Raw genomic sequence first — 72089 nt, 5'->3', positions numbered from 1 at the left:
ACAACACAAGCATAGTTGAAAACTAGATTACCTATAGTCCATTTGAGTTCACTGGAGATGTACCAACCACTAAATTAGATTGATCACCACTAATCTCTGTCATTGCTGGTCTCTGGTTGAGCCCAGGGAAAGAACCAGTAGAGCCAAATGGGAGAAAATTAGATCAGGTTTCAACTGTATTTTTTGGATAATTTTTAAGGAACAGGCTGGGAGACCAGGCCACTCTCTGACCTTCCAATCCCTTGTGGCTGAAAAGCTGCAGAGAATTAATTTGCAGGAAGTTTGTCCAGAATTTTCAACCCCGATTAAAAGAAGATGATGATAATAGTCTCATTAACCCAGCCAACCTACCAAGTCTGACCCTTAACTGCATTTCAGTGGAACACAAGGATCTTTTATTTAATCATTCTCAAAACAAGTCAGCCTGTACATTTCAGAAAACAAGTCTTATATATTCCCCAGGCTCAGACGATTTCCTTTCCACTCTTCCATTCACATATTCATCATTTTTGTTGTTCCTGCGGCCAAGTTTTCCTGCAAACAAGGTAGGGGTTCAGATTCCAGGTCTTCAAAAGAGCACCAGCATCTTTGTTCAAGACATAGACAGGATTTGCTGAGGTCATGGATGCTATTGGCCAACAACAGGCACAGCCATATCAGTCTCAATATATAGAGTGCCATTAGAATTAAAAGCATTTTCAGTAGGGGATCCGTATCTGCTCCTACACTTGTTCCTGGCTATTCTGGGCTGGCATCAGGGCAAATTCCATGAAGAACCTGCTCAGGAGAAAACCAGCACAACACCTGACCCTCCTCCATGTATACAGTCAGTGCTGCCTTTCCCTTCTTTCTCGCCTGGGTTCCTCCACCACCATTAAGACAGGTCCATACCTGGGAGTAAAGGCATTTGCCAGCCTCAGAGCACCCAGAAAAGGATGTCCTGAAGTCTTGCCTGAGGTATAAACCTTGCATAACTATCATTGAAGAGAAGAAAGGGAGAAAAGCCTTCTCTCACTTATGGACTCAGTCGTGCTCCTTGACTGCACAAAGAAGCCCACAGGTTTCTGAGGTATTTGGAGAAAAACCTCACGCAGATCTCCTGAGCCAGAGTTAGTTAGCTCAGACACTCAATAGGCAATCCCATTGTATGGGTCGGGTCAGAGCCCTCAACAGTTTGTAGGTCACCTTGTGCAAGTTGTTCAGCCTCCTCCATGGTCCCAGAGGAAAGAATTTTGACACTACTGTCTTCATATAAACTAATTCAAGCCTGTGCCTGACGTGGTCAGGATGCAGACTTGCAATGAATATACTCTACAAGGCATTCACATTACACATTCTGCTCCTGTTATTGCCACAAGAGTTGTTCCATCTATACACACCCTCTCTGCCTCTCAGATCATGTGAACTCTGCAGAAAGAGATCCTACAAAATTCCAGGCAATGGAAAAAGGTATTGCATGTTTGTGACATTTCAAATACAGAGCTGGCTGAAATAACATTTCTCTCTCCCACAACCAAAGCGTCTGTTTGTGCTGAAAGTTTCAATACAAAACCCAAGCCACTTCCTGATATTTAAATTCCCTGTAGAAGGCCCAAGGGGGGTAAAAATAAAATGAAATTATAGGACAACAAAATACACCACTGTTCTTTCTCAGTAACCTCATTTTGGAATCACTAGGGTATGATCCTTCCCTGCTGAGCCCAACTCGAGCACAAGGCAGCCTTTAAAGCAAATATCCATGAACTAGATGTGCAGCATGCAAGTGAACATGAAGTGTCCTCCTTTAGTGAGTGATTCATGGGTTAAGTATGTCAGGTCAATGTAGCTCTCATTTAGACACAGCTTTCTGGCATTAATAGCATTTCTCAAAAATATTGTGTTGACTATTTCTGTGTCTCACTGACCCTCAGCCATATCTTTATTTTTCAACTGCCTTCCCCTTTGCTACTGCTCCATTTCCTTCCTAAGTTTTCAACTAAATTCAAGCCATTGACGTAATTCAAGCATTTGGAGGGCAAAACAAAACCCACCCTTGATCTCAATCCAGAAGTCTTTAAAAATCCAAACTGAGGTCAAGCTGTTAAGACTGCTTGACTGGCTGGGGAACCGTGTGCAAGGAACACCCATGTGCTGAACAGCCCAGGAGAGAAGTACTGCTTCTCAGACGACTGCAACAACTTCTGCTGCAGGACTAAAGGGCCTCAGCACCTGCCAGAGTCAATTGTTGATGAAGCTTTCTCAGTCCAATGCAGCAGAGTGGGATTTCACTTATGTACCGCATGTACAGATAAGCGAAAATAAGATTTTAAATGCCTCTCACTTCAAAAACCTATGTAGGAACCAGCTTTAAAGGTTTAAGGTTTCAATTTCCTTATAATTTTGCCCTTTCCTTCATTTAAACTAGGAGAAAAATTACCTTCAGGGACTCCCCATTTGACATTTGTGAGAGATTATCAGGACTAAAGCCCCCATCTAAACTGATGCCAGATGTTAGGTTTAAATATTGTTAGACTCCGCATGCGCCTTCTGGTATTGAACTTTCAATATCTGTCTTCAGAAAGACATATCTCTGGTGTTATTATTAACAATACTCTACCTTGAACGTGATTTGAGCTGTTGTGAGATGAAAGCTTTAGATATCTGCAAGGGAAAACTCCAGAGAGCAAGAAAAGGAATAGCTAGTGTTAAGAGAAAATCAGAAAATCTGTGGAACAGGAGCTAGAAAATAACAGCACATTACAGCTACACCCCCACACACCTCTGGAAGACATCACTACACAAAATTTTTACTACCATGGCTATTAGCAGGGTTACATTTACAAGGCTGTTTTATAAAGCAATGATTTAAACCAGCAATGTTTTTGTAGCCTCAGATCTCCAGTATTGCTTGCAAATGATCTAAACTTGCAGCGTTTTCTGTTTCTGGAATCTGCCAGCCTTTGCTTCACTGCTCTAGTAATCAAATGGAACACCAACAGAAATATTAACCTTGAAAACTGCATGAAGTGCAAAACTGGGCATGTGTTTTGGCAATTTAACTGTACTTCACTCAGTGCAGTTAAATAAGCTATGTGATTTCCATCTGCTTCATGTCTGGCATGCTGGACAGATGCTAGAACAGACCTTTTTTGCATCTGGTGGGTGGATTCCCTGCTTCATCAAGACATGAACCAAGGTCTTAACCAAGGTAGCAGTACTACTTTGGCAAAAAGGAAGATTGATAGTAGGTGGGCCAAGCTTTTCTTGGCAGAAAGTAGATCTTCAGGAATTGTATGAAGTTTTCAGGAACAACAGTCATTCAGAATGTCATGGATTAGGAAACTGAGACAAGGAATAATCTCTCATCTGCAATTCTATGCAAGGAAGACAGTTACTCCTATGTATGTCTTTCCATTACTTTTTTTACTAAGGCTGCTTAAACTAGCAAGCTGAGATACACATTGAGTCAACTTTGCATCCCATGGGATGCCTGCCAGTACTCATTCAGAATAAAGCAGTCAGCAAATGCAGCTTTGGACATCTCTGTCCGCATCCTAGCATGATTTGTCAGCTGGATTGCCCCACCACAAAAGGGTAAGAAGCTGGGGGAAAAAAATTCTCTTAGGACAAAACAGTGGCTCCACAAACCCCAAACAATAGCTCCAGTACTCAGGGAGCTTAAAGGCCACCGGGCCCCTTGGCAGCCTATGCTGTCCTCAGCTGTGAAGCCCTCTTTGCATTAAAACTGCCCTCTCACTGTTGAGCTGTACTCTCCAGAACTGTGCTGCAGTCCTAGAGACAGCTGCATGCTGGCAGCAACCTGCAGCTAAAGAGCCATTACTATGATTAATGCCTGGATGTCACGTTACTGATTCTGGTACAGAAGCATTCAGCTCCTCACAGGTCACAGCCGGGCTGGAGGCAGTCAGCAGGGACAAGCAGCGTGTGGGAAAACGAGCCAGACCCTACAACATTCTGACCCCAGCCTGCTCTGCCTCTCACACAGCCACATCTCCCTCCAACCCCACCAACTGTCCTTGCCAATGGCTCCACCCATCATTTGCTTGCTCAGGACACAGAGTCCAACATTGTGTCACATGTGGGAAACTGGACCCTACTCTGTTCCTTACTCCAGCTCCAAGGACAGAATTTTGTCATAACTTTTGCTAGAGAGATCATTCTTACTCATACCAGGTTTCTTGCCAGTTGGTTTTAAGCTGATGTAATTGTAACAGTGGTGCAGGCCCATGTTACACTCTTAACTGCTGCCACAGGGTGAAAAGCTTTGATTTCCCATTGCTGAAATTGGGAAAATATGGATGGAAAGTTAGAAGGACCCAGATAGCTTCCTCAGCTCTGTGCTCATCTGTTTCAAAAAGATGTAAAGAGCAAGGCTGCACTGTCACCAGAAAAATCTTTGCTACTTGGCAAGGAGCAGGTCTTTACCTGTTACAGATCGATATCAGCAACCTCTTGCTGATCAATGGCACAAGGTCTAGCACAATTGTTGGTCTACTGTGACTCCCTGGAAATAGGTTCAAGTCATAGGTGGCTTCATTTAGGGCTGAAGCATCTCCCTAAGGATTACAAGGACTACATTTTTAGCAGGATTTTCTTTCTCTTCAGCTCTGTATTCAACAGTCTCATCTCCTATTGCTGCTGGAGCCTTTTGTTTGATATGAATGCAGGCTGTTGTGAAGGTCCTCACAGAGTTATTGATCAGCTCAGAGCCAGCATTCCAAAGCTCAGAGCCAGCATTCCAGAGCTCAGAGCTAGCATTCCATTTGTTCTTCCTCCTGCTCCCTAGTGCCTCTTCCCAAAACCTCTAACTCCATCAGAGTCAGTTGCAGCCTCATGGCTATGCTCTAAGAGATGTTTTATAAAGCACCTAGCCACCTCTTTTTGAATTTCACTGCTGCACCTCAAGAGGCAAGGTGTAGATTCATGTTTTCTTATTTCAGGTACTTTGGTTCTGCTTTTACACTGCTTTCATAGCATCCCACACATGTAGCTTAGGTGCTGACAACAGGAGTAACTCAGCAGCCCTGCAGAGCAGTGGAAGAGTGTTCCCAAGACGTGTGACGGGGGGAGAAGTAAATAGTGGCTGGCGTTAGCAGTGCATTGAAGGCACTAATAATCATACTACAAATGTTCTCTTTGGACATGATCAGAATATATCTAATATACCCTCAGATTTCTAAATGGAGATGCATGCTAGGGATGTACTGAACAGAAGGTGTCTACCCATGCATAGAAAGTAATTTTCATCTTAGCATCTGCATGTCTCACCATCAGGTAAATGCATCTCATCAGATATGTGTAGGTATCTACTTCTGATTGGTCCATTCAGCAGGAGGACACCATCAGCACAATACAAAGATGCACTGGAAATGATGCAGTGATGGAACAAAACCAGAACAAATCTGAAAAACTCCTTAGGTTATTATGGTAATTAGGTGACTGCACCACTTTCTGCCTCTCAGGGAGGGAAGGACAGAAGTAATTACTATCCAAACTCCCTGCTACACAAAGAGGGCTCCCACGCTCCTGTCAGCCATGACAACAGCCAGTACTCTGTGGGCAGCGCCTGTTTTATTCCCCTGCCAAACACCAACTGAAGGAGGCTGCTTTCACCAGGCTGCCTGTACTGACACGGGCAACACTCATGCAGGTTACAAACTGTGACACTCAAATCAAGGATCTCCTTCTCAGCAATCCCTAAATCACTTTGGAGAGACAGAGGTGATGACTACCAATCTCATCACTTACATAGTTCATTCTGTAGAGATCAGCTTGTGGGGGATCACATCTGGCCAAAGACACCTTCAAAACATCTCTTGCCAAGTGCAGCACAACAGCTTTGAAAGCAAGCTAGGAAGGTGGGATTGTTGTTCTTTCCCCAAAGGAGACAGCTTTGCTCTTTGCAGTCATGGGATAGCTGTCTCCTGCCTCAAGAACCAGCAAAAGCAGAACAAAGGTCTTCACTCTGTGCCCACAGATTTCAGTAATCAAGCTTCAGTCAACTTCAACAAGAGCAGAATGAATTTTTCTTAGTAATTTTTTCTCCCCAATTGAAATAGGTGACATCAGTTTAACTTGTCAGTTTTAATTAGCATTTGCATTGTGTTCTGCTCTGAATAAGTTGTTCTGTTTTGACAAACAGGGAGGAAAAAATTCTTGTACATAACTCAAGCCTAAAATTTAGGATGTCAACATGAAAGGCAGAACTAATTAAGATGCTTCACAGGAGATCCCAGCACTTCCCACAGACACCAGTGACATAATGCTTTGGACAGGCATTCTGTGCATTTGTATATATACAAACACATCCAAATAGACAGGGATTCACTAAATGGAAACTGACATAAATTAGGACCAGCAGTGGAACAGAGCCCAAGACACGCACTGAAGGTCAAGCCTAATAGTACTGGGTATTGTTGCAAGAACACAAGAAGAATCAATCCCTCTTTCAAATAACAATGTAGCCACTCAAATATGCAAAGAGAGCATTAGCAGCAAGAGCTAACGAACAGAAAACTGACACAAAAGTACAGATTCTCCAGAGCATATTTGGTTCTTGTCTCTTGCTGTAGTGAGTCACTATTCCATGCAGATATACCTCCAGGAATACCAGTAGAAACAAGCCTCATTTTTAAGGCTTGTTAGACTTTTTAGACATTTCAATTGACTCTGAAGCAAGCTGACACTGGGATGTTTTTTTGTTGGTTGTTGGGGTTGGTTTTTTTTTGGGGGGGGGTGTTTTTTGGTGTTTTTGTTGTGGTTTGGGGGTTTTGGGGTTTGGGTTGGTTGTTTTTAAGCATCTAACTTGACTAAACTTACAGGTGAGGTGTGCAGTCAGGGCAAACAGGTGCCATTTTTTTGTTTAATGTTTAGTGCCATTTCTGACACTGTGGAGCATTGGCTGAGAGCACGAATGATGCAGAGCACTGACAAGCATCACTGGAAAAGTCACTGGAAAAGTACACTTGGAGGTTCTTCACAGGACTTCTCCAACCCTTTCAGAAGCCTCTCAGCTCTTACAGAAGAGAAGCCAAACAAAAGTAGGAGCCATCTTCAGTCCTGAGGGCTTTCTCAAGGTTGCACTTGGGCTTGGATAGTTTTTCTGCTGACCATAGTTTGTTTAGATGTCACCAGTGCTGGGATGAAATCTGTGCAGGCAGCTCTGCACAACAGAAACAGACCACGTTCCTAGCACTGTGTATTCCTCACCTGATCCCAAAGGCACAAAGAGATGCTGCTCCAAGCAAGGCTTCCCACAGCTCCAGGGAGACAGAGCTGCACAAGGCACAGGAATAATTTCTCCTATTTTATACTTTTGGCATTACCTGGTCTAGAAACAGAACCTGAAAGCATTAACCAAATCATGAATAGGGAAGGAGATAGCAACTTCATTGAAATACAACTGTGAAATAAACACATTGAAGAAGGCGGGATAGCTATCTAAGATAAAGACCAGTGCAATAAAGACTACTGACATACACAAGCAAGTTTCTGTTTTGACTGGAGACTAAGAGAGGCACTGAAACAGCCTTCTAAAAGCTGGAAAGAGAACAACATACTTTCTGATTTTAAGACAGTTTGTTGTGTGTGTGATAGTTTGTTTGACATCGCTGGCTGCAAGTATGAGTGGCGGGGTCACAGTTGGGATCCTCCATGACCAGGGTGGCCTTGTTGTACATTCTTCCTGCCAACATCAACTGTTTGCTTGCTTGAAGTACACAAAGTTTGGAAGGACTGGTGGATAGGGCTTGTGGAAAAGAGAAAGGAAGAAGGAGAAGACATTAATATTTTAGAGAGATTTCCTTGGTTTAAGAGGATGACAGCTATTTACTTGTTTTATAGGCAATAGGGAACCAGGATTTGTATTGAAGTACCAACTGGCTTCTGATTACTGCGGTGTGAACACTGTTGCTCTAACAAATCACCAAAATTAACCATGCCTTGACAAGATTTCAAAGAGGAAATTTCTTTTGTTTGGGTTTTGTGGGGTTTTTGAATATCTGTGACCTAAGCAGAATCAGATTAGCCAAAAAGCAATTTATTTTCTTTTTTTTTTTTTTCTTCTTTTTTCTTTTTCTTAATATAATAGGGAGAAGAGTGCAGACAAGAAAGGCAAATCACAAAAATGGAAAGCATTTGAGTTAACAGGAAAGCTAGAGTATTGCAGTGGGAGAGACAGTGTTTTGGTGCATCTTCCTCTTCTGCCGCAACCTCTCCTTTCAACATCCCGTTGTTAGAACCAAGTCGTGCCAGTGGGAAACTGTACTCAATGATATTGCAGGAATAAAACATCACAGTTCCCTTCAGTGAAAGCTCTCTGCCTACCTCAGTGGACTTGGATCCTGTAGAAATCACCAGGTTTTATACCTCCCATTTGTCTAGAGTTAATCAGGGTGCTCATCGATACTGGAATTCAGGCTACTCCATGGATCTAAATCTCTCCTCCACAGAGCTAGAAAAAGCTACTCAAATTCACATATAAGCTTATGGGTTTGAACACAGAAGAGCCAAGATGGGGACCATTAAGAATCTTTAGCACGTGGTCAGAGCAAAGACCTCTATCTTGACATTCAGGATCATGCAACCCTCCAAGATTAGACCACAAAGATTAATAAGGCAAAGCCTTGGAACAACACTGCTGGGGTCCATGACCTGTATTTTAGTGAAGGTTCCCTCTGGACACCTACACTATTTATAGTTGTGTGCACATCTACCTCTGAACTGAGGTGTTGAAGTGAACATCACCCAGAATGGGATTTGCTCCAGTTTCCTGATAAGTTAGCAGCAAGACTTCCTATCATATATCAGGTGCCCCATGTCTCATGTCATATTTGCAAGAGGAATCAGCACCATGATGAGGATCAAGCACAGCATGGTCCCATCATTTTCTCTGAAAGTTTTCTCTAACTGTGCAGAACAACTTCACACAAATCAAGGCCATGCTATTAATTTATAGGTCTGTTCCCAGAGTTAAATTCTTTCCCTAAATCAACACAAAGTGCAAGAGTCTTAAAAATCTCACCAGGCTCACATAAATGCTGCTTCTTTACCATGAAATAGTGGTGTTAATATAGAGCATGAAAAATTGAGCTTCCAAGACTCTAGCCTTACTGAATGTTACAGGACATATAATTTATATTATTTTGGATAACAGAAGCAATACAAATGGTCTCACCTCCTAGCCCTGTCTAATAGGCAGCCTTAAGAACACCAAAGTACAGTAATTGCTATAATGGCAGTTTGCCCAAGTTAAGTCTTAATAATGTTCTAAGAAAGAGAGTCTATTGGGCTCTTGTTTTTAAGATGGATTCTCCCCTAAAAAGCAATTAGCAAATGCAATTTTCAGCTCCTCACTGCATATACCCATTTGGTGCTTCTTAACTTTTCTTGCACTCAGCTTTGCTGGAGTCCCACGACAGCAAACCACTAGGTCACTGATGTTCCAGGCACCCCATCAACCTGGAACTGGCCAGATACCACCAAGGGAAGAGAAATGGAGATAAGGAAAGATCAGAGCAGTAATCCTGGCACGTTTGAGTCTTTCCTCCAGACTGCTTAGTCCCCATTTCCTATCACCAGTCTCCCAAGCATATTTTTCCTGACAAGAAAAGACCTAAAAATAAACTTTGGATGATCACTGAACAGGGTTTGGCTGGATACCAAGGCCTCTTCCACAGACTTTCCCAAGAAGTGCTGTGCACTGCAAAGGACTCTGTGGCTGAAGTGCATCCCACAGGCCAAGCCACCAGTCCCAAGTCTACGTGATGGTGCTCATGGTGTAAGTGATGGCACAGCTCTGAACTGACCAAGCACATAGATCCCATGAACAGTGACCCACTCCAAGCATCTTCAGCTTTGGAGGCTTTATTAGCTGTACTTTTCCCTTTTGACTTATACCCACTCCTGTTAAGAGAATAGAGAGTATAAAATGGGATATCTTCATTACACCCAAGATAACAGCTGACCTAACTAGCTTGTCATTAAAAATAAGTCAAATGAAAAAGTTATTGCATTTCTCTTTGCAGAAAGAAGTATCACATTAATTATTCATTACTGGCGTAAAGATAGTATTCTGGTTTCCCAGCTAGAGAGAAAGGCAGTCCAGTAGGAGCCAAACAGGTGCTCCCAGATTCCCACACCCAGCTCAATCCAGTGCTGAGGTGGTCTCGACTCAGGCCCAAGTTTCTCAAGTATTCTTGCCTAACTCCATTGGAATATATCCTTTTGGACCCATATTTGAGCACTGAAATCACCCATGCCACAACGATACAGCAAGCGAGAGGAGCAGGTACCCAAAGCACATGAAAGAGAGACAGGAAATTCACTACACAGGCTGCTTGCCTCAACCTGGCACTAATAAGGATTAGGCACAGGGATTTAGGTGGAATTTAACACAGCTGACTACAGTGCTAGAAGAAATTACATCATTTACTAAAGGATGCTTCCAGATGCTCTTTCTGGATAATAAAACCCAGCAGGTAATAACTCAATATTTAATTTCACAATAGCTGTAAACTTGTCTGCAAAACATTTATCCCCTAGTGCCCTGTCCCATCTACACAAAATCCATCACAAGCAATTTACAAGCAGTAGAGATGTTAGCTGGTAAACTGAAGCAGAAGCTGCTGGTTTACAACTAATTGTGACAAGTTCTGCTGGAGCCAGCTCCATTTAATATTTTATCAATGATCTGGATGAAGGGATCAAGTGCACACTCAGAAAGTTTGCAGACAGCCTCAAATTGGATGGGAGCGCTGATCTGCTTGAGGGTAGGAAGGCTCTACAGAGGGATCCAGATGAATTGGCAGTGCTAAGTTAGTGATCTTAAAGGTCTTTTCCAACCTAAGCAATTTTAAGTGCTAAAATATTCTTGTTGAGAGCATGTTACATTTGACTTGTGATGAGCTTTCTCCCTAGCTTAAAATATACATTTATTGTTTTTACATGAAGGTATAACTCACTATTTCACACAACTTACTACATTTCACCCCATTGAAAGACTCCAGCAGTAACAGTATTATCTATGTGTTTATACACATATATTAATGCAGTATCTCTGATTTCTCTCTCCAATACAGTCATGATTAGATGTAAGGATATTCAATTCAGACACAATGTAGTCTGGTAGAGTACAGAAATGAATATTTAATACCAGAAGGAATGGTTAGAGCGAGACACATTGACCTCCAGCCTCACCTAGACAACAACTTCTGCTTTCTTAAAAAAGGCTGCTGCTTCTGCACGCAAACTCCAGCTAAATCCCTAGCCCCAGGCCAGCTGAACATGTTCACAGAATCACCAAGGGTGGAAGAGACCTCAAAGATCATCAAGTCCAACCTGTCACCACAGACCCCTCTTGAACACCTCCAGGGATGGTGACTCCACCACCTCCCTGGGCAGCCCATTCCAATGGCTAACAACTCTCTCGGTGAAGAACTTTCTCCACACCTCGAGTCTAAACTTCCCCTGGCACAGCTTGAGACTGTGTCCTCATCTTCTGGTGCTGGTTGCCTGGGAGAAGAGATCAAGCCCCTCCTGGCTACAACCACCCTTCATGTAGTTGTAGACATCAATAAGGTCTCCCCTGAGCCTCCTCTTCAAGTGTCTCAATGTCCTTCTTAAACTGAGGGGCCCAGAACTGGACACAGTACTCAAGGTGTGACCTAACCAGTGCTGAGTACAGGGGCACAATGACTTCCCTGCTCCTGCTGGCCACACTATTCTTTCCTCCAAATACCATAGATGTGGGTAATTTTGCCTGTACATCAGCTGACCCAAGACTGTGATTTTTTCAAGTCTCATTATACTTGTATTGTTAAATCCTTTCTCAATTTCATTTTTTGATGCCATAAATGTAATTTAGAAAATTCCTCATTTCTAACAGGGGGTGGGAAAAAATAGTCATACAGGTTTGGGCTCAGCTCTCCTCCTGCACCAGTGTTACATTAGCCTATCCCCAGTTTTCAGTGAGTGGGAAACAAAGGAAAAAAGATCAGTCCTACTGTTTTCTGCCTTCTGCACTTGCAGTAGGAGTTTCACGCACAAATCCATACACATGACCCAAGCTCTGGAGGGAGAATTACTCAGCACAGCTAAACAGTATTGCAACAAATCCGAAATGTTTCATTACTACTAATTATTTTCATCAAGAAAACTGGCTTGTTTAATATACCACACCACCTGCATACACCACCATTGTCTAATTGTACACATTGGTATGAACACCCAATGCACCAAATTAAAACCAGTCCTATGTCTTCATTAAAACAGCTCAACAGATATCACAAGGGAAATTATGAGGTAGCTTGACTGGATTCTGATGCGTTACTGATAATTACACATTTAATCAAATCAAACATACTCTGTCTTTCCCCCACTGCTTTTGACTGTCCCCAGAACACTTGCTCTGTTACAGGCAAAAGAAGCCTATCCCTTTCACGGCTGAGCAGATCCCAGAGAGGTGGTGGAGTCGCCATCACTGGAGGTGTTTAAGAAGAGACTGGATGAGGCATTTGGTGCCATGGTTTACTTGATTAGATGGTGTTGGGTGATAGGTTGGACTTGATCTCTAAGGTCTTTTCCAACCTGATCTATTCTATTCTAACTCCATTTGAGTACCTGAAGATGTTTCTGGCCAGCGTTTGACATCCAAGTTGTCTGCTATATCAGCTTCCCCCTGCTGTCACAGAGAAGTTGTTATCCTTCCAAGCAAACCCATATCCATCCTACCTATGAAGCAAAGTGCACATATTCCTGCCTTGCATGCACCATGTTTGGGGGAAATCATGAACTAGAAGACAAGATCAGGAGTGTGCTAGCTTTGTTCATTGTCACTGCTTTTCTGCCTCATGGTGTTTGCATTTTGGTTTTATGGTTTGGGTTTTTTTTCCCCTCTCTCCACTCCCTTCCCACACAAAGAAACCCATCAGTATAAAACAAAACCAACAAAAAACAACCACAACAAACAAAACCTAAACAGAACTAAACCAAACGATCAAAACCACAAACAAACAAAACCCCAAACACAACCAACCATGCACACCACAAACAAAAATCCCACCAAAATCAGGAGACCACAGCACCGTAACATCTTGTTACTCAGTAGCCAAAGACCTGGAGTTTGTCCTAGCCAATACAAACCAAAGAGGTCTGGTCTGTCAAGCTTTGGTGCAGCTGCCTTAGTCAGGCCTCTACTCTTCTAAGAACGAAGTTCACCTTTGCTTTTCATTTCAAAGGTCTTGCTTTAGCAGGGTTAATGAGAAAGAAATAAATCATACAGCAAATTAAGGCTTAATCATTGTGCAATTTCCTTAGATAAATGTTAATTGTCCCATCCTCGGTGCTTTGCAGTGTAATTAACTATGCCTCTAGACCAAAGGTAAAAGTTGTAGCATGCTTCATTTCAAGGTCACAAAACAACTGAGAAAGAAGTAAGAACACAGGCAAGATCTCCCAGCTTGCCACCTCTACCCAGTCCCTGCTTCAAGCATTAGGTAGCAGCCGTGCTTCAAGATGACACAAAGCACAGAACACCAAAGTCAGTGCCAGCAACTAACCATAAAACCTGTGAGAAGAGAGTCTGGGAAAAGGGAGCCTTTCCACATAAAGGCACTGCAGTTTAAATCAGTGTTTGATATGCAATAAGCTTGACAAATAGAGTTGTATACAAAGCTACTTAGCTCTTTTACATATCCATGAAATAACTGCAGCAGCTATGGACTTAAAGATTCGAGCACCACCTCTGAGCTCAACTGTAATTTACTCCTTTTTTTGCCAAGCTATTTATCATCCTCATGTCCCTGCCAAAACAAAAATAAATTCTACTAGACACACCATTAAAGTATTTAGTAATCAGCACAAGGCAGCAATATAATTCACTAAACCCAAAATACCCAAAAAGGCTAACTGCTGCTACCCCTTTACAGCTACTAAAGTGAAAATATGGATGGGTTTACACCTAACATAGAAACTGTCCATGTAATTAGTGGCTAAGAGGTTTAATGGCTAATATGAATTTCTGTTAAACAGCCATGCCTCTCAGCTGAAAGCTCTGAATTTGGGCAGCTGTTTGGGATTCATTTTACTTCAAAGGCTCAGAAAATGGTGCATTTCCGATATAGCTGAAGTCTGACCAAATCAAGAGACAAACATTTACAACTGAAGACCTATAGAAATTGCTACAAGACCACCTTACGTCCTTCCTGGTCTATAATAAGTACTCTGTGCTGCAGCTCCGTCTGACAGTGCAATTTCAGAGGGGTGCAATTCCTTCCTTACCCAAAAGCCTGATTACTATACTCCACAAAGCATGAAGATTGAGAGATAGTGCAGTTACCATCCCAGCTATTATCACCAACTATGCTGTTCCAACCCAGCTCACTGGTCCTTCAAAGAGGTCACTTCTATGTAACAGTAATTCCTCAAACAATACCCATGTACATGCTTCAAGGCAAGCAACCAGCTACGAGCACTTCAAGATATAGCTTCTTGGGGCAGGAGCAGCAAAAATTGTTCTTTGCTTCCCAAAATTTCAGAGAACAAATCACAGGAAAGGTCTGGTATTTGGAACAAAACATTCTGTCAGCCTGAGGACCCTCAGTTACAAACACACCGTTTCCTTGTTGGAATAAAGCCCGCACAGATCTCTCCAATTTATGGAGAGGATCAGCAGGGAAGAAGGATGCCCATTTCTGAGCCATTACTGAGCCAGTGGCTATTTCTGCTGTGAAGCAGGACTCATGCAAACCGCCCAGCAGGCTTTGTCTTGTTTTTTGTCTTCTACAAACTTCATCCTTTAAACATGCTGAGCATAGGAACCCTTCAATCTCTCTACTGCCAATCCTCAAATTATTTTTCTGTGCAATCTTAAGAGCATTCCAAAAATACCCTGATGTTTCCATCACCTATTGAAAAGAGCAAAGGAGAAGCATGTGCATGGTAGTTAAAGCAAAGCTGCCTTTACACTCTCTGGTTGTTAATACACCAAGTGCAAATCCCGGCATTCCTTGATATTTCCTTAGTACAAATAAATATCAGCCGTCCTCCACATCCACAAAAAAAAAGGGACATTTTTTTCTTTGTTGCTTGTAGCTTATTGATTTTCAGTTCTTCAAGAATAAGTGAATCTGTGAGACTTCACCTCTAACCACCCTGCCTGTTGTTTTTTATGTTACAGAGCTGTTTCAGACAGTAAAATGTCAAAATAAACAAGATAAACAGGTACCTCTGACAAGTTTTCCCAAGGGCAGAAAAACATGATCAGCACCTGCTGTGTTTTCCATCTGCTCTCTAACTATCCAGCAGATAATTTGGAATCTAGGAAATAATTTTTAAGTTACAGTTGATTTTGATTCCTTTAGGAAAAAGGGAGAGGGAGAGAGGGAGACTGAGGGGTGACCTCATTCATGTTTATAAATATGTGAAGGGCAGTGTTGGGAGGATGGATCCAGCTCTTCTCAGTGATGTCCAATGATAGGAACAAAGGGCAATGGGTGCAAGCTGAAAGAGGAGGTTCCATGTGAACATAAGGGAAAAAGCTTTTCACTGTGAGGGTGACAGAGCCCGAGAAGAGGCTGCCCAGAGAAGTGTGGATTCTCCTTCACTGGAGACATTCAAAACCCACCTGGATGTGCTGCTGTGTGACTTGCTCTAGGCAATCCTGCTGTAGCAAGGGGTTTGGACTAGATGCAGCATGAGCATGGCATGGGCACGGGCATGGCCTCTAGCACAAGCTGGTCTGGTGTTGCACTTGCTGCAGCCTCCTGAAATACCTTTTTTGGACCCATTTCCTTTTTGCAGGAGAAGCTTGGAAGAAATTACTTGTCCCCAGCTGTGCCAAGCCAGCACGGGGAGGTGGGGTGCTGCAATGAACAGCAGGCCAAACACCTGCAAAAAAAACCAAGTGTCCAAGTTGACTGACAGTGCTTTGCAATATTTCAAGAGCATCAGAAAGTGAAACAAACCCTAACATTTCCAAAACAACCAACCAACCAACCCCAAACAAACCCCAAACAACAACAAAACCCAAAACAACAGCGAGCTAAGCCTTACTTTGCTTTTATGTTAGCTACCAATACATCTGTGCACTCAGTGTTTTCAGAAGTACATTTTCTCCAGGCTTCTTCAGTTTTACTTACTGTGCTGCCCTTTTCTCTGCTTGTGCCGCAGGGGCTCCCACAGCCAGACACCTGGCTCCGTGCTGGCCGCGTGCCCCAGCACCATAAAAATCCCGGGGTCATATTTTATATGAATGGGTTCATTAACTTCATTGTCCTGGCCAGCTGCCAGTTTGAGGAAGTGCAATCCCTCCAAATATTCCTCTCCTTTCAAGCATAAATGTCTTTTTCAGTTTCTTTCCTGCAAATTGGTTTCACACTTTTTACCTTTTTGTTGGTTTTTAATTGCAGCATGACTGCCTCTTCTCACTCAGGAGATGCCTGCATCTTGGTGCCACATTAATACCTCTCTGCCACGCTTATCAAAACCACTGCAAACCCACCTTGAGGCAAAGCAAACCTGCTCAGAGTTGGGAAACCAATTTTGCATCCTACTCCCAGGGAAATTCAGGTTTTGTTCACAGGAGAAATGCAATGCAGAGGTAAAGACATTGCAATTTATTAAACCTCTTACCTATAAAATATTCTACATCCAAAATAAACAACGTGCTTCCACTGAACAGGTTTATAAAGTGGTTTGATGGTGTAGTCTACTTAAAAGGCAATCTAAGCAAGGCATGACTGCACAGCCATTGCCACCACTCTAAAAGACATTAAAGTTTCCCTGGCCTCTTAGAAGCTATCATTTGAATTAAAAACTTTATCAGGAGGCCATGCTTGGGAGAAAACATAGACAGATATTTCAGTTAACGGTCCAGATCCACTTTGTTTGCTCTGGAAACTGACCTCATACTGTAAATTCTATCTCTGCTGTACAGTGCATTGCTTGTAGCATATGAATAATGGATATTATAAACAAGCATTTCCAAGTGAAAATTCAACTAACAGTATTACGAAGCTTCCATTCACAAATGTATTTCATGAGTGAGACAAATTTTATGTCTCTTATCACCAGTGAAGAAATTTGCATATCCCATCCCAGAGTTCTTGCAAGACTCCATTCTGCATTTCTTATCTCAGGGCTTTTATGGTAAGAAATATTGCATTAGGCCCAGTGATTTACATTTTCTCAATAAAATTCCAAATGCATATGCAGCAGCTCCTTACCAACTGGCTTCATGTCATAAATTATAAGCTTGGGAGCAAATACATTAGGACAAGTATTGATTTCTGAATAGTTACCATGAGTGAGATTTTATCCTGGTGTTGAATTATCACACCTCTTGTCTTTTATAGCTGTGTCTTATCTCCCAGCTACTATACTTTGTTGCAAGTAAATAAATAACACCACCTCATTTCTACAGTTCAATCAATTCAGCTCCACCTGGCAGAAAGGGCAAGTATGAGTTTGTGCAAGGCTTTTCTTGCAGCTCCACACAGACATTTTGGGATCTGCAATGACCATAAACACTGCTTTCAGCATGGCACATCACTGAGCATTGCGGGCTGTGGAAGCAGCAGATGAAATCCAGTGCCTGTTAGAAAAGATTAGGAAAGAAAGGTAGCGATAGATTAGCAAAAAAAAATTAGCAGTACTGCCCTGGATGTCATTGAATGAACAGTGCTTGTGCACTCAACACATCTGCTCCAAAGTTGTTCAGGAATATTTTGGTTTTAATGGATAATCTCAGCCTTTACTACTTCAATGTTGTTACAAGCCACGGGGGACTCTCTCTCTGTCCCCAGTCCTCCTCTACAGCCCAAATGCCACCTTGTGCTCTGAACTTGCAACCCTTCCAGCTCCCACACCCTCCCCTTCAGAGCTTGTCTGGGCTTTCCTTCCCAGCTGGAACACAGCTATCAGAGAAAGGAAATGGATGTGACACAGTATTTGCTTCCAGGGCACCCAATGGACAGCCACACACACACAAGAAAAGCACAGGGCCTTGCTGGGGACAGACAGCAATGAGACTAAAAGCAGTATGGGGAAGGCCATTGTCTGCCAAGCAGCTGGCTCACAGGCAGGTGGAAAGAAAACACGAGAGGCAAGAAGATGTCCCAGATGCACTCTGTCATTCTCCTCCAGCTCAGACCTGGGCAGCTGAGGTATGTCTGAACTCAATTACATTAGGTAATTCAATCTGCTTTCTGGGAGTCAACAAAACCCAAGCTGTTGTTTCAAATATTTATTAAAAAAAAAAAAAAAAGATCTTCAGGAGGGGAAAAAAAAAACAAACAACAAAACCAAACAACAAACCACCACCACCACCAGAAATAAAAATCAATAAGCAGTCCCAATGGCAGATTTATTACAGTTTTAACAGGCAAAAGGAATGAATCTACTTTATGAACATAAATACCAATAGGAAAGTGTACTGAAGGATTCTTAAATCAAATGAGGAAACAGAAACAGCATATGCAATATATATTTATATATAAATATATTGATTACATTCTTCTTAAATAGATTAAACAACACTCATTAGCAACACCCAAAGTATCCCTCTGTGGCAAGAGATTCATAATCCTTCATGACAATACTGCCTCTCCATAAGCTGATGTCTGCCATGATAATTTTTGAGTTTTGGGGCTACAGTAGGCATTCAACACCACCAGGTCAAATCCAGACAGTGGTTTAAACCTGATTTATAGGAGATCTCAATGTTATCACTGAGACTTGAGGCCAGGTATGCAACAACTGAAACTGGCAAAGCACAGTTTAAACTGTGGGATCTCCTTGAAATCTCAAATTTGGATTAAAGCTAGATTCCCATAGGGAAACTGACACCGCTCAGGATTCCCAATTTAAGACACAATTCCCTTTTTCTGTAAACAAACGTTAACAAAATAAACTCTCTGTGCCCTATTAAGCATTTCTTAACATAAAAATAAAGAGCTGCTTGGGTAGTTCTAAAATAAGTCAGTATAAAAATCTATCCTATCCCAAGCCCTGTCTCTGTATCAAAGTGCTAGCAAATGGCACAGTGTTTTCTGTCTGAAGCCATGTTCCCTGCTTTTCATGTTTCATACTGCAAATCTCAGCTCCAGCAGGACTGAGCTCAGGACTCCTAACAGCAATGGCTGAATCGACCCAGCTCCAAGCCCGCTCTTGGCTAGCTCTCACTTGCACTGGGACACCCAAAGCACTTCTGAACAAGTAATACCAGGGAAAACACTCTGTGCTCTTAGATGGATGGTGCCTGTTGCAGGCCCATCTTCACCCCGCAGGGTGTTGGCAGGATCTGCACATACAGGGAGCTTCTCAGGACCCACCTCAGAGTAGCAGCTACTTAGCCTGTCCTCTGCAAAGATCTAGGCAGGAGGCTATGACCCTACAGAAGATTCCCTATCATTTTGCATAGTTTGGTTCAGCAGTGACTCTCTGCAAGCCCTGGGAAGATGCCCTCTCACATTCCTGCCTGTCCTCTTCCTACTAGATGCTAGCAGAGACTCCCACAGTTTGCTGTTCAGGACCTCTTTGGCTTGCTTGGTTTGGTTCAAACGCTCGCTGACTGTTACTTTGGAGAATAAGAATAGTGCAAATACAAGCTTAAAGGAAAAACAAAACCAAAACAAAACAGAGCATTGTCTTGACAGGACATTCAGTTAAAAAGACAAGGATCCACAAGATGAAACCGCAGTTGTGGGGTATTTAAGATATTTGGCACACATGCACAAGATTCTTCATGATTGTCTTCAAGGAGTATATTTGGCTTGGTGCTAAATGTTTAAAATGATTTGCTAATGTGATTCTAACTAACACTGTTGTGGCTAATTGCAAACAACTTTGAAGACTAAAACATGGGACATCTCCTTGGCACAACGGGACAAACACTCCCTGCAGTTATGGATTCCTTGGTGCTTTTCTTATCCAAGTTTGACTCAAAATGATTTTGTTTGTGTGGAATGGTGTGAATTCATCCAGATTGGTTTTGCTGGAAGGCAAATGGACCACATTATTTCTGAGGGTCAAGATACCTTTATTTGGCCATGCTCAGGCAGATTAAGAGGCCAAAACAGAACTCAGTTTCACTCCTATTATGGGAGGCTGGCTGGGTGCATTTTAAAACAACAATCATCTGAAGTGGCTGAGATGTTCAAGTCTAAAACTTCATGAAGGGCCAGGGTGTCCTATAAATGCAGAGACACCTCCTTGCATTGCAGCAGCTGTCACCATGTGCCAGCCCACACACTGCAGTCCTCACTGAAGCAACACACTCTTTCTTGGACCTCGTCATAAAGGGGATTAATTTCTTCCAACTCCTCTTCCCCCCAGTAATCAGCAGAAGGCACATTCAGCAACAAATTGCTTTCAGCAAGCAATGCACAAATGGGTGGTTAGCTTCACTAAGGATTAGGCACTCAGCCTGCTCAAGGTTTTTTCTAAATCCAGAAGCCCTCCATCTCTAGGCACCCACACACTACTGCAAAGTCTGATTCTCAGTGTTTCAGGGTTCAGCCCTGGGAACTAGTCCTGTTTTGGACCACGACAAAAGAAAGAAGACTGCACTTTTTGATCAGAGGCAAGGCTGAGTGCTCTCCTCATTAGGTCCATGAGGCTCAGATCTGCTCCTCTCCATCACACATCTCTCACTGTGCCTCTCAGTACACCAGCACCAAGCCAGGGGAGTTTTACCTGTTAATTTTATGGCATTGTTTTGAAGCAGGATCCACATATATACATAAGGAGATGAATACACAATGAAGTTAAGGGGGAAAAAAAAGAATTGGTCATATTTACAGACAGCTGCCTTTATACCCTCACATTCTATGAAAGAAACAGACATACCTTTGCCCATGTGCTTGTTTCTAACGCAGTATTTGCTTTCCCAGCACCTCAGGATATTTTTTCCTGAGTTCAAACTGAGAACTAATGCAAGAATATCCTTAAGTAGCTTTCCCCTTCCAGCTCCATGAATTAATTACAGCTTCACACATGAACAAAAGGGAAACAAATTCCCTACTTTCCCTGCCTATCAACTTCGTGTTATGTGGTGGGCAAAAGGAGAGATGTTTGGAAGAAACACTTCCTTTCACTTCTCCCTTTGTCTGAAAAAGTAAATATTACTAAAACTTAAAAGCCAACACCTGCATTGAACAGATGGGGCTCTGCTATATTCATCTATTTTTATGATGTTCATGTAGCAGGGACTTCTGAAAGACATTTGGACTGAATGCTGGCCATGACAGGATACTGCCTAAATTAGAATCAGGCTCCAAGTATCTTCCTACAATTAGATTATGTCATATATTATACTCTTACTCATGGCCTGGAAGGAGAGTGCAAGGGTGCTCAATATCTGTAGATATTCAATTAAAATAAGTGTATCAGACATTCACTAAGTCTTGTTTTTGCCTGGCTCATGTCTAGCCAAGGCTAGCCTCTAAACCTTAAGAGGAAAAGAGAATGAGCACACAGGCAGTGGGAGTCATCATGCCCATATGTATGCTTGCTGTCCAATACTCTACCCAACTGGCAAGGTAAAAAAGTCATGCAGTTTACACTTTGTTTGCTATAATTTGGGTTATATTAATGCTAAAAAAATAGAATTCAGAGGGAGGGGAGAAAAGTGTCTTTGTAATACATGGGGATTTTGCTGGTTCTCAAAGGTTGCATTTCAAGCATAACTGTGTTTCTCCATGCACTCTGAACACTTCCCTTGTCCAGGGTTTTGGCATGCTTGTGGCAAAAGCAACCAAACCTACCGATTAGGCACATGGTGGAAGAGGGCATATGACAAGGCAATGAAAAAATAAAAGAACCTGGTCATTTCCATTCTGAAAATCCTTACTTAAAACATTGATGTCACAGCAACAAGCTAAGCATGTCGGGTAGCAGACTCCTTTGCATGAGGGGCCCCAGTAATGCCAGCTGTGAAATGCATACATGGAAAGGCTCTTACGTATTATATCTACAATTGTAACCCAGAATAAATACTACTGTTCTGACTCATAAGTGTATTTCAGCATGGTTGTTGTTTGTTACAGCTGGAGACGGCTTGCTTTTCATCCCTTCTGTCCCCGCTTTGGACACGTCGATGAACAGTAGCCTGGGAGTCCGGAGTGTCAGCAGTATCCTTTTGTACTCCTTCCGGAAGTTCTGGTTAAGAAGCCCATAGATCACAGCGTTGAGGCAGCTGTTAAAATAGGCCATAAAGTAGCTCAGGACAAAAAGCCATTCTGGAATGTGAGGCTGCACTTTTGAAGGATTAATTGAAACAGCAAGGCCAATAAAGTTTAATGGTCCCCAGCACACAGCAAAAAGGACAAAAACCACAAACATGGTCAAGAAATTCCGGATGTCAGCTGCTCTGAGCTTCTGCTTGCAGTCTTGTCTCACCCGGTGTTTGACTTGAATCACCAGAATCCAGATGCGCAGGTAGCAAAACGTCACGATGGACAGCGGGACAATGAAGTGAACCACCACCACCGTGATGGTGTACGACGTGCTCACCGTCTGGGCGAAGGTGCAGGAGTAAATCCGGGGGTCATACTGCAAGGACCCGACAAAGAAGTTCGGCACAATTGCCACCACGGTGAGTATCCAGGTGAGGCAGAGATAGCAGCAGGTGTTCTTCAGGTTGAAGAGCTTATCGTACCGAAGGCTGTGGCAGATGTAGCAGTAGCGGTTGATCGCGATCGCTGTGATGTTGAAAATGGACCCGATGACGCTCAAGCCCATCAGGAAGCCACTTATCTGGCAGTGAATATTTCCCATGGTCCATCCATTATGGAAAATGGCACTCAAGATCAGAGGGTAGGGATACACTGCAACTACAAGGTCTGCTACAGACAAGCTGACGACAAAGATGTTGCCTATAAAAAAGGAGAAGAAACCATGAGAGGTTAGTGTGAGTTTAGGCAGACAGCTTGCAACTCAGAACTACTCTTTAGTAAGCCTAACTCTTCTCACAGGTGTCACCCTCCATTTGGAATTTGAAACTCTAGAAAATTAAGCTTTGCTCTGCTGGTGATAGCAATGGAGAATAAGCAGGCAGGATTAACCTGTGTGCTCCTTCCTAAGAAAATTCTAAACTAGAAGCCTTGCCCTGAACTCGGCTATGGCTGTGGGTCAGGTTCCTGCATTCCTCTGAGTTGTATAGGAGAAAAGGATTTTGCTTTCCTTGTTAATCAGCCAGCCAGATTGTAGTCACCATGCAGCCACCTAGCATTCACTGTCCTGCTGAGAACTCCAATCCTTGAAATACTATACAGGACATAATGCTTTCTAAGGCAATCACACAGTAACACTTTACATAAGCTCTGTCTATGAAGATCCAAAGAACTGCAGCAGGCAGGTTAAGCCTTCAGTGGTTTACTCATTGCAGTGAAAACAGTTGCAAGGGAAAAGTCTTCTTCAGTCTTTTGCATGCCAACAGGCACATGTTCACATCATTTCAGCAGTGATTGCTCTAAGGAGCATGTGTTCTTCCAGAAGTCATGGTGCAGGAAGCCTTTCTGTGTTTATTTTATTTGGTAGGTTTTTCTGTTTTGTTTTGTTTTTAATATTACAGTTGTCCAATGCAATATGGAAGGTGAGTCACTCCTACACTGTCTGGACCTGGGCAGGAAGTATGGTTAATAAGCTGCTGCCAGCCATCTCTGCAGAGTATATGCTGCAGGTTATTTAGATTCTAAAGCAAAGAAAGTTGAGAGTCTCTGCAAATAAAAAAATAACTCAAGCCTCGTTGGACTGAAAATGGCACAATGCATGGGACCACACTGGCAGCTCCACCACATGGAGCAGGCCTAAATAACCCAGGCAACCAGTGACTACCTAGCACTAGTTACTGTTCATTGTACTAATGAGGCAAAGAAAGGCAAAGAGCCTTTCTGTTCAGTTTGCCAGTCAGAGAAGATGAGTGCACTCAGACCTTGAGGTCTTTTGGGAACTGGTATAACTACAGGAGCAGCTACAATGTTGAAAAAGACATCACTCAACATTCAGCTGTTTGAGGACAAGGCAAATTGTCATTTCAGGAGGAGCTCAACAGGAGAGCATATTAGAAAAAGTAGTTCTTCTTTTAAGCTCTACTGCTTTCAGGTATATCTGCAGTGGCAAGAAAGAAAATTCTATCCTCAGCACATTTAAGGTGTGAACATCTATGTCCCTATGTGTTACAGGCAACATCCCAGCCAACTGATCACACCTGTACCTTCTCTTCAAACCCTCATACCCTGCTGTCTACCAGATGATTGGGGGGGGGGGGGGGGGGGGGAGAAACCCAAACAACTACCAGTAAAGAGAGGTCTTTTTCTGCAGTATCCATTTAAGGGCTCTGAGATCTCATCTCAGCTAGACAAGTGTCTTCACTATTGGGAAAACAAACCCAAGGCTGGCAGAAGTCACAGTCTCATTGCCTTTGCAGCCATTCGTTGCCAACAGAAGTTAGCAAGTCAATAGCTCGTATCAGGCAACAGAATCCACTTCAGGCTGACTGGAAAACAGTTCAGGCTTGAGAATAGCCCAGGGCAGTGTGGAGCTGAGACAGCTGACACAAAACGTCACTTAAAAACAGGTATTAGTGGAGGTCATGTAAGTGCTGAAATCCTTTTAGAGAGGGATTTCACATACACAGGTTTACCGCAGCACGCAAATTTTGTGGCTGCTGTGCCTCAGTGCAGCTTTTTTTTCCTGATTTAATATCTTACTTAGAGCTTTTTAAAATGCAGTTGCTGAACCTGGTTCTCTATAATTAACTCTGTTAATGCCCACTGTCAAGGGCAGAAACACCTGTGGTCGGCTTAGTGCTCATGCAGGCACTCTAGAGAGGGAATACTCTCCTGCAGCAAAATTTATATCCATTCAATCAAAAACATGCACTTCAACAAAAAAAAAACACAAAACAAAATGTGACCCTAGCACCAGAATTTCCTTTTGGAGAGCAAATTTCCTTTCAAAAGAGGAGAACAGAAACAGAGAGGTATTGGCAACACAGTTTCAGAGACATCCAGAGGATGCTGAAGACAAACTCTACTGATGGGACCACAACCCTCCCGCCTTGCCAGACCTGTCCCACTTAGATACGCATTTGTATACACAGGCAGTCAGGAAGCAAGCCTCTGCATTTGCTGGGTATGAAAGCCAACCACATTCAGCATCCAGTTCTGAATCAGGCAAAGCAGAACAAAGCTGCATATTCCATATTTAAAACAGCACATCAGTGGATTTAATCCAAAGCTTAGCAAAATCATAGGGAAAATTATTAGCCTCACATCACTGCCAGCTGCTGGGAAAGATGAGCAGTCCCTGTCAGTCTTTATTCACTAACTTGAATAGTTGGGAGGAAGTAAAAATATAGGGGGAAGAAGTTCTGTAAAAATAAAACTGACAGGATGGCAACAGTAGTTTGGATTCAATCCAAGAGCACAGTATTGTGTGTATCGCTTTGACATCACTTCACTGCATGTTGCTCCAGCAAGGAGAAAATGAGAATTTTATCAACACAACCATAATCTTCTCCTTTACATGGAGAGTAACCCTGCCATCCTCTGCTCTGTGCTTGCACCTTGCAGTCTTGGCTCTCCTATCAGCTACGAGACCTATCATCACCCTGGCAGAGTGTTTGTCCCCTGAAAATAAGGTCAGAAAGGTTCACTCAGTATGACTTCACAGAAACAAACTCATCTTCCATTTCATTTGACAGTGCAGTCAACTTCATGCTTGTCTTGTGGTGAGACAAACATGAAGGTCAGACCCATATAACAGCCACTTGCCAGCCAGTCCTGAAAATCAGTGCCTTTTTAATGCCCAAGTACTGAAAAGAGGGGGAAGACTGCATGCCTCCAAAGCAGAACATGCCCTTCAAAGTATGGGAACTAACTGCTGGCTAATTATTAAAATAAGAGTAACTTGAGTTAAACATTGCTTCAGGTTCCCAATCCCAGGTTTCCTATGAGACCACCGTGTGACGGGCCCTGCGGCCACACTGGTGTCCTTGTCCTCTGCAGGATGAGATTGGACCCCCAAACCCAAAAATACTGCAGAATGGAAAGTCATCTAATGTATGGCTTTTAGGGAAGGTAAAGAGCAGTTTCCTACCAATGTTCTCCACTCTGTATTTTTTTACATTTTTCCACTATAAAACAAAGGAGTCCTGCCTATGAATAATACCAGCATGACTTCATCTCAAATTTAAAATGATCTGCTTCTGTGACACTATTTTCAGATGCATCTTCATCTCTTTGTTGGCATGTGACTATATTTCCTTATTAGCTTTCACATTTTCCATCCTGTTTTTAACTTCTACTTAGTCTAAATTAGTTTGTGTGCCACTGTACTCTGTCCCCTCGTTATGGAGTCACACGTGAAGAAGCATGAGTGGTGGAGAAAGGCAAGCCTGTCATAAGCTTACTGGTTACACAGACTTGGCCACCTTTTCAGAGAAACTTTAAATCTTTTTACATTACAGAGGTCCAATATGAAGCTATAGAAGTATGATACACTATTCACAGTGTAATCCACAAACTGTTGGGAAAAGACCACCACAAAGCAACAGGAAGCCCAGAACATGTGTTGCCCTGGTCCTCCTATCTTTGAGCTCATCTCCTTCCTCTCATATTCATATAAACCTGTTTCTGCTTACTCCAAGAGCCTGCTGCAGTATTCCAGCACTCCTCTGACCCCGCCTCTTCTTTTGGCTGGATTATCCAACAACACAGGTTATCTGAGGACTTACTGTAATGTCCCAGAGCTAGAAAGTGTGGTAATACCACAAGGAGTTCTGCAAATCAATAAACCACATACATAAAGATTTTCAATGGCAGGCTGCCCAAACAGCACCTGACTTTCATACAGAAGGATATCATTCTTCTACAGAGATTAACTGAGTATCACTGTACAAATACAAGGGTCATTGGCCCTGCCTGCCTCAAGAGGCTGCTGGAAATCCCTCAGTGCATAAGCTCCAATTGCAGAGATCCAGCCTCTCCCTGCTGTTCCCACACAGCAGCTGAGGACTGTTCTTTAGTACATATGGCCTGTGTTTTAGGTATCCTAAACCTAGCAGAGTTAAAGAGGAAGAGGGAAGAAGGTGAGATATTTTTCTGAAAATTGGGGTTTTTTCCTACATCCCCAAATGTCCAAAGCAAGCCCCCCAAACTCGTGTTCCCTGTTACCCATATAAAGCTCTCTTACACTCACATGCCCTGCTGAAACATTGCAAAACTGCTTGCTTCAGGTTATCAAGTTACAGATGCTCATTGCAGCCTGAAGTTAACAAAGTTATCTGCAAAGGCAGTGCTGAATTGAAATGTCCTGAGCAACGGAGTTGCGTCAAAGCAAAGAGACAGTTCTGCAGATCAGCTTCAGCTCAACTGGCAGAGTCCAGCTCCAGCTCTCCGTTGAGAGCTTTTCTAGCTAGGTTGGCCCTTTCTGCCGGCCACCTCACAGGCATCTGAGCTGCTCCCTAACAGCTGGTGCCCAACACAGCATTTTGAAGCGAAAAACACCCACAGATAACAGCCTGAAGGCCAGTAGGAGAGAAGCTGACCCCTGAGCATGATAGGCATGAGTGCCATAGGAGCTCACTGCATGACCGTTACCCACACTGTTCCAACCTCTTCCCAGTAATGAGAGTAGGTCCTGGCATCCGTCCAGCTGTAGACAGAATAACTGACAGCTGTAGAACAGCAGGTATAAAAGCCTGTGTTGAAAAAAAAACATGTTAAGATACATAATAACATAATGCTGCAATTTATTGGGGTGACTGTTGTGTTCAGGGTGACATCTTTCTGTTTGTGGCTTATAATAAAAGGCGTCTTAAACTTTGTGTTTGCCCTGTCAGATTTTATGAAACACTCAACAGACTCAGGTCTACAAGGAGATGAACTGGAATTAAGACTCACATCAACCTCAGAGAGATATACAGAAGTTTCAGTAAACAATTTAACAGGCCATGACTGTAAATCAATCCTCTGATGACCACTTACCATAACCTAATGTTCTCTATTTAAGCTTCCAATGCTTACGCTCACTGCGAAACAGAAACAAAATGTACTGTTTGCCCCAAGCAGGAAGATAAACTCATAAAAGCTTTATTCAGCATGCTGTAAGAGTCTTTATTAGCTTTGATAGCCTCCTTTTCTTGTTTGTTTTTACCTGCCACTCACTGTTCTGTGGCTTTTATTTCACTAACCTCCGGTCTGCAGATGTGAGGTGTGTGCTTGGTGCTGCAGCCTAAGTGGCAGTTCATAGAAAGCACTTTCAGACTAATTTTGTTCTTTTTATAAAGACACCATGGAGTGTGTGTAATCTTATTGATCATGCACTGCTGTAATTTAAGTGGATAATAGTACTGTGGTGTTGGGGGATCCTGATCCTGCAGACCTCGCTCTGGCAAGCACTTCTTCCCTCACAGACTCTAAAGGATCACTCCTGGGAAGAGAGTGTTTACCCCAACAAAGATCATTAAGAACCCTTGTCCTTTAGGGGATTACAACCCATGTCACTGCTCCCTGCAAACTCCTGGCTTCCAGGGTATTGTGAATTTGTTCAATTCATTAATCCATAAATTTCAATAGAGAATTTCATTTGTGTATTTAGGAAGGGTGTTCAAAGAGAGGAATAAACAAAAGAAAGGAGAAAGCATTCCATCAATTATTTGTTGTCATTACTCCATCAGGATTCAGAGAGGATAAAGCATGGTTTCCTGCAGTTAAACAGACAAGGCAGTTGGGCTGCCAGCTGGTCTCAAGCTCTGACTGTGCTGCATAAAATGATGCAGAGGGTAATGAACAGGCAGGACAGGAGATATTGCCAACTCACAGAATCTTTAGGGTGTAAGGTTAAAGAACATGGAAATATTCAATGTAAGGAAGTCAGAAAGGTTCTAGACAAAAGCATAACACTCCAGAATATTGGAACTTTCTCTGGGAAAAAGCCCTTTGAGATGTCTCACCACAGCTGTGAAGCAGTATGCTCTGTGCTTCCAATCCCTATGCGGTTTACTGGCATCATTCCCTACTGTGGACACTTGCTGCTGCTGTCTGCCTTGTGCCAGCCCTGTGTCCACAGGAGCAAGGCCAAAGCAGAGCAGGAGACAGTCTGTAAGTGAACCTCCTCCTGTACCCTCCATGACCAGACATTTCAGCCTCACTTTGGCATCGCGAGTGCAAGCTTCATTAGTCACCTCATCAGTATATTGCACAGCTGCAGGAAAGCTGCCTTCCCTCTGGACCTCTGAGAAACATTTGCTGCCAGGAGGAGGAGAAAAATCTCACAGCATTTACTGAAGTAGCAAGTCCCAGCTCTCCAGTACCTCAATTACATTACATCATTATGTGACATATATTATTTTAGCTGATGGTTAAAGAATGTAATTGCATACACTGCCAGGTGGAGAACTGGATTACTGGATTTTAGACTCACTTTGAGTTCATGACCTTTTAATTACACTGCTGTCAAAAATATAATTGAATCATGTATGCAAAGAAGGAATTGGGGGTGTTGGCAGGTGAAAACTTGACATGAGCTCACAATGTGCGCTTGCAGCCCAGAAATCCAACCATGTCCTGGGCTGCATCCCCAGCAGCATGGGCAGCAGGTCAAAGGAAAGGATTCTGACCCTCTGCTCTGCTGTGACCCTGCCTTCAGTGCTGGGTCCCCACCTTCAGTGCTGGGTCCAGCTTTGTAATTATCAGCAAAGCAGAGACACAGACCTGTTGGAGTGCAGAGAAGGGCCACAAAAATGATCAGGCTGCTGGAGCACCTCTGCTGTGAGTACAGTCTGAGACCTTATAGTAGCCTTTCAGTATTTAAAGTGGGCTTACAGGAAAGGTGGGGAGGAACTCTTAATCAGGGAGTGTGGTCATAGGACAAGGGGTAATTGCTTTAAACAGAAAGAGGATAGATTAGATGATATATAATGAAGACCGGAACAGGCTGCCCAGAGAAGTTGTGTATGCCTACTCCCTGGAGGTGTTTGAAGCCAGATTGGATGGGACCTTAAGCAACCTGATCTAGTGGAAAGTTTCCCTGTCCATGGCAGAAGACATTGGGACTAGATGATCTTTAAGGTCCCTTCCAACCTAAACCATTCTATGATTCTATCATTAGCACCAAACAAGAGGAAGCCTCAGTACCTCTGTCAGTGCCAGATGACCTGTGTGGCACTGGCTGCAATATCTGACTCTGCCAGGACCACGTGGGTGATGATTATCTATTCTGCACAGCAGCTTTTTTGTGGGACGTGGCAGGTCTTTGGGAAGAGTCAAAACAAAGCCTCTTGCAGCTGTAGCAAAGCGAATCTAGGTACCCAAACTCACGCTTGGCATCCTGGCTACCGGTGCTACCCTCTGAATTTCAGTGGTTTACTTCCTTTTGGTACCTGAAACCCCTGCTGAAGTGGTACTTAAGCAGCTACCTAGTTCCCTGTCCAGGCTGTGTAGGAAGTACGGGATTATACAGTTACGCTTGCCCTGACACTTTGGCTACAGGAGCACAGAGATGAGTTCCACCAGCCCACGTTAACTTCAAGCCCATTATTTATCAACCAGTTTGTAAAGCACTCTGAAACAGGAAAGGCCCTGTATAAACATCAACGTGAATTATTGCCAGCAGCCATTGAAATGACAAACCAGCATCCATCCTCTCCCGGTCCTGGCAGCTGTACCACCACCATTTGCCATCTGCTACTATTCTAAAACAAAATCTGTGAACAGCTTAATAGACTTAATAATGCTCTTTTGTTATTAGTGCTGGTCAAAGTGAGTTTCTGGCCTGCAAAGGAGCTATGTGCAAGCAACCGATTCGTAGGCAGCTGTCAGGCAGAGCATGTAGTCATATATAAACACACAGATTATTTTAGTGATAAAAATCATGTTTGACTGCCCTTGTGAGCCCTGCTGAGCCCAGGAGATGGTTCCTTCTCTTCCTTATGCTTCACCAGCATGGTTTGTTAACTAAACCTTAGTGACAGCACCAGTCACACATTGACCTCCACCGCAAGAGGCAGATGTTAGCCTGCCACAACTAACAAGTTGCTTTGGCCTCCCAGCCTTCCAGTCCTGGGGATGAGTCTCCCTCCAGTCTCTTTCTGGTTAGTTGGTGAGAATGAGAGGCATTTTTTTCCCCCCCTTCTAACTCTTTTCATTTGTACACGGAAATTATGAAGCTATAAAAACCAAAAATTCACCACACAAAAATGTTTCTATCATTGAAGGATGTTAAGTCTTTAACTCACTCTGGGCTAAATCTTGTCCAAGTCTGCTACAGGTAACACCCTTTCAGGCTGTGACTGGTCTGCTGGGTAAGCCTTGGAACAGACTGAAGATGTTGTGTGAGGTGAGAACAGTCTAAGACAAAAAGACAGAGACGCAAAGCAGCCAGCCTATGAAGACTTAAAGGTGCTTTTTGATAAGGGTTGTTTGTTCACTTTTAGGTTGGGTTAGATGCTGAAGTGCCAAATTCAGATGCCCTTTTCAAAATACACAGTATCCTTTTTTGAAGATTCAGCTTTGAAGCCAAGTAGTTTTGTACAGTACCCAACTTCAGGAGAGAGCAAGCTGAGCTTAGATTGTGAAGAAAAAGCTCCATTTGGGCACAGACCAGCACAACATAAAATGCTGCCCCAAATACAACCTCACTTTCTAATGGAAGCTGAGGACAGAGCTCCAACACATTCTGATCTTGGCATCAGTATCTCCCCTAGTCCTCTGTCCAAAGAGAACAAGAGACTTACATAAGTCAGTTGCCATATAAAAGTACCTTTTGGACCAAAAAAGAAAGTAATCAATGTATGAACTACCTATACCTAAATAAATAATTAGAGGAATCAGAATAGTTTGAGTTAAGGGAACAGATTTCTGCTGAGTAAACCTGCTGAGACAGAGAAGCTGTGCTCTGAGCATCCCTCAGCTCAGGGATGCTGAGATGGATTTGGGTGCCCAGAGGAAGCTTATCTACTTTTACCACTCTGGGTTGGTCTAATGAGGGCTGTTTCCCGTCCCAGTAAATCTTGACTTCTCAGAAACTTCATGAATTCCTGTTCTCCACTGCCAAGATAGATTAGTCTGTGCCATACAGACTATTTAGCTGAAATTGCTTTCTCATCTGTTCTGAAGAGAGTAAATAAATGTCATTCTTTGAACCAGAATCTGATCTCACAATGGTAGGGCAAATTGAGCACAAGTGGGCTTGTCAATCTGCTGCCTTGAAAAGCACAAAATGGAAGTTTTACTGGCCTGCACTTTTCTTACAGCATTACAGGACAAGCCTTATGTTTCTTAATGAAAAAATACTGTCCCACAAGCAGGTGTCAAAGCCCAAATAGAAGGGAGTTCAGGGATGTGAAGAAGGGAGTCATCATGCAGAGAGTATCAGAATGCAGAATTTGCAGGAGAAAGCAGATTTGCTCACAGGCAAATTAACTCTGCAGTTTTCCATACCAGCGCTACATTTAACTTGTCTTAGCTGTTACATTTGCCCTGACTGTGATTTGCCTTCCTCTTACTAAAAGCCATGTATTGAGGAAACATGCTGAGAACATGGCTGGCAGGAGATGGCCAGCCTGATCTACTGTGGGGTATCCCTGCCCATGGTAGGGGGGTTGGAACTAGATGATCCTTGTGGTCCCTTCCAACCCTGACTGATACTATGACACTATGAAAAAGCAGGCTTGATTCTATGTTCACTCACCTGGTGGTGCTGTTAGATATTCACCAAACCTAACCTACACACCAACTTTGCATCTTGACATGCCACGATCTGGTCAGTCAAAGGCTGGATGCCTTCCTAAACCAACGCTGGCCTTCTAATATCCCTCCTCAGTTTAGACTTGGGTTGAGGAATTAACTGGCCAAAGACAGACCTTGCTGACCATGACCCTGGTGTCAATGGAGATGTGCTGAGCACATACCAGATTTCTCATAAGTGGTCTTTTCACCAACTGGTGTAACAAGCCATCTCCTTTCTGATTATCCTTCAGCACTGAAAACAGGGGGTTTGCTAGTTAAGTATTGGGCCAAATAGAGGTTACCTAAATGAAGGCTTGAGCATTCAAGAGCTAGCAGGGTGATAATCAGGGTGATAATCATGGTAGGATATTTATTCTGCTTCTGCACAGCAGTTGCCACTAGAGTTAGGAAAAGGAAGCATAAATGAAATCCCATTTATCTCCAAGGCAATAGCCTTATTGTGGTCCTGGCATGCCCTACAGTACACTGCCATTGATTGGCTTTTTTTTCTGATGACCTTAATGTTTCTTTTCAATCCTTTTAATGGCCAATGTTATAAAAGCAGGTTATACAAAAAAAGAGACCCATGGGGTAGATTAGTCCACAGAATACTTTCTAGGGCATATTTTTTTCCTCCTGTGGCCTCATGCTGGACCTCGCAATGAAGCAGGCAGTGCCACACTACTGCCATAGGACAAGATAGGGTACCATGAGGGACAGGAAAGCACCATATAGTCAGTCCTCCAAACCCAGCATCCAGCTTCATGGTAAGACCTGACCTACCTGAATTATTGTTCATCCAGCCTTCACAATCTGCTATCAAGAAGAGTAATATTCCTTACATTACAGATGTAGGGGGAAAGAGAGCCAAGGTTTGATGGCTTCATTAAGACTATGAGAACTGTGGGAGAAGCAGTGCATGTAAGTAAAAATTTAGAAGGAAAAAAAACAAACAAACAAAAAAATCAATTCTGGACCTCTTGGTTCATTCACAACTATTTACTAATCCTGTTGGAGAGTTATTGTCACCTGGGAACACTTTAGGGACTCCAACACAGTTGCATCAGTGAAAGTCCAATGCAAACAGTTAAAGCTGATTCAAAGAGAATAATAATTATACCAGAAAAAGATTACTTCAAATAAACAACATATGCCCTAGAGGAGCTCTTTCATTTTCCTGAAATGAGACCAAAGCCCAGGGTTTCCTAGAATAGCTGAAAAAGCTTCACCCTAAATATTCCACAGGATTTACAGGACTCATGCCAAGGTTGGGTACAGGGTGGGCAACATGAAGCAGTTGACACGAGAAGCTTGGACTTGGGAGTCCCAAATGTATTGCTTGAAAGTATCTGCTTCTTTTGTTATCCTAGTGACTTATGAAACTTAACCATCCTTGAGGTGCAATGGGTAGGTATATCTAAAGAGTAAAGACATTTTTGTAGTGAAGTCCAAATTGTGGACATGTTCCAACATGAGCCCATGCAAACAGGTGTGCTATGACAACAGTTTGAATAGGGAGTCTAATGATGGCTAATAGCCAACTCACTTGAAAGGAGAATAAGATTTCATGGGACTATGACACTTAAATTACTGGAGGAACCTCTGGAAGTCAGTAGCTATACTTGTAGGCAGCATTACACACATTAAAAGGGAGATCTTACACTTGTGGATCATAACTGGAGAGGCTGGCAAACAGCTCTGCCATTGACAGCCTCCAATACAAGAGCATCACTGGATTCTGCTCTTGCTAAGATGTTTTGCCCTTAAGAAAAAAACATCAGAGAGAAGAAACAGATACTGAAAAATAGACCATCAATGGAAGCCAAAGAAACTCTGAGGTACTTACCTCAATTACATAATCCTGAAATATCCCCAAACCCTACTTTCTCATCTGTGGTGGCTGGTCTACTTTTAGAGTTGTATAATCACCTTAAATCAGTGTGAGACCTCCCTCCAGGATGCTTTTCACACTGCCTTTTTCTCCTGAAGTATTGGAATTCTTATCAGTTTTAAAGGACACACTTTCACTTGCTGTCCTCTCCAAAGGCAAAAGAAATGGTGAAGTTTCTCAAATTTCTAAAAGAAAAAGCTCACCATGCAATTTCTGAAAAGCCCTCTCCTTCACTCCTAGATTTCCTTATCTAACAAGAGCATTTTAAAAGTTGTCATTCATTAAGCACAAGATATTGCTTCCTTCCTCCCAGACTCTTTAGAACTGTTTGCCACTCCATTTCCTCTCCTTAGTAGGATTCACTGATATTTTTCATGTACTTGCTGAAATCCCATGTCGTTATCTGCACTCCATGAGGTATTTTTGCTGATCAACAAGCTCCAAACTAACACAATATTTAAGGATGAAATGAAGCATGGGCTTAATACAGTCTTTGAGTGAGAAGCCGTTGTGTCCAAACGCAAACTCTAATGCCATACACTCATCGTGAAATATTAAAGGTATTTGGAGTATCACACATCATTAAAAAACACCTTCCTGGGAGGGGATGGTTTTCACAGCATCACAGAAACATTCAGGTTGGAAACGACCCTCAGGATCACCAAGTCCAGCCCATAATCCTACTCTGCAAAGTTCACCCCTAAAGCATACCCCCAAGCACCACATCCAAACAACCTTTAAACACATCCAGGGCTGGTGACTCAGCCACCTCCCTCCCTGGGCAGCTCAATCCAATGCCTGACCACTCTTGCTGGGAAAATTTTTTTTCCTAATGTCCAGTCTAAACCTACCCAGTTGTAGCTTGAGGCCATTCCCTCTTGTTCTATTACTAATTACCTGTGAGAAGAGACCAGCACCAGCCCCTCCACAACATCCTTCCAGGTAGTTGTAGAGAGCAATGAGGTCTCCCCTCAGCCTCCTCTTTTCCAAACTAAACAGCCCCAGCACCCTCAGTCACTCCTCATAAGATTTATTGTCCAAATATTTGGCAGGGTTAGAAAGGACAAGGATTTCTTGTCCTCAGCAGGAGTGTAACACAGGCATATCAACATAGGCAACAAAAACTCACAGCATGCTCCCCACCACCTTCTTCATAAGGAGCCTCAAAAGCAAGCTGCTAGTAACAAAGACAAGAGAGTGAGATCTAAGGTGAGCTTAGCATGTACTACAAAGAGCTTTGCAGAAATTCTGTCAAAAAAAGTTTTGTTTGGTGCATTGCTGGAAATGGATGAGAGCTTTGCACATTAATGAGAAACTGAGTGGAGTCCAGAAAACACTCTGCTTTCCGAGCAGAGCTGGCAGCATGGTGTGGTATGGTGTGCATTTCCCTGTCAGGCATGAGAATACACTAACATAGGTTGCACTTCTATTCTAGGCAGCTCAAAAAAAACCCAGCTCTGAGAGCAAGGTCATCACCCTCAGTCTGGCAAGACCACCCCTGCACAACCAGGTGAAGTTTTGAACAGGCTGAAATAGCTCAGTCAAGTATCTGTACACATTCTAAGGAATCCAGAGTGTTCTATGTAACAGCAGAGCTAGAAGGCACCAGGATTTGCAGCTTCAGTAACAGATTAACACAAGACCAGCTCTTACAGCAAACTTTTTGTTATGAACCACCCAAGAACCTCCCCAGGGGCACATCAGGCCCAGACTAGCAGGTCACCCAGCTCTGGCTGTCACGTCTCCCTGGCTCCAATGTGGGGAAGATGTACCCCAAGGAGCATGGGCCCACGTCTACTAAATCAGCAGATGTAACAGCTTTCATTTAGGAGCACGGTGGAGAAACACAGTGTTGACTGCACCACGAGGAAGAACAAACTGGGAGCAATTGCCAGAAACCAGCATCTCAGCGCCAGGAGTGTAGGGCATGGAGTTTAACTGCTAATTAGGATCAAACAGTAGTAAAGGGCAGAATATGAGAAGAGGTCAGCTTTGGTTCCCTCTGGAGTTCAAAGTCTTTCCCAAATCCAGCTACATAACATCCTTTAAAAGGAGAGTGATGGCTGCTTCAGCTTTAGCAACAAAGCAGAAACTCTCATGCCAGCAATGCCTTCTGATACTGTCTTTTTGTCATGTAGTCAGGAATAAAACTCTAACAAGGCAGATTTTTATCAAATGACAAATAACAGCTGTGGGGAGAAGAAAAAAAGTGTCGCATTTCATTAGAACTCTGTAAGACTCTGACAGCCAGAAACACGCTGCCAAAGTGGCAAACGCAGCCGAAAAGACAAGACAGTATGCACAGCAGCTGTTAAACCAAATGAGAACTTGTTCAAATTAAGGGCCATTTTGCCTCTTTCATATTTAGCTTCAAAACCCCATGTAAAGAAATTCAACTTCTTATAAAGGCAGGCTGAGTCATTAGCGCACAAGTAACACAAGACCCTTGCAAAGATTTTGGTTGAAAAGGTAACTTTTAATACCCAAGCAGTTCCTTAAACTCTATGAAGATGTTCATCTGGTATCAGCTGGAGCCTTCCAATACTGAAGTAATAAACCTGACTAGACCGAGTTAAATTGCTGTTACATTACTGTGTCCAGTTCTGGGCCCCTCACTTTAAGAAGGACAGTGAGACACTTGAACGTGTCCAGAGAAGGGCAATGAGGCTGGGGAGAGGCCTCGAGCACAAGCCCTACGAGGAGAGGCTGAGGGAGCTGAGACTGCTTAGCCTGGAGAAGAGAAGGCTCAGGGGAGACCTTATTGCTGTCTACAACTACCTGAAGGGAGGTTGTAGCCAGGAGGGGGTTGGACTCTTCTCCCAGGCAACCAGCACCAGAACAAGATGACACAGTCTCAAGCTGTGCCAGGGGAAGTTTAGGCTTGAGGCGAGCATAAAGTTCTTCACTGAGAGAGTTGTTAGCCTTTGGAATGTGCTGCCCAGGGAGGTGGTGGAGTCACCTTACCTGGAGGTGTTCAAGAGGGGATTGGACGTGGCACTTGGTGCCATTGTTTAGTCATGAGGTCTGTGGTGACAGGTTGGACTTGATGATCCTTGAGGTCTCTTCCAACCTTGGTGATTCTGTGATTATTCCTTAAAAATATGCAAGCATTCAACACAGATGGGTCCACAGCATCAACACCAATGCTGACAGACAGGTTGAGGCCATGCCTGTCCCCAGGTATAGAATCACAGAATCGAATCATAGAATCAATAAGACCTCAAGGATCATCAAGTCCAACCTCAAGACTACTAAACCATGGCACCAAGTGCCACATCCAATCCCCTCTTGAACACCTCCAGGGACGGCGACTCTAAAGTTCTCTATGCCACCAGCCACTGGTTTCACTCATGAAGACTATGAGAATTGCCAGGAAGGAACAGGAGTCAACAAGGCTTACATATGTCACCCCTGAATTTTACTTTTTAGAGGTACCACAGCAGGCACTGTGAAATTCTCAGGACTGAAAAGTATCCTGCAAGCCAAATGATATGTTTTGCCTGAAGGAAGGGATGGTTCCCAGAGGGGATAGGATGATTCTGCTTCATCCAAGCCCAAAACAAGTACTGAAAAAACAAATCAGCCATCCAGCCCCAGATTATCCCATGGTGTGACAGTGCAGGGCTGATGGGTTTTGTTCTGTATTTCTTTAGAGGGCAGGAGGTGATTGCCCTGTACAATTCTGCATTCAGTCAGAGCTAGTCTCACACTGGAGCACTGACTGTAAGGACAAACAAGAGACCCATTCTTGTTTCAAGTAAGGACTTTCCCAGTTAATTGCCATGTAGCCTTGAGCAAACTGCTGCTTCTGCAGGTTTCAGCTTCCTGCACTGCCAGCAGAAGATCTGCTTTCCTTACATTGCCTGATGCTTAGAAGTACAAGGATGTTGTTCAGGGCAAAGCAGAATATAAACAGAAATCAAAATATTTCTGCCATGCTAACCCTTGGGCTCTTGGGCTGTTCTCCCAAATCAAACACTTCATTTTGAACAGCCCAGGTCAGAGCAGGCTAAGGAGCCTGCAACAACAACCAAAGAAGTAGGATAAAACCAGCAGAAGCACAGCCCTATTTACCTGTCCTGGAATTCCCCTCAGTTCCCCAGTCTGGGTGGAGTTTAGACAAGCAATGCTGAACTGCAGCACATGCAACTGTAAATTCAGTAGGCAGCACTCTTCTCACACAGCCAGGTGGAATCTTTATCCCATCACGGTCCAGAAGCACATTTTGCTGCTAGAGGTGCTGTGACAGAGTTAGCTGGGTCAGCAGTCACTGGGGATTCACAGCAATAGCAGTCTGAATCAGAAGAGCCCTTGGCTGACTCCTAACTTGGACTGTTCCATCCAGCAGTTTTTCTGGAGCTTCCACTTGTCTTGGAAATCTATTATGCTCCAAGCTGGATGCAATTGAATACAGACATGGTCCATTCCTGGACTGTCAGTGCTTCCATGCTTGGCAGCCTGTGCCAGTTTGCAAAGCACCTGAAGATCTCTTCCAGAGAAACCTCACCAGCTGGTTTTTAAGGGATAATTGGAGTCCATTGTAAATCACACTGCATGAGAACAAACACACTGCTGTCCTTCTGGCACAAGGCAGAAGCTGCCTGTGGCCTTGCAGGTCAACATCTGAGAAAGCAGTGATGTGGCTCATGGGTAAACCATGAGTGTTGCTTGTTTAATTTATGCCTGGTCCAGAACAGAAGTGGTCACACAGCCTGTAGAGAATTCTCTCTCTGTAAATGGAGCCTAAAACTAGTTCCTTGTTCCCAGAGACGACGGCCTCAGGAGCTAAGGTCATCTCTAGTGGGTCTCACTTAACAAAATGCTCACACATACCTCTTGGCTTCCAGAACTGAACACTTGCTTATGTGCCAGGAAAAAAGAACTTTGTTGTCTGTGTACAACAGCACGGCCTCGTAATCGTGGCTATAACAATAGCACTGCATAACAGCCAAGAAGACTGAAGCAGCTAAAACTAGCAGCAGCTGTGTAGCATGTTGCTATATGACTGCAACATCTACTCAGGAAGGGACCATGCAAAGCACTAAGAGCAAACAATGACATTTTCATCAAAGGAACAAAATGTGTCCTCATACACACTTTGTGATTTGGGTTTGTTTAGCTGCACTTTCTGCACAATCCTCAGATGGTCTGGTAATTATGGAAGTTAGGGTACAGCAAATCATTGGTGTGGTAAATGCTACATGTTTCTCAGGCTGCCTGAAAGACAGGCATGGGCTGAAGCATATGCAGAGGCTGCTTTGGGATAATGGCAGCATTTAGAACAATGTCAGCTTCCAGCAAGTCAGTTCCAGTAATTATAGAACTGCATCAAAGAGAGCTGTCACCCTTCCTCCTGGGAGACAAGAAAGTATCAAGAACAAAAATGTGTGCCTTGGAGACTGCAGACACCAACAGCTGTTCTCATGGGCTCAAGGAGCTAAACCATCCTGAATCTTCACACAACCAACGCTGACTGTGTCCCAAAAAGCCGTATTTTGAGGTAGACATGAAGCTGCTGCTATATCATTACTGTATAAACCATAAATCACAAATATTCCCAACATATGGAGATGTCTTTAGCAGTAAAATGACCTACCAACAACAGCTGGAGGTGAATACACTCTTCTGTATAAACCTCAGAATATCAGTGCAGCTCATCTCTGCTTTTCACAGGTTTCCTGGAGAAATTAAGCCTGTCTGATCACACCGCTCACCTTTCCTCAGTGATTTTTGTCCCTGGAGAACTGTTTCATTCACATTTTATAGAAGATTGGATGACTCACTTGGGAAAAAAAAAGCTTCTACAAAATGGAAACTGGCCCCCAGCAGAGCAGGGGCATTGTGAGTGATCACACTTATTAACAAACATATAGGGTGGCCTCGAATTTTCCAGGAAACCAGGTCATTCTGGTGTTACAAAACCATAGACTAGGGTGAGCTTCAGTCAAGTTCATAACTCACATAACACAAAACCAGCCTATGGGGAAAAAAGGCCTACATTCTGTTGCTCAGTGATTAATTCATCTTCTGTACAAATCATGCTAAAGACCAAGAAAATATGAGGTAACATCACAATACTTTTGCGAGGTTGCTGCTGGCTTCAGGTTAAACTAATTCACCTCAGCCCAGAAGAGGAAAACTGAGTATTTCTTTGTGAGCAAGGAGTTGCTAGCAGAAGGCCCCTCTAAACTAAGACTTTTCCCTGAAGTTCCAACCACTTCAGCAAGACTAGCAAAGGCAGGGATGATAGTTGGCATACATGCTGCTTGCTAGAATTTGCAAAACCCAAGACCAATGAATTAACAAAGAATCCACAGAGGAAAGACGTGCTATAAATATCCCAAAGGTGAAAAAGTCTGTTAGGGGTTAGACTTCAACTAACACCAAAGAGGTCCAACCAGTAGGAAACTATAATGAGGAAAACAAAGACTGGTGAGACAGCTACAAGCATGCCCACCACATAGACCAGAAACAGATCTCCAGAATAGAATAGACCAGGTTGGAAGAGACCTTCAAGATCATCATGTCCAACCCGTCATCCAACACCATCTAATCAACTAAACCATGGCACCAAGCACCCCATCAAGTCTCCTCCTAAATACCCCCAAAGATGGTGACTCCACCACCTCCCCAGGCAGCCCATTCCAATGGGCAATCACTCTCTCTATGAAGAATTTCTTCCTAACATCCATTCTGAACCTCCCCTGGCACAGCTTGAGACTGTGTCCTCTTGTTCTGGTGCTGGTTGCCTGGGAGAGGAGACCAGCCCCCACCTGTGTACAACCTCCCTTCAGGTAGTTGCAGAGAGCAATAAGGTCTCCCCTGAGCCTCCTCTTCTCCAGGCTAAGCAACCCCAGCTCCCTCAGCCTCTCCTCACAGGGCTGTGCTCCAAACCCCTCCCCAGCTTTGTTGCCCTTCTCTGGACACGTTTCAGAAAGTTCAAAGTTAACACTGAATAATAATGGGCAAATATAAATGTGCAATTAATAGAGGCAATTTCTTTGTGGCAGGCATGTTCTGCAGTAACCTACAATGATTAGGGTCATGTATTCCCAGAAATGAAGTCTCATGAGTTTTCAAAGAAATGGTCCAGAGAAGAAGAACAACTTGCCATGAAAGAAATAAAATTAAACTAAATCTGCTTTAAAGACATTACAAGGGCATTCAACCTAGTTTTAAGCAGAGCAACCACCATGTGATGTTGCAATACAGCACCTAAATTGCCACCCAAGGAAAAAAAAGATGAAAGACAAAGATGCTGAAATGGTGTTAGTCAACATAGACAGATCGGTTCACTAATGCATTTGATGCTGACTTAATCTTCATACTGGGCAGTGCTCTGAAAAGCCTGCTCTTTTTGCCTTCCCTTACCCAAATGAGATTAACCTATTCCAGAAAATTAAGAGCAATTTATCAAGCCACTGAAGGCAGACTGCTTGCTGGATCTGGATCTGTGTTATTCCATCCAAGGAAAAAAAAAAAAAAAGAAAGAAAGAAAGAAAAAAAAAAAAAAGAGAGAGAGAGAGGAAGAAAAAACACCTTTGTGCTTTCAACAACCTGCAAACGGGAGGATTGGCAAAGCGTCACATCCAGATTCTCACTGCTCCTTTCTCTCACGCTTTCTAGCTGCTCGGCACACTCCAGCGCACAGGTTGTACAAACAACTTTTTGTCTGGAACAAGGGCATTTGGCTCCTGCTACTACACAATTTGTTCTTCAGTACTTCAGAAAGTGTAGCTTCCAGTGCATCAGCCAAGAAGAAATTCTGATCAACAAAATGGGAGCAGAAGTGTGCCCTGCAATTTCAAGCTCTTTTATCTTCTTGCTAAAGTGAAGTGGTGCTTTCCCCCCCCCCCCCCCGAGAGAGTTTTACATGGAAACTTTCTTTTCTGAAGATGTCAAAAGCCCTGTTTTGTTCTTCAGCATGACACAAAAGCATTTGATATTTCAAAACTAATCTTGGAAATGGATGGCTTCGTTTTTTCACCAACAAGGGTTTCTACTCTAAACCATTACCATTTGCGCTCGTTTGAGGATGTGCAGTCCTGCTACTCTTCACTCTCTGGAAGGAAACACATAAACACTTGCATCTCAACATTTCCAAAGTCTCATGGGTTGGAAATCCAACAAAGGAGAAATCCAAGAGTAAAAACAGAAATAATGGCCATGCTTTCTTCCAACATTAACTGGTCATCTTCTGAAATGAAGGCCAGAATGCTCCATCAAGAGGGAAGCCCTCTCAGGCAGGACTGCAGTTTGGTGCATCCTTCCCCTAAACCTTTGAGCTCTGCCTGCAGGAAACCATTAAGATAAGCAATTGTCTGTAAAACACTTCACACTGGTTTTAAACTTTTTTTCATTTTGAAGTAGGGCAGGATGAAACAAGTTCAAGAAAAACAAGAAGATGACATAAGGGTTTTAAGTGACAAAAGGCCCGAGGAAAACACTACTGCTAGGATGCACTGTGCACCTGCAGCAATACAACTGAGCGGATTTCCTACTTTCATGCAGTACTCACAGATGTGGCTGCAAAGGCTGGCATCACAGATTAAAGCAATTCGAACTGATGAATAATGTGCCCCCTCCTGTACTGCCTTCCTGCTGTAGAGCCAGTAGGACAATTCCCTCTCTTACACGAGGCGGCATCGGATGAATAGACAAAAATCAGAAGCAAGAGTAAGACGTGCAGAATGATGCTTAGAAATGCTGCTAGCTCATTTAAAATTCAGAAGCTACCCTCACATTCATTCTGTGATGGATGCAACAGCAGGAGCATGGTGCTCCCACCCTTCTGGGATAGCTCCAGCCTGCAGAGTGGAAGAAGGAAAACAATACCCCCTCTCATTTCTCCCCCTGTTGTTTTCAGATAGGAATGTGCTGAAGAAAGAGCAAAACCAGGAGACAGGTTGTGAGTGAAGAAGAGAATAAAGACAGAGGGAATGTTGGGGAAGTCAGAGGGGTCAGGGCACTGCATGGTCCCTCTAGGGACCCAAAAAGTGCAGCTTGCTTTCCACTTTTGACACTTTCAAGGAACAATGCAAGACCCGTGGCGGCAGCAGCAGGCGGCTCAGCTCTGCCCTGCAAACATTAGGGCAAGGCACATCTGTGTTTGTCATTATCCATTTAAGCTAGGACTCACAGATGGTTTTTGTCTCAGACCTCTGTGTTATAGAAAGCCAAAGCCAATTCTCACTGCAGCAATGTGACCTCTAGAAGGAGCAGTAGTGGGTCTTAAAACATATGTTACTCTATTTCCCCATAGGCGAAGCTGGAAATGAAAACGCTCTGTTGACAGCACACAGCCCTGAGCCAGGGGAGTGTACTAGCCATGGCGTGGGAACAAGCCCACAGAGAACAAACCCAAGTTTGCTGCTTCTTGGAAGTGTCAGGTCCAGCGCCTTTGGGCATGATGAGAAAGATGTTTCGTGCCTTACTTATCACAGTGCCTTCTATGACACATTCATGGGTGATGTGTCTGTATCATAGCTTTAGGCTATGAGACTACCTTTTTCTTCTCTAAATATTCACCCTCCCTCACTTAGATATTCTCCTGCAACATGCAAATGGTTTAAAAGGATGATATTGGGGTGTAATGAGACTATTATCCATGTACAGAGTTTTGTTTTAGAGGATGATGAAGCTGGCTCTTCCCTGTATTATGAAGAAAAATGAAAATGCATTGGGAAGGTACCAGACCTGTTGATATTATTTAATGTCATGGTGAAGAAAGCCCTACTTCAGTGTGCATCAGTCTTCTGATCATTTACAGATTTCTTTCCATGGATGTGGTCTTGTGCTTATATCAATATCAGCAGCTGCTGCCACAGTCATACAAACACTGAGAGGACACAAATTCAAAAGCTTAGAAAATGGCATGCCCATAATTATGATCAATGTTCATTCACAAATCATCCAAGAACTCTTCCAATCCCTAACAGAGGGGAAAATAGAATTGAGAGTTTACCAATATTAGACAAAGTTGAGGCTAGAGGCCACAAATGTCTACAACTCTGTAGCTCACAAGATGTGAAATTTCAGCTGGCACACAAAATCATGCAAATGATTACCTATCTGTACTCACTTCCTTGAGATACAGTCACAGAGGCCTTGATGGAAGGCACTACACAAGCTCCTCAGGAAAAAAAATAATCACCAATAACCACACTTTATCTGCGTAAGAGATTGTTGAGGCACTGAAAGGGTGTGGACATTTTGAAACATCATCTGTGTTGAGAGCAAAAATGGTCCTCTCACAGAGAACAGAATTGGACTCCTGCTTCTCACTAGGAAAAGTAGAAAAGCATTTGCAAACATGAGGCCCATTATGAGACCCATAAATCTAGATCCCACAGCCTAGGCATTCATGCCCTTGCCGTCCCTTTCTTCTCATTTCTATCCCACTCCCTTGGTGCTTTCTTGTCTTTTTCAGGAAAGGACAAGGAGAACCAAGTGTGCTGTGCCCTATTGCCAACAGCTGCCAGAAAGTGCCTCACAGAAAAGTTCAAGAAAATGAACATTGGGCAGCAGGGAAATAATGTGCTTTAAGAGAGAGCTCTTTCCTGACACACAGCCAAGCACACCAGAGCCATATATAATATTAATAAGACATAGCAGCTTTTTTGATAAGAAAAGTTCATTTTTAAACTCTGCTACAATGAATCTGTAAGAAAGCCTTACAAGACAGTTGGTACACAAAGCTTTCACTTACACTATGTAACTGTAGAAGGAAATATTCCAGAAAGCAGTGGCTGAGGCTAGGTGGGGAGAGAAGATGCTGTGCCTGGCACGAGCTGATGCTACAGGAGCCCATGCCTGAGCACTAGCCAGAAAAGATTCAGGATGCATTTACAGAAAATGCATGCATGCAAATCTGACTGATATTTACAAATCTCCCCCAAGATAAGCCTGCATCATTTAAGCCTAACTTCCCTACTAGCTGAGCAGTCTCTATGAAAACCATAACCATGCTGTCCGGATGACAGCTGCACCAGGCATGAGGCTCCCACAGGTGACAAATAGCACACGTGGTAGAAGGGGGCTCCTGTACTTGAGGACAGCCTGGTCACCCAGGTGAGATGTATTTCTTGTCCAAAGTAAAGCCTCCACAATTCATGGAATGATTCATTACACAAGACATTATACAAGCAGAAAGGCTGCCTCTGTGTTTCTTGCAAAACCCAGCCAGCTGCTGCTCTACACACGAGCTTTACCTCCCCAAGGCGCTGCTGCCTGAAGACTGGAGGAGCTGCAACCCTCCAGGCAGAGCTTGGGGCTCAATACCCAAAGGCCCAGTTCCTCTTCCCAAGCGTGCAGAGCTGTTAGGAACACACATATTCAAAACCAGTGTTCTCTGTCATGTAAAGAAAACACGGCTGCACCAAAATCCAAAACCTGCATGGGAAATGTGCTGATATTTAGACAGTTTTCAGTAGCAAATGACTAATGAATTGGCTTGATAGGTAAACATGCTTCAGCTTACTTCATCTCCATTTAGCTGTATGCAAACATTCAATTTTACCTTATATTCACATTTACATGTTGTCATGTTTCAGCAGTAACAAAGTGTTTTGACAGGCTGGAATCAACCTTCTCCAGTCCGTGGGCAGGTTTGACTTTTTTCCCCAGTACCAAACATCAGCCTCCAAATCTGGACATGGCAATCCCCCACAGAAGGGAAATTAAGAGTCAAAGCCATTCATTTCCTAAAACAATACACAAGGCCAAATTTGTAATCCTTCTTTGCCTTTCCCTGCTCAGCAGAGGGGAAGAATCCCATACAACAGCATGTGTCAGATGTGATTGCTATGGAGAAATGAGAGGCTTACATCTAGAGAATTATCTATCCTGCATTACCCAAGTTTCTTCAGCTGCAAGGGAAAGAAACATTGCCTCCTGGTGATTAAGACTGTAATTATTATTATTAATTCTGAAATACTTTGAATTGCATGGTGCATTTTCTTTAAATGAGCACTATCGTTAGTGCAAGTTGATTTGAACCAATGATTTATTCATGGCTTAATAGCCCTGCTGGTTTCACGCGCTCAGCACATTTTACTCAGCATATTGTATTACTGGCTGGTTGCTATAAACAGTCCATTTAAATTTAGACAGAAGCTTTTAGAAATGTTCTGTTTAGAACAGATATATGAATTAAAGTGTTGCCTACATTGATCAGTAGCTAAGAGTTCCTTCTCAACTCTTAACACTTACACACATGCATTAGGATCTCAAGAAAGGTCACGGTTAATCTCTAGTGAAAGTTCACGTTCCAACAAAGCTTTCCAGTTGGACCCATCCTAACATCCAGTTGCTTGAAATCTGCCAGTCAGCACTGCCAAATTGTGACATTTCTGCAAATAAATCAGAACCAGGCTTCCCCCGTGGTGGTGGTGGTGAATAAAGTACCCCCAGCCTTGCCAATTAACCTCCCATACTTCCTCCACTTTCCAAAGTAAAAAAGGCTTGGCTACGTTGCAAAGCAGGTCTTAAAGAAAACTAGTCATAGAAAAGGAGAAAAAAAGCCTTTACAATTTATCCAGATACACTTCTAACCACTGTGTAATTACAACATACTTTTCTTATTTAAATTCTTCCAAAGCTTTGTCTTGAGGGTGTTGGATGCTGAGCAAAACCAGACTGTTGATGTATACAGCTGGACAACCAGCTCCTCTCAGGTTACATCATGGTTTAGTTTTTAAAGATATCCCCAGGAACCAAGTCCATTTGTTTTCTTCCCCATAGCTGCTACAGCCCTTTATAAGGCTGTTCCTTCTAACATTTCCATATTGCTGTTTCTTAATCAGTCAACACTTTAAGGCTGGCAGTTCTTATTTGGCTCATTGGAGAAGAAAACATTCCTCAAAGGAGCATCATAGCCAAGTACATATAAAGTTGGCATGAGTAATACCTGCTCCTCATTGTATTCCTTTTATCTACTTGGAGAAGGGGATTAAGCTACTTGTAAGTTAAAAGGCACTTCCTGATTTACAGCCTGCTCTGTGCAGCCCTGAAGGCAATGAGTTGCACCTATGAGTTTACACAAAAGGCTACCCTCAGTTTATCTTGCTTTGCTAATTTGATGAGGAATAAGATTGTTGAGGACTGGGCCCACTAAAGCAAACAAGTAAACAAGTGTTCAGCTTTGCACAGTCTTTGCTGCTCCTTCTCAGGGAGGTTTTTCTGAATGGTGTGAAGGACTAGACTCTAAATCAAAAGCTGAACTGGAAAATGCTGTGAGCTAGGATGAGGTGTTGGTAGCCTACAGAAGCAGTCATTTTGATTGATGAGATCAGCATGACCTAGCAGCGTGCATTTGCAGCCCTAAAGGCCAACCACATCCTGGGCTGCATCAAAAGCAGCCTGGCCAGTAGGTTGAGGAAGGTGGTTCTGCACCTCTGCTCCATTCTGGTGAGAGCTCACCAAAAGTGAGAGGGCTAGGGGTAATTAATTGAATAAGAGTAGATCAGATGTAAGGAATTTTTATACTGAGAGGGTGTTGAGGCACTGGAACTTGTTGCCTAGAGAGGTTGTGGATGCCCTATCCCTGGAAGTGTTCAGAGCCAGACTGGGCTCGGATTTGAGCAACTTGGTCTAAATGGAAGGTGTTGCAGCCCATAGCAAGGGTGTTGGAATTAGATGAACATTAAGGTCCCTTCCAAGATAAACCATTCTGTGATTCTATGAGGTTTTTTTCTTTAACTAGCATATTTCAAGAAAATATCTGGGTATCAATCAGCATGCCAAAAGCCTGCTGTTCAGCTCAAACCTCTTCATTGGCTTTGTCTGCCAGCACAAGCCAACTTTGAAGGCCCACCTCCACTTAACTCAGACTGCAGTGCAAACCATGCATCTCTCTTCAGCCCCTTTAGCCTTTAAAGAAACTGCAGAATCAATGATAAGTAATTTGCTTTTTAAATGAAAGTTGCAACTTCTGGTAAGATGGTAAAGTATGCCAGTCACTTGTGCTGGTAAATGAGCATCCAGGCACAGAAATACAGGAGCTCAGCATGCAGGCTGATTTCAGGCAGGCCAGACACAGCACCCTGCCCAGAGCCTGAGCACATGGGATGAGAAAAAGGAAGAGGGGAAGGACACAGTACAAGTCTCTCATGTTACACCTTTCCAGCCACTTAAATCTCCCTAGGTGCAGCTTTGCAAAAGAGATGTCCCAGGGCTGGGCTGCAAATTGGACACCCCCAGCCCACCCCTGCCACCCCCAGATCTCTCCTTTCCACAACTATCTGAGAAGGTTGTGTAGTTCTCAGTAAAAAATCTGCAAGTTTCATTCCTTAAAGACAATTGCTACTTTACTTGAGTACTTGGGAAGTCTTAGACATGGGTTGTGATTGGGATTGCTTCCCCCTGCCCAGAGAGAGATAAAGGATTGGGCTTGTGTGTGTTTTTTGAATGCACACTACATTCTTGACTTCAAACAATGGAAAATAAAGCTCCTATTTTCTAACATAAGTTAAAGAGAATGAATATGAACAAATAAATAAGTTACAGAGAATGAAAGACGTATGAATATGAACAAATAAATAGTAATTAAGTAATTACTAGGCACCACATTCGTGGTTCCAATGTGGTTATAATTATAGGCAAGATTATGCACAGAGATGTTCAGAGATTAAGGAGAAGGAAGGAGAAGATTGACAGAAGAGAGTAAATATTTTCCATGCCATGAAACCCTGCTCATTTGCTTTACATCATGTGAAACTGTCTTGGCCCACTTCCAAGTCATCATCACAGGAAAGGGGGGGACTATGAAGATGGCAGTAGAGATGACCCCAAAAGACAGCACCCTCATCACAAGGCAAACCAAAGCACCAGATTCCGTGTCACTCTTTCCTTTTAAAGCCTATCTGAATCCATTCACATGGACAAAGGGTTATTTTCTGCACAATGATTCAGAACACAGATCTTAAGTTAGAAGGCTCCAAGCTGCTTCACAAAATCATTTTGAACTCATCTTGCTCTATTTCTGTCTCTTTGCTGCTTATATGTAGATGTGTTTGTTGCTCACCTAAACTGTTTGCATGCAGATCATTTTACTGAGAGAAGGGAAAGGGATGGAACAGCTTTTGAAACAGAGGTGCTTGACCTCTTCAGGTACCATTTTGCAGAACTTTCAAATTCCATGAGATCATCTTGTTCTGCTTTGAATTTTAGCTGCCTTCTTACTTAACCAAGGCACTCCAAAAATGGTTCTAGACAGAGAAGATTAATCGCTGAAGGAATTCATATAGCATGATTGTGAGGAAGATGGGAAAATCCAAGAGGCATGAGGAACATGTCTGGTGCATTATCAGACATGAACATTCTGAATTCATAGAGTTAATGTATTTAGGCAATCCATAAATGTTTGAAGCTTTCAGTGTTACTAGAATAATGAATTATAGAACACTTGCTGATAGAGAATGCAGAAAATTTGTGTTCTCTGCAGTGGAGGTGGAGAGTTTCTGAGTGTCAGTAGCTTTCCACCAGCTTGGAAAAGCAATTCAAACTAAAATAATTTTCATAGGTGGGAGAAGGAGCAAGACAGAGAAACTACTGAAATGCTGGAGAAACTAGAACTCCACAGGCAGCTGATCTATAGGTCTCACATTCTACCACTCAAGAGGAAATATGTTATCCCTGATGCCTCTCTTAAAATGCAAACCAGACATTTCTGACAGGAACAAAGTAACCCCGGTGATGGCATGGATACAAACACAGCTTCTTCCTGGTACCACAGCACTAAGTATTCTTGACTCAAAGAAAGCAGCTCATAATGGTCCTGAAATATATTCATCTAGTAGCAGTCCCCAGGAAAGGATACTCCTGTTACAGTCCACAGCTCATCACTATGCTGAAGTAATCACATCTTCTGTCTTACTTTCCCAAGTGTGAAGGATAAGAATAAAAGTTGCTGGGCCCAGTTCTGTGGCAAGAATATCAATAGAATTGGGATTTACTCCCAGGTGCCCAGAAAGCCAGCACAAGAGCTTTCTAACAACTCAAACCCTCCACAACAGGAAATTGAAAACCATTTTTGACAGTCATATAGCCACAAAGATCACAGGCAGAGGTATAAGAAAGGGGCTGTGTTCAAGCAAAAGTTACTTTCCTCTTATTTGCAAGTGAATGACATTTCAGCCTCAGGTTGTCCTTTTACCAGCTTTGTAAGGAACTTCCACTCGAGTTTCCCTGGTTGTTATTTCTGTGCCACTTCAAGGCCACCCCAGCAGATACCTTACCTGCTTTAAAGTCAGCACCAGTCAGAAGGACAAAAAGTGACAAATGAGAAGTCTTTTATGTTGTATCTTCTTAGCATGATTGCGAAGTACCTGTTCTCTCATTAGAGCAGAGATGTTCAAGTATTTTGAGCTCTAGGATGCCCAGGAGCAATAGAGTCATTGCCTCCTGAATCCATTCTGGTTTCCCCCAACTCTCCTTCCCTCCCAGGAACATCCAGTGCAACATGAAAACAGGACAGGCACTCAAAACCCTAAACATGAACATCACACAAATTTCATGTGTTGCCTTTTGTTCCTGACAACTCTGTGCCAAGCTCTGCAGTCCCTGTTGGCTTGACAGCTCACAATCAGTGCTCCAGCACAGTAGTAGTCCAGCCTTCAGCAGGGGCTGTAGCACTGGCTCTGCAGCCTCCATGGGCAGTCTCCAGCAGCACACATGGCTGGGACCACCTCCTCTCTGCAAGACCAATGGAAGTGATACAGCACAGACAGACTTGCCCTGCAACTAGCACCTACTCTAACTGCATTAGTATTAGAATTGTTAGAATTAAAATGCCAATGCTCAAGACCCAGAGGAAGCCATCTGTTCCTCTAATGCAAAGGGAACACATTTATGTTCCACTAGCAGCACTGCAGCCAGGATGCCACAACAAATACAGCTGTGCCACCAGTTACTTACAGTGTTTAGTGGGCTGCCAATTTGAATCCCACCCAACTACTTTAAACAGGATTCAGCACACACTGACAACCCTGCTTTGAGGAAAGTCCAAGAGTTCAAACAGGCCCATCAGAACAAAAAGGGTTTCTAAAGATAGATGTGGAACACACTGCCAGGTGACTGCCCATCCTCATCCTGCAGCCAGCAACCAAATGCATTCAGATGCCCCAGACACAGCACCTTTCCCCTCACCTCCTTGTTGCCCTGGTGAAAGAGCAGTCTCAGCAGAATTAGAGAAGCAAGGGTGTGTGGAAGGACATGCACAAAGATAGTATCTTACAGGAATTGGCTTCTCTGTCTCTTCTTTAACAAAGAAGAGCTTTCCCTGGGTGACAGTGCAGAATAACCAGTCACCTTTCTGTTTCAAAATGAACTTGCCTTAGAGGTCCATGACAGAAAAATAAGCCAGACAAAGGGCTGCTCACCAGTTCTTCTTCATTGACATGCTCTACCCTTCAGCCCCAGTTTGGGGAGGATTTTACCACAGCTAAGGACAGCTTATGGCAAAGGGCTTGGCCCAACAACTTACCACTTTTGCAGTCAGCAAGATACAGGCATAAGGGTATCACTCAAGTCCTACAGCCAGATGGAAACAAGTTGAGGACCACTGTGCACAGCAACTCTACAGCACTAGTAATCTGTCCTTAACACCAAAACGACCTTCATGCCAGGCACTTCTCTGCCAATTTTGATCATCTGTGAATACAAACCATTATAACCTCCCGAGCAAGCCTCACCAGTGAGATGTATGCACAGATATGCATGGATGCATGCTCATGTCCCAGGTGTGTATTAAACCACAGGGTAGAATCTGCTCAAATTCTAATTCTACTTTGTCCATTACAATGTAGCACCTGCCATAAATCAGTGAGAGCAGAGGCCTAACACACTCATGCTACCTCTGTGGGAGGCAGGACAGTGGTGGCACACCATAGTATCCTCACAGGAAAACCTTCTGCCCATAGATGCTGGAAAAGGGGATCATAATTTGCCACGAGCCACCTCTTCATAGCACAGTATTGTTGATTGCTAGGAACTGAAATGATTTTAAAAACAGGGAGATGGAAATGGAAGGGTTGATTTCAAACCAGGATCACATTCCAAGAAAAAGAAAAAAGCTTCAGAGTTTGATCATTGTCTTCATTCCACGTGAGAGGATAAGTGGGTATCTTTCCACATTTGCAAATGGGCAAAAGAATCACTTTCACAGAATCACCAAGGTTGGAAGAGACCTCAACGATCATCAAGTCCAGCCTGTCACCACAGACCTCATGACTAAACCATGGCACCAAGTGCCACGACCAATCCCCTCTTGAACACCTCCAGGTAAGGTGACTCCACCACCTCCCTGGGCAGCACATTCCAAAGGCTAACAACTCTCTCAGTGAAGAACTTTATGCTCGCCTCAAGCCTAAACTTCCCCTGGTGCAGCTTGAGACTGTGTCCTCTTGTTCTGGTGCTGGTTGCTTGGGAGAAAAGACCAAGCCCCTCCTGCCTACAACCACCCTTCAGGTAGTTGTAGACAGCAATAAGGTCTCCCCTGAGCTTCCTCTTCTCCAGGCTAAACAATCCCAGCTCCCTCAGCCTCTCCTCGTAGGGCTTGTGCTCGAGGCCTCTCCCCAGCCTCGTTGCCGTTCTCTGGACATGTTCAAGTATCTCAATGTCCTTCTTAAACTGAGGGGTCCAGAACTGGACACAGAACTCAAGGTGTGGCCTAACCAGTGCTGAATACAGGGGCACAATGACTTCCCTGCTCCTGCTGGCCACACTATTCTTGATGCATGCCAGGATGCCGTTGGCCTTCTTGGCCACCTGGGCACAAAGGTAAGAAAAAACTGCGAAAGACTGGCTCATCAAAGCAATGGGAACAGCCCAGCAACAGCAACTGGAAAGCAAATGATCAATCAATAGAAATCCATCCTCTCCTAGGAGAAATTTGTCCCCCAAAAAAACGCCAAGTAACAAATCAGCGAACTGCAGTCAAAATACCAGCAAAGAGGAACAGCTGCTGCCACAGGAACAGTGAAACAGTCCAGCTCTTTGTGAGCTCTGTTTGTTGCTTGCTCACTGCTCCATTTCTATATCTGTAAAATTTATTCCACAGCAATATTTATTATTTTAAAGACTCCATCAAGAAGGATACGTGTCTGCTAAGAGACACAATGCTAATGGTTCATCCAGTGGTTATTTCTTGCTCACATATTAATCTCAAAGGCTTTGTCTAGCCTGGGATTTAGCAAGGCTTTTAATTAATGGCTTCCAATGGCACATCCATACTGGGAAGGCTTCTGTCATTAGCTAATTAGTCAATTGTCCTAATTAGGCAGGATAAGCCAGTTTTACTCCCTTGTTGCCTTGCCTAGGAAACCCTGGTTTTCTCACCCAGGTCTTCACACAAGTCAATTCCCAGCTCCTCTATCCTGACTTGCCTTTTAGAATGACTTAGCTAGGTGACAGCAGAGAGCATCACCCCATCTTTCAGTGCTCATCTACACCAGGCTAGGGATGTTTTGTTCACTGCAGCTGTCCTCCTGAAAGAAAAGCCATGTGAAGTCCTCAGCTCATTAAGAACTGCTTGGTGAACACTTGTCAGGAGCAACATAAGTACATTGATGAATAAGGTCTCTGTTTTCCTGTGAGGATAAAGCTGGTGTGTCTCTGAAGGACCGAAAGACCACTGCATATGCCTAGATGTTAAGCCCACTCCTAACCTGGGTGAGAAGTGCCCTGAAAGAAGGCATCTTGCGACAGGCTGGACTTGTCAAACACTTAAAACACAAGGTGCTGTGCAAGGGCAGAGCTGGCATGTGCAGCAAGGCACCACTGTGCACCCTGGGCACTCAGATGCTTCACAGCAGGAAATGCAAGATCACCTGTGGGAGCTACAGGCTTGTGTCTTGTCTAGAACAGCACATAGCTGCAGCTCATGCTGCTCCTCTTTGTTCTAACTGCTGTCTGTGACAGCTCTCAGCAGGCACGATGCCTTCTTGAAGGCAGAGATTAGCCTGGCAGCCTTCTACTGAGCAAGTCCTTCCTTCTCATATCACACATGCCTTTTTCTGCAAGCCCTCTCACCACACCTCTGCCTGCCCTACAGAAACTCCCGTGGACAAACACGGGAGAGGCATAGCTTGCAATTCCTACTGCAACAGCTGATAATTGGATACCTATCAACTACACCTACTCTTTGAGGCTTTTGTCAGCAAGCTTTAAGCCTAGTACAATTAGTTTTGCCTAATTAGTTTTCATTAGTAGAAAGACTTGTTTAAGACAAAGACAGAACTTGCCACTGACTCACACTTAGGTATGGTAGAAAAGGTTCCTTCCATTTCTAGTCTTCACTTATAAATCCCTGACTTGACAACATCTACTTCGGTATGAAAGGGAGCAGTAGACTTCATGCTAGCTTAATTTCTCCCTGTGAAGCAGAGCACTGAAACATCCAGAGGTGGTACCAATATAAGGGCAGAAAGAAACCAGGCAGGAGTAGTGGTGGAAAGCAGAGGACAGATTTTTAACTCATGTGCATCTTTGCCACTGCTCTGTTTATCAAGAGATCATCCTGGCCATTTGTAACATGGTGCAAACTTCAGAAGAGACAGATTTTCACTCAGATATTAACCAACATTGTTAGTGTGAGTGTGACTTGCCCTTCACCAGGAGTCAGAAGAGTGGAAGAGGAGAGAGGACAGTGGAGAGTGTGAAGGAAATGTAGGAATGTTAATTTTGCCAACTCCAGACTACTCCAAATGCTATTGGAAGCCTCTTCCAGGGGTATTTTATGTTGTTATTCCTTACTTCTAGTCTCTGTGCCAGGAACTGGAAAGGGTGTTTACTATCATTGAGATGAAGTTAACACACCTTATGTGCATGTCCTCACAGCAGCACTGACCAGACCCTTCCTGAATTTCAGCTCTGACCTCTTAGTCAGCCACACAGAAAAGCTGCAGGCTTGACCTGGAGGCGTTGCAAGGCTGTGCTGTGTAATTTGGCTGGGGAATCAATTGCAGGGGCTGGAGTTTGACCCCAGGCCAGTGTCAAGAGGCCTCTGCTGCCTTCCCAGCTTCTCCAGAACTGAGACAACTTCCAAAGAATTCTAGAGTATATCAAACTAAAGGATAAGGCAGGAGGACCTTGATATGCAGAGACTGAAGAACAGTCTTTATAGGCACAGAGACCAAAGAACAGAATGACTTGAAAAAGGCTTATCATAGAGGAAGTCTACCCAGCCACTCCCCAAGGTGCCTCTCTAGTAACGTCAACACAGAGATAGGACCCAGGAAACTTTGGTGAAAACCTGAAGATAGTGAAAGGCAGAATGGAGAGCCATTGTTCTCAGACAGCACAGGGCCAAAGTTACCAACCCAGGCCATTGTTCTCCCTTTCTATTTAAGAGAAATGATTTGCATGAACGTTGGAGTACATGCTTGGCAACCCCAGCAGATAAACATTTCCATGGACTATCACAAGGCTCTGAAATAAGTGCATTGAAGTTATTTTTGCAATATCATTAAATCCAAGGGTGAGTATTTTGAATATGGTATAAAGCCATTTTCCTAGGACCCAGCCAAGAACAACACAAGGTTTTACTTGGAAACCAACAGCAACATGGAAGAAGTGCCACTGTCCTGCCATCCCTGCCTCAATGTTCCCTCAGGGACATGAGTGGGAGCCCCACGTGCCTCTTCTAATGGCCCAAACCACTTCCTCCTCATCAGTATGCCTCAAACCCGAGCTCCCATCAGCTCTTCCCTCTCCCACTGCACAGACAAGCTTCACTCCCTCCTGCCGACTCTGCTTTCCCCCGAGCCAGGGACTCTCCACTGGCCAAAGGAAGCCTCAAAGCTGATTGCTAATTAATACATGGGGAGGGCAATCGCACAACACTAAAAAGGTCAGGAGAGAATATTTCAGCAGCCTGCAGATGGGACTCATGGCCAAAGGAGAAGTGGGAGGACAGTGGGATTTGGATGGCTCTTGCCATTGAAACTGGCAGTCACAAGCAGGAGAATAATTAGCTGGATTGGGTAGGTACAGAAGGACTAGCCCTGAATACAGATCATCACCTCCCAGTCTCCAGCACTTCCACCATAAAACCAGAGACCAAACCCATTCCCATGCAATAGGACCCCAGTCTTTTAGTGCTTATTTTCTCTACCTCCTACCCACTACACAAACCCTCCTATGCTATTTTTGTATGCAAGTCCCAGGGCTGGCTTGAGCTACCATGGCCACCTAAATCAATAGGCTCTTCTCACTTCGCAGCTTGTAGGAAAGTAAGCTAGTCACCTTGTACAACATCTCCTTGTGAATGACCCCATAAGTAGGACAGAGATAATGCCACAGGAAAGCCCTACTGCCTCCCATCTTAGTGTGTGTGGGCAGCCCATGCCTCACAGGACCCATACAATGGACAGACCTGGGAGGCTGCTCCTCCTGCCTGGCTGCCAGGTAGCATCTCCCTCTGGCAGCACAGGCCAGGGTTCCAGTACCTAATGCAGCTGAATGTGACCCTGATGTGGATTTCACCTACCCCATTAAGATTTGATTTGATCTATTTTCTACTGCAATACCTGCAGAAATGAAACTCACAAGTCAAGATGTGAAGTCCAGTCACAGGAATGGGAGTAAGATTACCTATGTTAGACTCAATTTAACCTGTGGCTTGTAAAGCCCATGGGAACTGCAGGCTTTCTGCTGGCTCAGCATCCATGGGGCCAGACATCAGGATCTCTTGAGCCTATTTTTACCATCAAACAAGAATGTCTGCAAGAGGCAGATTTGCCAGTTCTCACCACCTTTCTCCTCAGGATAGAGAAGAGGCACAGCTGAATTAGTCTGAGCATCTTACTAACTGCACTTGTTCATGTTGGCTGTGGTTAGCACATCCTGCTACCACTCTTCCTGAGGTTACATTCTCATCACTCCATCAGCATTCCTACTTATTACCCTCTGCCCTCAACTTCTGCTTCACACCCTCCTGCCCTAAGCTTTACTGAAGCCATCTCTACCTGGATCCTTTCATGCTGGCCTGGGAATCACAGCTGTGGCACACTCATTCCCCAGCAGCTCCAGAGTGTAGGTCGCTTGTGCCTGAAATTCACCCAGGAACAATCCCAGGTTCATGAGTGTTGCATCTAAGTCAAAGGACAAGCAGGAATTCAGAACAGGTCAGACCCTGGGCTGCTGGACCTCAGTCCTCAGCAGCCATCACAGTGTTTATCAGTATCACACCTGAAGAAGACACTGGGGATTGTCATACAAAGCAAGGTCTGGAGACATAAAGTGGATGGTGTCAGAAGACAGGGACTCACAGGTCCTCACTTCAGCTTTCAAGAATGAGAACAGTTAAACATAAGAAAGCTATGCCACAGGTCTCCTTCTACATGTTCCCCAAAAGTCAGTCCCATCAGACTGGTGCTGCTGGTGACAGGAGTGTCCCAGAACTGTGGCACAACCTTCTCCTTGCCAACCAGCCCAAAGGACAGCCCTGTCCTCTTCTAACCTTGTTCCCTGCTGTGGGATGGGCTTGGAAGAGATTAAACATCCTGCACAGGGAAAGAAAAGCAAACAAAACACAATGAAAAGAAAAAAAAGAGAAGAGGAGCACACACAAATCCCTCTGAATTAACTTCCATTTTATTTATAGGCCATCACATGATAGTTGTCTTTGTAAGCCTTTTAATTAATCACTCCACAAAAGCTACTTTGAGCATGTGTGCCCACCTTCCCTCTTCCCAAAATGTGTTCCAGCTTGTGTCAAAGGACTGTCTGCAAGGCAATTAATTACTTGCTATTATCTGAGGCAGTGCCTGGCTCTCCAAATCTTTCAGGAACATCAAGTCCTAGGGCAGTAGTGCTCTTTGAGGCTGAAAGGGAAAAAACAAAAGCCTTCACTAGAGGCAAGGAAGGGCAAAGAGGTTGAATGGAATCAAAGAGAGAAAGGGAGCTCAGCACCAGGCTAAACCTAGCTTGCTAACTCTTGTTGTGAGGTCCATAGGGTGGCCTTCCTAGGGAGTAAGGAGGTTATTTTCTGTGGTACAAGACAGACATCTGCCTGATTGAAAGAGGGTTTTTTCCAACTGATTTGAGAGTAACTGTAACCTGCACCAACACATAACACAACTTTTGTCAAACACTTGCAAAGACAATCATTCCTCAGTTCAGAATTGCCAGAATTACAGTTGCTAGCAGAAACCTGACTCATTTTCCTCAAAGCATACATTTATCACATAATCAGCAGCTTGACACAAACCACCTGCCTATGAAACCACTGGTACAGCTGAAGTGCATGCTGAGCACTGCTGACTTACTGTAACTAAGAGTGCTTTAGCTCCATTCTCTAACTGGACATCCATAGTATTCAAGTCCGACTCTATGCAGGGGTTGCCCTGAAAACCAATGTGTAGGAGAGGAATGTTGTGCTGGTTTTGATTGAGATAGAGTTAATTTTCTCCATAGTAGCTGGCATGGGGCTATGGTTTGGATTTCTGCTGGAAACACTGTTGGTAATACAGAGATGTTTTAGTTACTGCTGAGCAGTACTTACACACAGTTAGGACCCCTTCTGCTCCTCACTCCACCCTACCAGTGAGTAGGCTGGGGGTGCGCTGGGAATTGGGAGGGGATGCATCTGGAACAGCTGACCCCAGTTGACCAAAGGGATATTCACAGAATCATAGAATGGTTTGGCTTGGAAGGGACCTCCAAAGGTCATCCAGTCCAGCCTCCCTGCAGTGAGCAGGGATATCCTCCACTAGATCAGGTTGCTCAGAACCTTATCGAGCCTGACCTTGAATATCTCCATGGATGGGGTCTCAACTACCTCCCTGGGCAACTTGTTCCATCATTCCACCACCCTCATAGTAAAGAACTTGTTCCTAACATCCAATCTAAATCTCCACTTCTCTAATTTCAAACCATTGCCCCTCATCCTATCACCACAGGTGTGTGTAAACAGTCCCTCTCCAGCCTTCTTGTAGGCCACTTCAGGTACTAGAATGCTGCTATTAGGTCTCCCTAATAGCTGAACAACCCCAGTTCCCTCAGCCTGTCCATCATACTGTATGATGCCTAGCTCAGCAATATAAAGCTGGAGGAAGAAGAAGAAAGTAGGGGATGTTCAGAGTGATGTTTGTCTTCCCAAGTCACTGTTACGTGTGATGGAGCCCTGCCTTCCTGGGAGTGGCTGAATGTGTCTGCTGTCATGTGATAAATTAATTCCTTGTTTTGTTTTGCTGGTGTGTGTGGCTTTTGCCTTATCTGTTAAGCTGCCTTTGTCTTAACCCACAAGTTTTCTCACTGAGTATTTCCTCCCCATCCAACAAGAGAGACTGAGCAAGTGGCTGTGTGGTGCTCAGCTGTTGGATAGGGTCTAACCACAACAGGGAGCAGAGATTTCTGCTGGAAGTTGTGCAAAGTTTCATGAAGGGGCTCCTGAGATTCAGCACTCCTAAAAATAGTCCCATCTACATGAAGTGTAAGGAGGGATCTTTTCCTGAAAAACTTAGCAAAACCAAAGAAAAACAAAACCAAAAACTGGGGGCTTTGACCTCACACAGTTGATGGGATGAAATACCCTTGGGATGCCCTATGGAGCTGTACAGAGGACCAATTTAGAAATATTTCTAAAGCATTGCAAAAAAACCTTCTGAACTGCTCATGCCTGAGCGAGCTGCTGCTTCCTCTGGAGCTCCTGGAGCACAGCATGGGATCAGCACAGCACTGGGCTGCAAACACTGTTCAGAGCAGGACGGCAGCTCTCTCCTCTCCGTAGCCCAGGAGTCATCCATCACAGCACTGCTGGGAGATCTGGGTGGGAAACCAACCTGAACTCCCAACACAAGCTGATGCAGTCAGAGACCTCTACAAATCAGCTTGGCCGTGCATCTGTGGCATGGACCAAGCAAAGTACCATTGTCCTGTGTATAACTACACAAAACATCTTGCAGGTAAAAACAGGTTAAGACTGTTCTTCACACTGCTATTACACTTAAAGATCATGCTTTACCTTTATCCAAGTTAATTTTCTCACAGATTTTATCCTGCTCTCACTCCCACTTCTCCCACCTCTCGCAGCCAGCATCTGCCCTTCAGCACCCACCTGCAGAGCTGCAGGGGCGAGGAGCTGCAGAGCAGAGATGCAGGGACAGAAGGACAGATCTCCACCAGCATGCCTGCTCCACTGCTCCTGAAGCATTCTGTGCGCACTTGGGTACATCCCTGCTGCTCACACAACAGACTACTTCCAACAGCTCCTCTGCATCAACCATACAGCCCATGGAATCACCACACCAAGCCCCAGCACTGTTTCTGCAGCTAACATTCCCATGGTTGATGGCACAAGGAACATCACTAGCAGCCAGCTCGATACAGCAAATTCATCACCACCCAACTGAGTGAGTCAATAATAAAGCTAAAAGCAAACACTAGCATGGATTATTTCCCCACCAATGGCAGAGAAGGAACAGTGAAATAGTCACTGCAGCTCACCCATTTGGTGTCACAGGCACCCATCTCTGTTGAAGACCAAGGTGGTGCCAGGTGTCACCCTTCCACATTAGGGGACCCAGGGAAAGAGGAGGCACATGCAGCTCTAGGGTCCTCTAGAGTCTCAGCAACCTTCAACCTGTTTCATCAGCACACAGCACATTTCCCTCAAGAGCCCACCAGAAGGCCAAGACACGTGTTGCAGTGTCCCTGGCACGGTCAGAGGGTCAGACACCGAGTACATCACAAGCGCTGGTAGGAGTTCGCTACAGAGAAATGAATCAGCAGAACAGATGAGCAGCTCCTGAAGCATCTACCCGCAGTGTACAGAAAGAAAAGATGTAATTTCAGGCTTGTGGCAGATGCTGGAGGGTTTGTGGTGTTAAAAAAAAAAAAAAATTAAGAAAATTTAAAAATAAATAATCTCAACACACCTACATATAATAGATAGCTTTCTAGGATGAGGAAATCCTGCAGTGGCTGGAAGAAAACCATTCTCAGCTCTCAACTGAGAGCATTTTCTGATTCCTTATCTGAGATAAGGAATCAGAAAATGATCCAACACAACAACTCTAAAAGGTCAGTTTCCCAAAACTAGAAACAGGCACAAAAATAACTGAGAGAAAACACCTAAATATAAGCAAATGTGACAATGCTGGTTGGGAGATATTTAAAGATGGCTTAGTAGAGCCCTTCTTTGCACCCCCTAAAAAAAGCAATACTATAATAACAAACAAACAAAAAAGAAGTTTGGTTTAAGACAAGAATTTTAAGACAAGAACCAAATTTTTAAAAATAAATAAATAAATAAAATGTGTAAAAACCCCCCAGAAAATCCACTATAAAATTAGTAGCTGGAAAGCAATATTTTCTAAAGAAAGCTGAAAGATATAGATAGATATATGTGTATATATATATATATAAAACCTAATAGCAATAAAGTGTATCAGGAAAACAAGCAACAGTATCAATACAATAGGCTTGATAAAGCACAGTGAAATTAGCCTGACACGGGTAGAATACGGTAGGAGGATAACAACTTCTCTGTGACAGCAGGAGGAAGCTGTCATAGCAGACAACTTGGATGTCAAACACTGGCCAAAACCATCCTAGAATAGAATAGAATAGAATAGAATAGAATAGAATAGAATAGAATAGAATAGAATAGAATAGAATAGAATAGAATAGAATAGAATAGAATAGAATAAACCAGGTTGGAAGAGACCTTCAAGATCATCATGTCCAACCTATCATCCTACACTATCTAATCAACTAAACCATGCAACCAAGCACCCCATGCAGTCTCTTCCTAAACAACTCCAGTGATGGTGACTCCACCACCTCCCTGGGCAGCCCATTCCAATGGCCAATAACTCTTTCTATGAAGAGCTGTAGAAAGTACCAGCATTACTTGTTATCTTTGCAGATAAGGACGACTTATATCTCAGCTATAAGAGAATTCCCTGGGAATTAAGCTGGGAAGTACCCAACACTGTCTGCCAACTGTTTTTCACATCTGTAACTAGAAAACCTGCCTGTCAGAGTGTGTGAAGGAGCTCAGAAAACCCCCAACACTGGCTTTAAAAAAAAAAAAAAACTAAATAATTAATTAACAGAAACATGTCTCAGGCCAGCAAGGAAGTTCCAAAGGTCTTGGAACAATAAATAAAAAACTCCACTCAAGCAAACAAAAACTTAACATTGTGCCAATATTTTCAGAGGGCAAACAGCCTGACCTGGGAAGTGCAGGCTGGTTACCCTGCCTGCGGTCCCCAGCAGAGGAACAGCCAATATTCAGAGCTGCAAACACAATTAGTGGTAGTCAACATGCTTTTCTGGTCCAAGGGCTTGTCAAACTGATCTGCTTTTTCTTCTAAGAGTACACATTTGGCTGACAAAGGTAACTGTGTTGACATAATGTGTGCAGACTGGTGTGTGATGCTTGCCTTTGGCCAGTGTGACAGTCTATGACCAAAATCCCCAGCGCTACGCAAACATCTCTGTATAGTGTATACCCAGAGGATTAAAAGGTGGTTGAGCCCAGTGACCTCATTAGAGTCATACCTGTGCCACCTGCCCCCACAGAGGAAAAGGGTCCACAAGGTGGCAGAAATCTTTCTCAGCAGGGGAAGCTCCAGGCAGCACCAGTGACAGATGGGGATTTGGGGGGAATTCATGTTTTGGCTGCATGCCTAGGTTTGCAGCAAGTTTAGCAGAGCTAGAAGAAGGTATTTCCAGACCCTCTGCCCAAGAGCAGACTGGCTCACTGAAACACACCTGCTGAGTTTAGTGTGGATGTTCACACCTGTAAAGCTAGTGGGTCCCACAAGCCAAAAGCTGTAGACTCAGCCATGCCCACAGCCTTCAGCTGGTCATGCTTCTGCACGTGCCACATAGCACATGGCTCACTCATATTTGCTTCACTGATCCTAATTCGTGCTAGGCACCCAGAGCACCTTGCAATAACAACACAGGATACACCCTAACACCCACCCAACACACATTCCATCTTCCCAGAGGGAAAGAGTAGTGGAGTGATTTCTCCTGGAAAGTTTTTGAGGTCAGGTGTTTTGCTTTTCAACTGTACCAGTGCAGGGACAGCAGGTGGCCAGGTTTCTGAAGGCTTTCAGCTCACAAAAAGTTCACCACTTGTCACCTGTCTCCCATATAGACATCCCTCCTGTTAGAGCAGTTATTTCTCATACCTTTCACCTTCAACCATCTACACTGTGAACATATGGACCAAAGTCTGGTGCTTTGTTTAAAGCTCTCAGACCATACAAGCAGCTCCAAGTGTCCAGTGGAAAATGAACAATCTACTATGGACATGTCAGTGAATCCAGACTTCCTCTGCCCACAGACATCACACTTCTCCTCCTGCTCATTCATCTACAGGAAACTGTTGATACTCTCCAGGCAACTGACCACACTGGTGAGGTGACCCTTTGTGAGATCCTGCTAGATAGCAACACTTGTCAAGTACTGCAGAGGGACAGACCAAAAGCCTCATCCCTGCAAGAGTGATCAGCCACCACAGCTACTAAAGCAGTGCTAATTTCACCTCCCAGTCTGAATTCAGCTAATCTTGGCAATAAAATTTTAGCTCCAGCTGGACAATCTTCCAGCTCAGCTCTTGTTAGTATCTCTGTGAGCTTGCTCCAGAAACAAAGGACTTGTCACTTCCAGAATTTGGCAAAAGGTGATATATTCATAACAGGTGTCCATTTATTGGTCTAGATTAGTGTAGGTTTCAACATGAGCAGAAAAACCCTGTCAGAAGGACTTCAATCTGGCTGCTGCACTCCAGCTGAGCCCCTTTGGTCATGGTGTTGCTCGCCTGTTAACAGGAACATGAACCAAGCTGAGACCCCTGAGGAGTTGTTCTGTATCCAGAGAAACAGACAGTCTGCTTATATCCCATGGACAGATGCAAGACATTGTCTGAGCATCCTAAATACATGATCTTTTCAGCAAATTAAGATGACAACAGTGAGACAGTGGTTAACCTAGCTGAGCTTCAGACCACCACCATCAGCCTACCTTGCTTGCCTGCTGCTGAATCCCTCTAGTGACTTTTCTAAGGCATTCTCAGTTTAGGCTGTTGACTGAAGGAAGAATGATGCTCAGGTCAACAAAGCAGGGCAGGTCTCTCTACACTCACAGCTGCTTTGAAGCGTGTAACACCAAATTCCCCATTAGTCATGCTCAAGTTCTGTGTGCAGTGAGAGCCACCTGCCCTCAAATCAGGGAGCTAAACAAAGGTTCCACTTGTGTTGGTTCTACTTGTACATCTCAATAGCTTGCAGGTAGAGCAGACAATGGGCTGCTGACAGGGATTAAGATTTAGAAAATACTTTCATGGTTACTTCAAGGGAAAGTTGTTCTTTTTGACTTTCACAGGAACTTGAACTCACCTCACAGCGGAGGCAGTCAAGACACGAAATGAGGTCAAGTGATTAACAATTTGAATGGTGATAAAAGCAGCCAAGTAGTTTCAAATCGCCTTGCTGCCCAACCCAGTCAGACAACATAAACCACTAGTTATCTTGGGAAGAAGAGAAGAGTGACTCTCTTTTTCATTCCCAGAAGCACTGATCACAAGCTCACAGCATTTTTAAAGCAAAGCTGAAGAGCTTGGGGAAACACCAGCCCCAGCTATGTTAAAGTTCCCATAAACCCAATGCAGCACATCTGTGGATTGTGGATACTCTGGGCCACATTTAACGTGCCAGTTAGAGAGCAACTCTGGTGGGGATCACTGCATCCAGCATTTGCCCAAGCAAATGGCTGTTCTTATGCTATCATTAATAAATCAATCAAACAACAAAGACACCAGGGGCGCTGAAATTGTCCCATCAGTCTTACCCACCTGCTACTTTTACCAAACTGCTGAGTTACTCCACATTCACAAAAGACTGAGAGAGATCAGCATCTCCAAAATACTTACAGCTGTGTCTTACACATTATAGCCACTGGAGATATTTCATTAAAACCATTTTACAAGCTATAAAACTAAAGATCATTTTATGTCTTCTGCTATAAAAGCAGACAGTTGTGTCGTCCTTAGCAAAACATAGTCTATGGTGTGTTTTAAGCAGCACTACTCAGACTACTTGAAACTCCTTACAGAGCTATTTATAGCCAGTGCTACCTCATTGCTGAAATTTATATCCAATGCTATTTCTTTGCTAAAATAACAAGATTTTTAAGGGGAGGAGGAGGAATGAAAATATGCTCCAAAATATACTTTCAAATTACACATAGAAAACAACCAAACCAACCAAACCAACCAAAAACAACTCACGGAACATCTTCACTCTGCATTCGGTCGGTCATCGAAAGCACAGCAGCTTTACAATGAAAATTATAAAGCGTATGGAAGGCTGGGACATAAAAGCAAGTTTTCAGCGTCGCTTTTAGGTTAGTCTTAAACACCTGAGAGGTCTTCCTCCGCACCTGACCGGCCCTTGAAGTTTTCCTTACCCGCGCTCGCTTTCCTCGTTCTTTCCCAGCTCCTAGCTGAAGGAACGCGGGTTTTACCTGAGTCGCGGCGTGAGTTCGGGCTCCTCGATTTGCAGCTGCCTCTGGGAGACAGAAGTTCCAAGGAGTTGGAGAAGAGATGCGGCGGTACGGGACGGACAGCGAGGCGGGAACCCCGGCGGTAACTCGGGTCACCGACGAAGAGACGAGCAGGTGCTTCTCTGGCTCATCGGCAGCTCGCTACCCCTTCACCCGGGGCAACGCGGCTCCCGGCGCTCCCGAGACGCACCATACCGCTTTGGTGACACGGCGGGGGGCTGCGGTCCTGTCCGCCACTGCCGCCCGCCGACCCCCCGCCCCACCGCGACCGGGGAGCTTTGCCGTGCGGGACCGGGGGCAGTCGTGCCCCGGGCGCGGTGCGGGGCCGCTCCGCCCGCCGCCGGCAAGTTGGCAGCGTGGCCGCGCCGCCCCCCGCGCCCGCCCCCCGCTCCCGCCCCGCTCTCACCGGCGTTGCGGAGCTTCTTGTTCCTCAGCACCGAGAGGATGACCAGCGCGTTGCCCAACACATCCACCACGATGGTGAAGATGAGCACGGTTGCTAGGGCGGTCGCGGCCCGCGCCGAGGGACCCCCCTCCAGCTGGCAGCCCGGGCAGCTCTCGTTGCTCCCCGGTCGCTCCATGCGCGCTACCGCCGGGGCCCCTCCTCCTTCTCCCGCCCCGACGGCACCCCCCAGGCCGCCGCCGCGCCGCGGGGAGGAGCACGCCTCGGCACCCGTCCCGGGGGTGTAGGGGTGGGGGGGGCAGGGGCACACCGCCCCCTCCCCGCCGTGCCACCGCCCTGCCCGGGGCGGGGCGGGGGGGGCTGCCCGGTACCGGGGCACCCGTAGCGCTCTCCGGGCCGATGGCGCCATCGCGCGGCCGTGACGAGGAGCAGCGGGGCAGGGTGCGGAGAGCGGCGGGGCGCAGGTGCGGGGGCGCCTGGGGACTCAGCCCCGGGACGAGACCCTGCAGCATCCCCCCGGTTCCGCAGACTTCCCAACGCTCTACTCTCCCCCACAGCTGTGCTGAGAGGACACCGAGACAAGGCGGAGGACGGTTTACTGTCCAAGGTAAAAGGCAGCAACTCCAGCCCGTACGACCTCCGCCGGCACGGAGTCCGGAGGAGGCAGCCACGGCCACCGTCATGAGCTCATAGTATTGTTTAGGTTGGAAAAAATCATTACGATCATTCAAACCCATTTAACCCAGCACTGCCAAGTCCACCACTCAACAGCGTCCTTCAGCAACACATCAACACGTCTTTTAAATACCTCCAGAGATGACTCAATCACGTCCCTGAGCAGCCTGCTCCAAGGCTTGACAACTCTTTCAGCAAAGAAATTTTTCCTAACGTCTAATTTAGACCACCTCTGGCACAACTTGAGGCCATTTCATATCTTTTGTTCCCTGGGAGAAGAGACCAATCCCCACTTCACTACAACCTCCTTTGAGGTAGTTGTAAATAGCAAGAAGGTCTCTCTTCAACTACATCAGAACAAACCTATCTGCTTTCATTTTAATCCTTACTGATTCTGGTGTGTGTGATGCACAAGTCTGAGCCGTAATTTCAACTTCAGCAGCCCAGGTGTGTGCTGCTTAGCCGCAGGAAAGCAGCGCTCAGCAAGAATTCCCACCTCCCTCAGCCCAGCCTTGCAACTAAAGCTTCAAGACAGCTTTTGTGCTTTACTCCACACGATCATGAGCAAGAAGAGACCGAGTTCCTGTGGTCAGATTGCAGCTGCAATACACAACCACATGAATTCTCAGCTTTATTTAGAAAACAAACTCAGAAAAAAAAAATAGGTTTCATGGACTGTGGAGATCAGCCATGATGCTGTGCCTGGGGGGGTGGGCAAGAGAGAGGGCAGGATCACCAAGGCTGATCACTACTGCATCGCACCTCCCCTGGGCATTAGCCCAAAGTTGCTTCTCTGTGTACAGGTTAAAGTGACTGAGCTAATGTAAAAGCTGTGCCACAACCTGGCCTCGGGGTTTTATAGCTGCTCAATTGAGTGAGCCAATAACAAAGCTAAAAGCAAATGCTTTGACATTTTCTTTGTCAGCCAATTTTGTTCACAGACTTTTGGTTGGTCTATGTTCAGGATGTACCTGTGGTATAGGGGCAGGAGCAGCTTGCATGGATGAATCCCTTTGGCACCTTTCACCTTCATACCACTCTGCTTTGGCATTTGTTTGCACCCTATTTAAGATGCTTTCAGATGTATTTTAGATGTGGAGAACCGGGATGTGACTTCAGAGGACCTGAATTTTATATGCAGGTGCCTTGGACTTGATAGTAGAAACATGATTTGAAATTAGTGAAGATGGAGTCAAAATATCTCTGTTAATAGTAGATAAGGAAAGGCACAGTTTCTGTGGTGAGGATTAAAGTATAAATGTATGTTTAAAATATATATACACACACACATTAGATATGCAGATGTTGTGTGTATGAAGCATCTAGATATCTGGGAAAAGCCCTGCCAGGACACTGTATCCTGTAAATATCTGAGGATATGGAACAAGACCTTTTCACTGCCTGGGTCACATTTCTCAGCAAATGTTATCCCTGTATCTTCTTTTACATGGTAGATGAGACAATGTTTCCCCTTCAGCATCACACACATTTTTAACAGAAACCACAGGTGCCACAGAGAAAAGGATTTCCTGCTTAATTTTTTCTTTTTCATTTTTGAACAATTAAGACAGTAAAAGGGCTCAGAGTTCAAAATGCCCCTGTTTCCAGCAATGCCTCAGTACTGCTGGTGTTACAATGTTAGCCTTCATGCAAACAATGATACTAAGAAATACAGGCAATAAAGAAGCAACCAGAGATGATACTTCCACCAATGATAAGGAAAACACAGGTACTACAGCAAGTCCCTGGCTGCCTCTCCTGTCTCCCAACCAGCTGTATGCAGATGTTTCTGCTGGGCGGAGAAAGAGGAATGATGACAGAGGAGCCTGCTTTTCTGCATGGGAAAAGGCAGTCTATGTGTCTATCCTGTCCCATGCACCACACGTGCCACACACATCTGTGCTGGGCAGACTTAGGAGGGAGCAGGTGCTGAGCCCAAGGTACCAGTCTGCAAGCATAGCCCTTGAATTCACAGTAGGCACTAAGGAGAGCAAGGCTGGGCTTGCATCATCATGGGTGCAGGCACCACTGCAGCGCTAGGTCAGGCTTTGCTGTGGATGGTGAAGCACTGGAAGAGGCTGTGCAGGGAACTGCTGGAGTCTCCATCTCTGGAGTCATTCACAACCTTCCTGGACACCATCCCATGCAACCTGCTCTAGGTACACCTGCTCTGGCAGAGGGCTTGACTAGCTGATCTCCCAAAGTCTCTTCTAACCCCTGTCATGCTGTGATTCTGTGTGTGTTTGAAGTAATAAAAAAACAACAAAAAAAAGAAGCTGCCTTCCTGAGTTCTTTGCACAGAGCTGTGTGTGCTGCTGTCACTTCTCCCCCAGATTTAGAGCATTTCAAGATCTCCAGTAAACCTGAATCCAGAACAATGATATTCTGCTTGCATAAAACCTCCTAGTGCTGTCTTCCAAGATGAAGGCTACCATGCTAGAATGTCCTGCAGAGAACCAGTTTTGCCTGCTGACAGAGAAAAGTAGTTGACTGCTGAATAACAGGAAGAGTATAAATGCAAATTCTGCTGAACCCCACTGACGTTCACTGGGGCAGAGGTGGTTGTCCTGCTGCTGTCTGGGGCTAATGGGAGCACCAAAGCTGCCCAGTGAAGGATTTGGCCTCAATTATACTTCAAAAAGCCCATTTGCTAACACAGCAATGTGATGTAGAATAGGTCATATTTTATGGTACTGCTGCAAGTGGAAAAAAGAAACAAACACAACAAGGGCTTTTCTGGTAACTTCTTTTGGTGCATAGTTTATACCCTCAAGGAGCAGTATTCTTCCACAGCCCACTGCAACTGCCCTAGATGGGAAGGTCTGCATATCTCTGCCAGGCATGTGTGCATCTGCACAGTTATAGGAACTAATCTCTCGTAAGACACTGAGAAGAAATTATGATAGATGTAGTGAGCAACTGTTTTCATCAGTGAAGTGATTTAGATGAATGATTTTCAGGCTGTTTCCTCCCACCTTCCTGCTAAATGGACTCTTCACTGCTTCAATTAGGAAAAGGCTAGCACTCTAGGAAGCAGTGGCAAGGGAAAAAAAATGAAGGTAGAGGTATCAATAAGACCTTTTTAATTACGCTTTACTGGAGCCTCTAACGTAAATCATACTGAAATAAAACTATCCCCAGTGTGTTAGAAGAGTTTAGGCTCATTAGATTGTGCAAGAACCATGTGATCACAGGAGAAGGCAACTGAATTAAGGTCAGAAACCAAAGCCCTTCAGTACCCAAAGCACACCAAGGAGCTTATGTGCATGTACACAAACAGGAACACCAAGCAGAATGCAAGCAATGAAAAATATACAAGCACCACAAATCATAGAATCAATAAGGTTGAAAAAGACCTCAAAGATCATCAAGTCCAACATGTCACCCAAGACCTCATGACTACTAAACCATGGCACCAAGTGCCACGTCCAATCCCCTCTTGAACACCTCCAGGGATGGTGACTCCACCACCTCCCTGGGCAGCCCATTCCAATGGCTAACAACTCTCTCTGTGAAGAAGTTTCTCCTCACCTTGAGCCTAAACTTCCCCTGGTACAGCTTGAGACTGTGTTCTCCCCTTCTGGTGCTTTTCAAACACTCCTTTTGAAAAGCTGTTATAGCTTTGCTAAGAGTGAGGCTTAGATGTGCAGCACCTGGCACCCTCTGTTGTGCCGCTCACAGCTGAGCATGGGACGTCCAGTGGCATGAAACACCTCCCTTTCCAACACTACCTACCAAAGCATAAGCTCAGGAAGAGTTAATCCAGGTATACTGTAACAAATGAAAGCTTGCATAATTGAAAAATAGCTGAGGCATTAATCTTCCTCCTCAGTACCTTGAGTCCTCTTTAAAAAGATTATTTTGTCTTCAGAGACAGCTTTAATGCTACTTAATGAATCACTTCTAAATGAAGGATTTCCCCCCCACTCCCCCTTCACAGGGACAGGCTGACTACTACACTGATTTTGTCAGAGAGACAATTAACTTTTGTCAAATACACAACAATAATGGCTCTTCTCCACAAATACTACTATGCTGAATTTGGTACATTTAAGGCCAATTTGTCTTGTCCTTTTGACCAAGCCTGCTTAGCGACAGACATAGTCATTCCTTTTAGTCAGACCCAAGGATCTCTTCATGCCTACCAAAATAATCAGTGGCCTCCTGAACACCCTTAGGAAGAGGTAGGGTAGCACTGGATAAGGAATACCAGGCTGGGAAATTCAGAATCCTAACAAGATTTCAGAGCACAAGTCTTATGAAGAGCCACTAAGGCAGCTGGGCTTGTTCAGAGAAGAGGAGGCTCAGGACAACTAGTTGAATGGAAGTTGTAGTGAGGTGGAGGTTGGTTACTACTGGTAAGGAAGAAGTGATAGGACAAGAGGAAATGGGCTCAGGTTACTCCAGGGGAAGTTTAAGTTGGACATCAGGAAAAGTTTCTTCACAAAAAGGGTTGTCAAGCCCTAGAACAGGCTGCTCAGAAAAGTGGTGGAGTCACCATCCCTGGAGGTAGAGGTAGGTAGATGTGGTGCTTAGAGATGTGGTTTTGTGGTGACCTAGCAGTGTTGGGTTAATGGTTCAATTTGATGATCTTAAAGTATCTCTTCCAGCCAAAATAATTCCATGATTCTATGTTCCCCAGATCCACACAGCAGCACAAAGAAGTTGAATGAAGCTGAACCCTTCCCCTCCCACCACACCAGCCTAGCTGAGTATTTAAGATAATTTCCAGCAAGAGCAACAGACAATAGAAGCTGTAATTCTCAACAAGAGGACTTCTGACTCCTGGCCTTTGGGAGAGACTCATAAGCAGGCACAGAAATGGGGCTAATAAATCCTTTGCCATGTGGGCTACTCCCACATTGTTTAG

General features: G+C 44.2%; 1 protein-coding gene across 2 annotated transcripts; it reads right to left on the bottom strand.

Annotated features, from left to right (window-relative positions):
• Positions 1-18327: 18327 nt before the first annotated feature.
• GPR50 (G protein-coupled receptor 50) lies at positions 18328-66722 on the bottom strand. Of its 2 annotated transcripts, none has more exons than XM_054169573.1 (2): positions 66548-66722; positions 18328-22871 (listed from the first exon to the last, which is right to left on the bottom strand). In XM_054169573.1, exons 1-2 carry the CDS (start codon positions 66720-66722, stop codon positions 22006-22008), a joined length of 1041 nt encoding a protein of 346 aa, XP_054025548.1. In that variant the 3' UTR covers positions 18328-22005. The 2 variants fall into 2 exon arrangements, with proteins under 2 accessions (XP_054025548.1, XP_054025549.1); XM_054169574.1 differs by lacking the exon at positions 66548-66722 and adding an exon at positions 61066-61301.
• Positions 66723-72089: the final 5367 nt, after the last annotated feature.

This window comes from Dryobates pubescens, chromosome 18 (assembly GCF_014839835.1).
Source record: "Dryobates pubescens isolate bDryPub1 chromosome 18, bDryPub1.pri, whole genome shotgun sequence".
NCBI classification, from domain to species: Eukaryota; Metazoa; Chordata; class Aves; order Piciformes; family Picidae; genus Dryobates; species Dryobates pubescens.
This window is presented reverse-complemented; position numbering and strand designations above follow the sequence as displayed.

What these genes read in the sequence shown, in the direction of transcription:
- GPR50 (XM_054169573.1), bottom strand. Translation starts at nt 66,722, where the DNA reads ATGGAGCGACCGGGGAGCAACGAGAGCTGCCCGGGCTGCCAGCTGGAG. An exon ending in CAAGAAGCTCCGCAACGCCG is followed by an intron (nt 22,872 to 66,547) that starts GTGAGAGCGGGG and finishes CCTTTTTTATAG; the next exon opens with GCAACATCTTTGTCGTCAGC.